The following is a 72089-nucleotide window of genomic DNA, read 5'->3' on the forward strand; positions in this document are numbered from 1 at the left end:
GTAAGAATAAATTAGTAATTTGCTCTAACTTAATTTTAAAGCCACTGTATACGAATCTCTGTCATCTACCAAGTAATTATCAAATAAGCAACTTTTTTTGTTCGCTCACTCGTTCCTCACTTCGCTCATCACTACTTGTTCTATTATATAAACAAGTAACCGATCGTGTAGATAATACAAACGGTCAATTACCGTCATCTAGTGTGCACATTTATAGGGAAAAATGTTCTAAACGCAGAGGGGTTGTGGAAATGCACATCTTTTTACAGAAGCGGTTGAAATCAGAAGAATCCTTTCTGTTGTCAGACATTCTAAGTTCTAAGTCATGTCCTCGTATGCGTGTCTTGTGGCAGAATATGAAGAGAATCGGAGTTCCTATTTCGATGACGTCGATTGTCTTTCTCTTCAATCGAATTCATTGAAAAAAAAAAAAAAAAACGAAACCGACCTACTAGGACTAACTCCAGTGATAAATAAATTTAAAAAACGATTAGAGTACTGAGTTAAATACTCTGATTTAATTTTATTTCTGTTTTAGGTAAAAAAAGGACAACTTATAATTTTAAAAAATTTGATCATATGGTTGTAATAAGTACTGAAAATATTCATTAAATTCCATTTTATGTTTCTTTAGTATTTTTATTATCAGATATATTTCATTATACATTTACAATCTTCGATAAACTTTTACAAATGCAATAATGTTGATAGGAATACCGAGCTTGCGAATAATTCGAGTTCCTTCTTTCTATGTTAGCTGTTCGAGATACGGTATACTCTTACACAGTACATATACTCGTTTAACAAAATTCTTTTACAGCTTCAAGAATATTATGATTGTTCGATGTCACTTTCACAAATAGTACGAGAGCACACAAAGTATAAAATTATTCGTGCTTTGAATATGATAGAGCCGTATTTATTTCTTACTTTTAATTTTAAGTGTTTGTTGCGTTAAAAACGCGGAGCTTACCTATACATTTGTTCGTCTAAGGGAATGTAGTACCAGATCAATAAATATCATCATATATAAGTGATCAGAATTATCAACTTTTCTCCAGATAGAAATGTCTCAGCTTTTGTTTTTCGATATGCCAATTCCCAATATAAAAGTCGTATAAACATTTATATAATACATTTCATGTAACACTATCAAGAAATTTCTACGCAAAAAAGGGATAGATAATGTAAATTAAACTAACCAAAAAAAAGTATGCGCATAGCGCGAAACATTCTTAATGAATGACAATAAAAAAATATATATTATACACAATCCTCTAAACAAATGACGATAAAGTCTCGTTCCAAGATTACTAAACATCTAGTTTACAATCTCATTTCCAAATTAATGTCACGCGTATTATCTATTTTTATGCCTATGTCTATGGTTTGTATTGACGAAGAGTATCATGTGTCGAGAAAAATGTTAAAGTCACTGAATTATACCAAGCTGAGGACAATCAATTACTTTTACCGTATTTCAGAAGCACTGATTGCTCTGCCACTTTGTTATATCTACCTCAGATGAAGAATGCATTTATTATACAAATGTTTAACAAAATGCATATTCCACGGATACAAATATTGAGTCAGTACATGAAGGTACAAATTATTTCTGTACCCTTAGTTCTGTACTATAGGATTAAAAACAAATCTTAATACAACTTCTTCGCCTGTGCTTCCTTATTGTCTCTGTAAATGAAGAAAAAGATAAGAGAGAATACATAAATCTACTTTTAAGATAATTGTTTATATGAACTTTACAAAGAAACTATTTACCGGTACATGCTGTACGCTAACAAAATTATCATTTGAACTGCTACAAAAAGCAAAAACATTGTTGTTGTCAAACAATTCGCTGTAGGACAATCTGTACTTCCACTACTTATTTTAGTATTTACTTGACGAACTTCCCTTTTTAAAGTATTATGTCCTTCTCGCATTTCCGAAACAAGGGAGTGATAATCGTCTCCCATTTGCTGTACCTATAAAATAATTTTTTATTAAAATATATTACAGAATGGTTGATTAAATATAAAATACAAATAAATACTTGAGCCGTTGGAGCATGGGCCTGATTGTTAAGAATAGTATCGGTTTTAGAATATACTTTGTACAGAAAGGATTTAATTTCATTGGCAGTATTTAATATAATATTTTGGTTGTTCAATACAGTCTCGACTTCTTGTCGGCGTATTGTATCAATTAATTGAATTTGCTGTCCTGGTTGACCTCCTGCTGTCTTTATACCTATAGAAACATTGTTCACATTTAAATTAAAATTTTTCATTTATTATCCTACTGTATAATATGTATTATTAGTTACCTCCTACTTGAAGTTGAGATATTAAACTTAGCGATCTTTCCTGTCCTCTAAGTACCTCGTCCAATTTTGCCTGAAGATTACGCAATGCAGCAAACATTTGGCTTTGACCAGAAAAGATTTGTCCCAATTCTCTCTGATTAACAGTTTCAAAATATTCTTCAAATTCTTCTTTTTCACGATGTTCATCTGGATGATCTCTGAAAAAGTAAATTATTTTAAAAACAAATTTCCTATGTAAAGTAAAATGTTTAATTTTTTTTTAATTATCTTTCTTACCTGCGGTACTCCTCTTTTTGTTGTTCTAATTTTCTTTCATAATCTAAATATTCTTGACTAAGTTTCTGTTGCTGTTCCAAAGAAATCTTTTGTCCATCGGGACTCAATTGACTAGGAGGATATAAAGAATGTGTTAAGAAATGAGAAACATCATGATCATCAGCCAAACCACCTAGGAAAGAGCATTAGAAAACAATTGAATTCATTGGTTAAAAGAGTTATTAATTTTACTTTGTTCTTAACAATAAATACCAGTAGCAGCTGAAACACCAAAATATCCGAATTTTGGTAAAACAACATTTTCAACTTGGAAACACATCTCATAATCTTGTTCACTATTTGTCATGCCATTATGGAATAACACCTACAATTAAACATTAAAAGAGATTAAAATGTATACTATATATTTGAATGCTAAAATCTAAAGACATATAAATATGCTTACTGTCAGAATATTCTGATAATATTCAATTTTTGCTTTTGTAGCAAATGGTTTGTTACGAAAATCTCGCAAGCAACCAGCAGATGATTGTGTTGTACCATCACTGTATCAAAGTTAAAATACGAGATCATTTATTGGAACTTTTATTCCCATGCTAAAAGAAAAATAGTAAAAGATGTAATTCACTTAGTATGATCGAAGGATTTTGTGCCATCATTCAAAACAGCCATAATATACGGGTTGTTGTGTCCATTGTCATTGTCAAAGGAGTCAAAAAAGATACCAAGACCATTCCACTGATCAGAGCTACCAAAAACAGTACCATTATAGGCACCCCTTGAACTGGTATACCAAAATGCTAAACCATCTGCTCCAATCCTTCCCCTTCCTGTCACTCTAAATATCAACTCTACCTCCCACCAATCAAAGGTAACTGGCTGTTTGACCCATATTGCACCTAAATATCAGTTTAAATTTTTATATAATACAAAGTAAAAAGAAAAATAAACAAGCGTTACAACTAGAAACATATATTGTGCTATATCATATTGTAAATCTGTCTGACTTAATAATTTTAAATATTACATATATAAATCAAAATAATTAATTTATATAAGATATTCATTATTATTTTTGCATTGTGTAATTTGTTAATTCATTTAAATAATTAATATCAAAATTTATGTAAATTAAAGAAATAAATGTTTCATATACCTTTTTGACTTCTCAATGAAGGAGCTACCCTAACGTTGTCAGCATTAGCAATTGCATCTGTAATAAAAAAAATATTTTTTCCTCAATGATCCAGATATAACCAATCAATTATAATATAAAGTACAAGTGTGAAAGTTAATAACAAAAACAATAAATAAAAACATACATGTAATACAATATTAAAGTATTAAAAATTAATATTTCTTTCTTTCAATTTTTAAAACCGATTAATGTAGTTTCTAATGTAAATAAAAACATGTACATCTATCGCCAAGTTTAACCAAGTTCTGTCACAAAAATATTGCCAAATTTATGAGTTAAAGAACCTGCGAGACAAAGATCTAACCAATATTTAAGTTCAGAAAACAAATAACGATACATTTCATTTAAATAATCAAAAAGCCGACTACGAGAAAGTAACATACGGAAGTCTTTTACAATGAATATACTTGGTTAGGTTTCACTTTTACTCACGTCCTCCATACTCCCAGAAAGGCACGCTTGCATCTTTTTGTGCGAGATATGGTGGCTTAAACGAATATTTATATTCGAATTTCCGATGAGGTATTTCAATCAAAACCACATTAGTTACACAAAATAGATGAAAAATTAAAAGCCACCTCACCTCGGCGGCCATCTTCATTTCGACTGTCGAGTCGAAAGTAAATTGGCCATGGTCGACCCTATTACCGGTTGAAACGATTGGTGGAACCCTTTGAATTCTCTTATGATTGGTGTATTATCAATGACGTGTCAGTTTTGTGGCCACATTTCAAAGATTTCGCCTTCCATTGCGAACTTTTTTATTCTTTTGTTAAGGAGATTTTTATTATTATTCAGTATTCGATTTAGTAAACAATATGTTTTTTATAAGAAACTCATAATTTTCCATCAATGAAGATTATGTTTTTAATAAATGTTCATACGCTTCTGAGGATGTGTCATATGAGAACATGGAGTTATTACGAATAAAGTGTCGGATGGATGTGACAATTAGCAAAGATTTTATGGATAAATGTACTACATTTAATATGATTATTCTAATAAAATCATTTTTGATAATTATACATCAAAGTCATGTAACTTTTCGAAAACTTTATATATTCGATCGAAATAATTTTATTTACACTTTTCTCACCGGGCAAGTAAATAGATTTGAATATCGAGAAGTTTTGAAAATCGGAGACTCTATAAATATTGTTTATATAGATTCTTTTTAAAGAAATTAAAATCTGTTTAATGATACATCACTACAACTGGACCAAGGAAAGAATAGACTTGAGAGATTCCCACCAATCATCTTCATAAAGGAAATTCCCTTTCCACTACTGCTGGTGTGTAGTAATGGGATCAAGTATTAGGTGGACCGGAAAGTAATGTCGTTTCTGCGCATGTCACTATTTGATTGTCATTTGTCAGCTCATTGTGTACATTAAAGTCGTAGCAAAGACATTCTGAGGTTATAGTGACTTGTTTAGTTGTAAATAATTAAATTTAAAATTTTTCTTTACAATTTTGGGTGAAATGGCCAGCCAAATACCAGAAGAGGTACATATCCGGCAGTGCATGCTTTTTGAGTTTCGCAAGGGTAGTAACACAATAGTTGCTACCAAAAACATTTGCGATGTTTATCCAAATGCATTAGACGTTCGTAAATGCCGAAGGTGGTTTTCCAAGTTCAAATCCGGTAATTTTGATCTTTCCGACTCGTATCGATCAGGAAGACCAACAACGTTAGACAATGACGTGTTAAGTGCGGAAGTGGAAGCAAATCTGTGTCAGACAATGGAGGAATTGTCAGTCTTAACCAACCGTGGTCGACCATCCAAGAACATTTGCAGCAGATTGGGAAAGTAAGCAGAGCAGGTGTTTGGGTCCCGCATAATCTGTCCGAAGAGAACAAGGCTAACCGATCCACCACATGCAACTTATTGCTTCAACGGCACAATACAGAAGCGTTTTTTGATCGCTTGATCACCGGAGATGAAAAGTGGGTTCTTTATGATAATCCAAAACGCAAAAGGCAGGCTAAGCCAGGTTTACACCCCAAAAAGGCCCTTTTGTGTGTTTGGTGGAGTATTCGCGGCGTTGTTCATTTTGAAGTGCTGAAACCTGGACAGACTGTGAATGCAGACCTTTACTGTGAACAATTAGATCGTGTAAATAAATCTTTAATTGAAAAGTGGCCAGCGATTGTCAACAGAAAAGGCGTTATTCTGCAACACGATAATGCAAGACCGCACTGCGCAAGACGAACCTTGGCAAAAATTAATGAATTGGGGTGGGAGGTACTGCCTCACCCACCATACTCGCCCGATGTTGCACCATCGGATTTCCATTTATTCCGATCGCTTCAACACTTTCTAAGTGGCAAAAGATTTGCAAATTTGGATGATATTCAAAATGCCATCTCTGTATATTTTGCTCAAAAACCAATTGATTTTTATCGATCCGGCATTGAAAATTTGCACACTAGATGGCAAAAGGTTGTTGATAATGAGGGTGATTATATCATTGATTAAAAATAAAAACTCGTTAAAAATTTATGTGTTTGAATTTAATGTAAGGAAACGACATTACTTTCCGGTCCCCCTAATAATATTAAAATTGAGAAAATAAAATTTTTTTATTGTCAGTTTAAACTTTATTATATATTTTCATGATGACATAATTTTATTCCAAATGCTGAATCAAGTTAAATTATAATTTAAATTCAAAAAGAAAAATTGTATTTTATTACACTACATTTATTATTGTATACAAAATTATGTTTTTAGGAATCCATGACATTGATAGTACATTTTTTAATGACTTATAATATTAAGATATTTAGGAAATTTTTATTATTTTTATATTGCATTTTATAATATTAAAGCACAATTAATAAATATTGATAAAAATAAAATCTTAATAATTCATAATAAGCTACTAATAATAATAAATACTTATCATTTATTTAGATCAATGCATACGACCTACTTTGTTAAATTTAATAAATATTAATATGTGGATTTTCATATATTTAGTAATATATTTAAAATAATTAATGATGCATACACCACTTACTTGAATATAAACTATTATTAATAAAATACAAACATTTATAATTCTCATTTAATACGATAAGGAAGGAAAATTTAACTTTAAAGTTTGCGTATTTTGATATGTTTTTATCTGTATTTGTTTTTCAAATGAAAAATTAAAATCATCTGGAATTAGTGTTTTTAATCTTTTTGTTCGTATTGTTGGAGAATACAACGGCAATCATTATTCTCAGCTGATTTCAGAACGCAGTTGTCACAAGTCACCATACGTATCCAGTGTAAATGTTTATTTAGTTTACTCCCCCATTTGCTTGTCTTCAATGGAAATACATTCAAGATGGCGTCACTCATTGACAACTATGAGCAACAATACGCCGTTTTGACAGCTGACATTACTGCAAAAATTGGTAGAATAAGAACACAAAGTGGCAGTAAGTACGAGAAAAGCGGAATCATTGAAACAGTTTTGTCACAAGGCACTGATTGTTATTTTCAATCTGAACGTTGTCTGTCTTCTGACATTATTAAACAACAATAATCGATACACGTGACGTAATTTACAGATGAGAAAAGAGGGTTCATTCAAGATGTGGACAGGCAGATTGAGGAGGCTCAGGAATTGGTAAAAGAAAATACTAATTTTGTCTTCACGTTTAATGCAATTGTTACAAATAGTTTTAAATTGATAGCAACTGTAAGGAGTTCCAATGTTATATTTAGGGGTTAGAAATTATTCTTTGTGAAATTTTGCCTTGTCATGGTTACTCAAGCACATGAATAAAAGAATCAAGAATTATTTATGCATTAACATTTTACGTTGAGTTTGGTTAGTAATACAAAATTGTTGATATTAATTGATATTTAATTTTATACATTCAATCTGTAGCTTGAACAAATGGAACTGGAGGTTCGTGGGATGACTGGTGCAGCTCGCGATCGATTACGTGGTCGCGTAGAGAGTCACAGAGCAGAACTGAAACGATTGACACAAGAATTCCAATTAGCTAAAAAGCCAAAAGATGAGAGCATCGAAATAAACAAGGAAGATTCTTGGGAAAACAATATCACTGAGGATCAAAAGAAAAGATTATTGGATACTTCAGAGCGAATAGATCGCAGTGGAAGAACTTTGCAGAATGGTTATCGAATGGTATTAGAAACGGAAGAAATTGGTTCTCAGGTATTAAAGGAACTCCATGAGCAACGAGAAACGATTCAGAGAGGAAGAGGAAGGGTAAGATATTAATTTGAACACAACATATTTAATTTTGATAAACTATATATTATTTTGTTAGGAAGGAAAATATAAGTTCTACCATTATTCATTATTTTAATATTAATTATTATGACTTATAATAATAAGCATATTTTATTGTTTTAGTTACGAGAGACAGATGCAGAGCTGGGACGTGGTTCTCGATTATTATCGGGAATGATATTAAGAAATCTTCAACAAAGAATTATCTTAGCAGGGGTAGCTTTAACCCTTACAATTGTTGCTTGCGTGGTCATGTATTATAGCTTTAAATCTAAAAGCTAAAGATACAATTAAAGTGATTTTTTGTTTGGGATACGGCTTGAAAGCCATATTTATTATCAGTGAGTTTCAGATGTTATCATGTCTGTTAAATGATTATTAAATTATAAATTGAAGGGATGTAACATATCCTTTTATTGATCTTCTCACTCGTTTGAATCATTTCATATTATAATTTAAACGGTCTATGCTTTTAATTTTTTTACGTCAATTTTGTATTGATTTAATACTGATTTTGTATCATCCATTAAGAAACGCTTAAATTTGATTGTCACAAAACAGGAAAAAATAGTCTTAATGTATTATTAGTAATGAAAAAGTATGACTTGTCCAATTATAATGTCAGCAAATGCTGCTCCTAAACAGTATATATTAAAACGTGTAACAGTATTTAAAACCATGTTTATTATCTTTAAGTTATTGACGTAAATTTTGAAAATCAAAAAACCTGAAATTTGTTTTACATACTGTGCACATGTACAGTTGCATTTCATAAAAATAGATAATGTAAGCGTTCGAATATTCTACTTTCTACCAAATCCAAAAACCGACTAATTATTGTTATTAATAAAAATAAACATTTATAGTTAAGTAATATTGTGTATCAAAATACAAGGATTGAGGATGGAGAAGACTGTAATTACACGTGAAAAGTATCGAAGGATGATTATAGTTAAGAGAAAATCAGACGCGCCTAGTAATAACTCATTTTATTACTTATAATATTGTCAATTACCTTAATAGCCTAAACGGTGCTTTTCTTTTTTGCGTCGCTATGTAATTGTGAAAATGATATAATAAAGTATCGCGGAATAACGAATATATTCGATGACGGAAGTGATTTCTGTGAATGCGACACAAAGGCATTTCGATCCTTCCTGTCTTTGCTGCTCCCAATGCTAATGAAAACAATTCAAAGTGAATGTTCAGTCTGGTCAGTCCAAATGTCGGTAAAGATCTTCAATTTGTGGCTTGAAGTATTCTTTCAACTGAGGCCGTTTTGTTTTCAATGTCGGTGTGAGAAGGCCATTTTGTACGGAGAATGGATCCGGGTGTAGATAAATATCTTTGACCTAATATAAACAGGAACGAAATCATTGTGTGTAATATCTTTTTAAGTTAGAATAGAAATAACTTATTTTTACATTTTCTACCAAATTCCTATTTTTTAGTTTTACTTATAATCGTTATGATAACAGAATCTTTTATTATTCGTTTTAATTAGTACGTATTCTCTTTATATTTGCAAAGAAAAATTAATTTTATTTTCTAAATGAAGTTTTCGTAAGCTTATTAAGTTAGCAAACTTATTGAATATAATTTTGTTTACTTGTTCAAAGGATTTGAGGCCAGCTTCCTTTCCCCATGCAAGCATATCATCCAGGATCAACTGTTTGACTTGTGGATTGTTGCATAACACGCTTAGTGTGCCTGGTATACCATTCTCCACTGCCCAACATTTAACAACATCTACATCTGGTATTACTATTCCTACGACACAAGACTTTAGGGATTCTCCATGGACGAATACTTGATGTACATATTGACTGCGTAAATAAATATTTTCAATCTTCTCTGGAACTATATATTCTCCTTGCGACAACTTAAAAATGTGTTTCTTTCGATCGATTATTTTGAGTGTTCCATTCTGCAAAAAGAAAAGTATTATAAATGATTGTCGTTACAGTAACTTTTGTTTGTTTTAAAATAAATTAATATAAAAACGTTTGAAGTTAAATATTTCTACACGGTAAGAAATGAACGGAATAAGATCAATCATTTTTCTATTGTAAAGATATCTAAAAATGAAGGAACATGAAGTTTTAAATAATTGTAAAAAAAACAAAAATGGTAGCTTTACGCTGAAAATGTGTTTTACAATATTTTTTGTCTTACAGGCAACCACATGCCAATGTCCCCTGTGTGATGCCACCCAAATTCATCGATAACTTGAGCAGTTTTTTCGGGATCTTTAAAATATCCCACGAACACGTTAGTACCCTTCACGCACACTTCGCCTTGACTCTTCCTGGCGTAGTATTCCATTTCCGGGACGTCTACTAATTTAATACAGCAACAAGCAACCGGTGGTCCCACGTGTTCCGGTACATGATCACCCTGTGGTAGTAGGGAAAAGGTAAATGATTTATAATTTTTCTTTACCTTTTTAAAGGTAACGATTTTAAAATCATTATAAATAAAAAAATGGGTTTTACTTATTTATCCAATTGTTTGATTAAAATTAAAGAAACGTCAATTTTATTTAATCACTATAATTGAATCAAACTCAATTAGCTGCTCAAAGTCACTTCTACTGTGCATCACGCAAAGCACGATTAGTATTTTTACGCCATATTAGTTTTTCTGCTTATAAGAGAGAGATGACTCCAGTGGCCTTGAGCGATCAATTAATTTTGATCCAACTAAAGTACAAAGAGAACTCAAAAAAGAAGAAAATTGAACGGGTAACAATGTTTTTTTATCAGAGATTCATTGTTACTTAAGTAAGGCTGGGTTAGATGTACTTTGAATATTTATAGGATATTCGAGAGACTGATTCAAGTAATCGAGATGAAAGAGATACTTCGTCATTAGTGATCGATAAAGTCATTTGAATAGATGGTTCTCCGATAATTTTGAATAATGTATTTGTTTTGTAATTATGATTTTCAAACTTATGATCTTTATTGTTGCACAATTAATTCTAAGCTGTTTGTTCACGTTTTGTTATGGAAATAAATAAACGCGCAACGAAATTGCAAATACAGCTTAGAATGTAGATACGCATGCACATATGCATCTCGTCTCAATTGCACGACTTACCTCGCTAAATATGTGTATGCATCTGTTCGAATACGTATAACATATATCATTTGGACCACTTTATGACGAAAACACGTCTTATTTAATGTAACCGTGTCATCATGAGCTTTCAAGTTATTTATTCTACGAGATGTCAACTACTTTGTCCCGTTTTCTACGTTGGAAAGCATTATATGTTAAACTTTCTCAGAAAATTCAACCAATTAGAAGATATCTTGCTTCACAAAATATCGGAAGACGTGTAATGTCCAAGTTAAATAAAACGAGTTACAGTCGTTGCATACGTCTTACTTATATTTTTACACCTCAATGTAAAATTGACATGACTCGGCACGTGCTTTGGCGCGTCATTATAAAATTCTTCTATTCGATTAGTCGACATAAATACCTACGCTTGCCTATAAATAATTAACTCGTGTCGTTTAGGTGTATCGATATCTGCAAATGCGACAAAAATTGTGACCATACGTGCCACTTGATCATTGGTCGGTCTTCGATTAAAATTTCTTTCTATTACCTTTCACAGAATTTCTCTTGAAAAAGATTAATTTTCTTATCTAATTACATTTCATGTATGTATTTTCAATTTATTCTTGGTTCGCTTTATTTTTACTTCGTAGTCAATACTGATCCCTGTCCAAGTTTTAATGTTTTAACGAATGTCATTAGAAACAGAAAACGCGGCTAATTTTCATTATTTTACGGTGAAGCATACAATTATTCAATTTTCTCTCAATTGTCACTTCGTAATCAGCAAACTGTGTTACGCGACTTTAATTAAAGTACAAACGAAACGAAGATGAAATAAAATGAAAGTCTCCACGTTGAATGGAACTGTATTAAAGAAAAATGAAAACTGTTTCGTATTATTTAAATTTGGCGCGTAATCAATTTCTGAGTGTTGAAGACTATGATCTTCGCATCGTTTCCTACGAGTTTCCTTCGATCATCGTCAATGTTTGTTTGCATAGCTTAAGATTACTAAAATTGCAGGAATGCGTGTAGCAATAGGCAGGTACTTAAACACGTTAATAGTCTTGGTTGATTTATTTTTCAATTCTGTCTGTCTGTTTTTCTAGTTCCTCGAAGACTATATCCCGTGACTTGGGCTCGGTGGGTGCACGAGCGATTTATTTGCGGAGCGTTTATTGACCGCTTGCTCCGCCGAGACGTAGGATACGTATACATATGTATTTGCCTCGAGCTGAAACGTCTGTTAACATGTGCTACACTTATTCCCCTCTTTGCATTCCATTCAATATAACATTACTCGCGCAAGACGCGGTTAAACGATAGGCGCACTCGGATGTGTAGTCAATGTCAATGCGTTCGGGTGTAATGTTGACCATATAAAGGGCACTTCCGGTTTTAACGGATGCACAATGAAGAGAAAAGTTTACACAAATATAGATTCACAATTGCTTCGTGCAAAAGATAATTAACTCGTGTCGATGTTGTAACGAACGTTGTGATATAAGATTGTTATCGTGTAACAATATTATGACCAAACATTTTTATTATTGGATACGTAAACGCGAGGAGATTGGTAATTGTTTGTGACAGATTTGAGAATTGTTCTCGTGACAGAGAAATGCAAAGTGTTGTATTATATAATACTATTCCAATGAATGGATACAGGTCGGGCTGGGAATGACGGTATTGCCGAAAAGGGAGCGATTTTTCGTGTGAAAATAAATACAAAATTTGACATTAAATTTTCGTAGACGAGGTTTCGTTGAAAAAAAATCAATTTCGAAATTTTGTCAAGTTTTCGTACACTTAGCTACGCCACGGTTCGTCGAATGACATATTAGACAGTTATTATGTTTGCTTATGTGTATAGGATCACGTTTGTTTAAGTGGGTACGACGTGACAATTGATAATGTTCAATAAAATATGAGATATGTTTGAAAATTATTTATTTTCACAGCTAAACTCGTTGTATATCGTTGTCGATACATCATTTTCGGTAATATCAGATTTTTTTCTTCAAATTTCCTTCTTTCTCTTAGTTGTTGACACAGTCAACAAACCATAGCAAATATAATATAATGTCAATAACTGTCTAAAACGTTATTCGATAAAACACATCGTAAAATTCACATGTGCTCGAAAAATTGATTCAAAAATATATCTTGACGGTATAAACGTGGCGATATTGAATTTTTCCCGAAAATGTACACATTGTAACTGCGATTTTATACCAATGTTATTCATAATGTAATAGTTCTCCGAGTTCAGGTTTAGTAGAATTTCATTTTCTCGAACATAGATTCTATAAAACACATTCCGGGCACCGAAACTGATATCTTTTACGCCCACATGATAAATTTGTTCCTGTCACGCTTAACTACTATGTTTGTCAAAAATAAATGTTCGTGTGTTTATCATCTAAAAAATAAATGCTTACTATTACCAATACTTTGACCGGTGAGGGTGTAAACAATATCAAACGAACGAAAAACATATATACCAATTGTTCCACAAATTTACGTAAAAAGTATTCACTTTTATTGTTAAAGAAATCTTACATCGGCGCAAAGTCGAACGCGTGTCAACGCGAGAATCGTTCGAAACTTATTCTACATATTTAACTGTTTCTATTGTGCGAGCACATACTGAGAATGTTTATTTAAAAAATAAAATAGAATAATTAAAAATACCTTGAACAATTGGTACTTTGCATTCAAGGGTCAACGATCTACATCGTTCCGTTTCATTTAACACGGGTCTGCAAAACAACTCAATTAGAAGTGTTCTTGATTCGGTACTGCAAACAATGTATGGTGTAATTCACGAGTTAATCGAGTCATTCTGTACTAAATATGTCACGCTACGGGTCCGGTACAATAAACAGAGTTGTTTTACGAACACGTTACAATTGGACACTGTTGCAAGTATCTTATGCCCGAAAATTCTTCGACCCTTTTTTGTGTCTCTACTTATTATTATTCGTAGCTCAGGAAACAGATAATAATGTTTCGCAACGTCAAATCGTGGTTCACGTTTATCGTGATACGTGAAACTTGGTTCGAATGATTTTGAACGGTACTGTATATCGTTTTATTGGACACCAACCTGAATCGTGAGAGTAACTGGTGCGCAGCACTCCGTTTGGCCGTAGCCTTCGACGATCAGGCATCCAAGAGCACACCTGGCGAACGTAAGCACATTTCCTGCAAGCGGAGCAGAACCTACGACCATCAGTCTCAACCTTCCTCCGGTTGACTCTTGAATCTTCCCAAAGGCTAGCTTGTCCCATACACTGTTATTCCTGAGGATACCTTTCTTGATCTCCGCTTCCTTCGCCCGCATCCCCATGCTGAACACCAATTTCTTCAGACACGAGCTCTGAAGCTCGGATTGGACCTGCGAACACCGATTTGTACCGTTGACTATAGATTCTATATTTAACACGGCTAATCGAGTCGAGCAGCTTAAAAGCTACGTTTTCGCGGGGAACGTTGGCAACCGGTGGATAAGTGTCGGTCTGTTTGAACGATCGATTCGCCGGTTGAGCGATTTGCAGTTTCACGGAAAGAGCACTTTGATCGTGAGCCCATCTGGAGCTAATGGTTGCCAAAGCAGTCCTCAGTGATCGGAGTTAGCTCCGACAGTTATGAAATTTGAGGAATTTCTCTCGAGACGTTAGCCGAGATGCGCACGTTAGAGACGAGGGATATTTCATTTTGCGCGAACCTTTTACAGTTTCTTCAAAGTTTATTTTCTACTCGATTCACTTCTTCGTTATTCGAAGCCGACGTGGTATCTATTATTTCGAAAAAGTCCGGTTAACTCGATTTCAACGAGTCGTCGATGATTATATTATCGGATTTACGTAGTTCGATGAACGTAATGTAGATCCATTACCACGAGATGAACATTTCAAATTCATTACCACCTTTGTCTCGTCTCTTGTTACATTTTATTGAATCAAATAGTTTTCAAGCTTTTCCGAATTGTTACTTAAATTTTGACTCGAAAGGAAAATACAATTATAAATCGCAGAAATGAAATTGAACGTATGTTACATAAGCTTGAATTGAATCGTTCGTCTACGTTGCGATTGTTCCTTGTGAATAATTGTACGATTATTAGTTCGTCAAAGTGAGACCACGGTCTAATAGTTTCTAGCCTTCGCTGTTAAATATCGGTCAGCTTCTTCTTCACGAGGGACACTTGAGTATTAAATCGCGAGACGTCGCGAAGAAACAGAATCAACGACAAAAAGCAAATGTGTATGTCGCGTGACAAATTTGATGTTTAGATTTACCGTGCACACAATACGCAATTTTCATTCATCCGCGATTTCACGGTTACAGTGAAGATCTGTTCGTCGCCACCTGTTTTGTCGCGTTAAGCTATTGCATCTTCAATTTGCATTTGCCAGAGTAGCAGATTAAACGCCGTCAATCCTAACGAGATCGAAATTTATGGTGATTTTTCCATACTCTTAACGTTTCGGAACAATTGAAACCTCTAGTTTATTTCGATGTATCGAAGAGTAACGTATTTATGATAAACTGTATTGGTCTTCGATCGAGCCACCAGAAATAGAACACTCGAACGAGTCTCTCTTAAAGAAAGTGTAGAACTTAATTTATACGACTTCGAAGGACGTACACGATGAACATTAGTTTTCCTTTTTTCAAGGTTATTTCTTCAAAGGTTTTTTCATCAAGGTCGTTAAATTTTTTTCGTGCAATTTGCAATCAAGGATTAAGTAAATGATTTATTATCGTGTAACGATTCGAGATGCCAAATACGTTATTTGCATTCGAAGAGAATTGTAATTTGTATAGACATTTAAAAATTATCAATACTTTTTAGCGATTCACAGGACTGGTTGTCATTGAAACATTCACCCAATTGCCAATTCATTCGTTAAACGAAACTCGATCGCCAATGTCAATCTTACGGTTCTACTTTCGTTTGTTCAACTCGAGACACTCTTTATTTATTACGGATATACGAATGAAAAGTACATTCGGAAAAAATATTCAACAAACGTAAAAATCCGATACAAAGACACGTTTATAGAATTCAATGTAATTTCTCGATAAATTTGATCTACGAACACGGAGAAGATGTATCATTTTTTATCAATTTACACTTTCACTGTGAATCGATATCGACAATTTGCGTTACTTTGGTTAACGTTACTGAATTATTTCGAGGATAGGAATCGTAAAACGTGGTTGTTATTGCAGTTGCGGCTGCAACATAATCGCAAAGTATAAAAGACATTCTCGCTCGGAAGTTTCGCCGAACGAGCTCCGTGTTTACACGTCTGGATAATTTCGTTAATGCAACTGCCCATCAAGTTAAACCGTCCGACGCGGCCGAAAGATCTGTCAAATTAGTTTTGACAAATAACGGAGGCGAAATTTGTTAAGAGTTACACGATTTTCGAGCAATTCGTTTCCCAATAAATTGCCCGGCAAATTAACGCACGCGGCCTTGCACTTTGACGCATTACCAAGACGTAAAAATATCTTTCCGCCCATCGATTCCTTCCGACGCGAAATTTCGATACACGTTCGAATTCCAAGTATCCGTGGAATGCTAATTTTCTATAGGTCGTTCAGCGCGACCGTCCTTGCACATCGATGAGTATTCGAAAATATCTTCACGCCTTCGGATTCTCCGGTAATTTCGATTGCTAATAATATAACTTGAGCGTGGGCCATTGCGTCTAAAATGGTAAACAGAACATTCTCTAGACGTGCGCGAGAAATTTTTTACACCGGAACGTTTTCAGGATAGATCGTTTAGCGTTTAACGATGCCTCGCGTCGCTTCGAACGAACGATAACATCGAGAGGACTGTTAACCATCGGTCGTAATCGAGCGTCCGTTAATATTTCACGTTTGTTGAAATCTTGTTCCGTAGTTACTCGAAATAAGTGTACACGAATCTCGTCCTGTATTCTATTTCCAACAGCATTTAAATCCACGAGTATCTTGGGTTCATGGATCGTTTGTATCTTTCGCGTCGAGTCGATGCTCGATACCATTTACGCTTTCTTGGTTTCAAATTGTTCGTATCTAATTGCAACAATCTAATTCCAACTTTCGAGTTCGCAGAATGGGGGAAGCAGATCGTGACCGATAAATCGTTGCTCGAAGAACAGGTTTTAGATATTTGCGAAGCTATCGACCCTCGAGCTGCAACAGTGAACAGTAGTCGGCACCAGGTGGTCGGTAGGTTGGAACCCGAGTACAGGGCGATTGGGAAACTGTCGGATTTCGCAAGATGCACTCACCTTGTCGTACATTCGATTCAAGAGCCTCGGGACCGCTGGCATGACGGTAGGCCTCAAGGCTTTCATATCCTCGGGTAACATTTTGATGTCACCGCTGTAAAAGCCCACGGACCCGCCCACCATGTACATGCCGTTCTCGCAACAACGTTCCAACATGTGTGCCAGAGGCAAGAAGCTGATCATCGTGTCCTTGTACGAGGGCCTGTGCTCACCCAGCTGTAGCAGAACCGCGCAGACACCTGCCATCACGTTCTGATGCGTCAACATCACACCCTTCGGGTTCCCGGTGGTGCCGGAAGTGTAGCATATTGTGCACAGGTCGTTCATCTTCGGTGGCACTTCAGGGTGATTCTTTTGTGCTCCGAGACGCTCGACGTCCTCGAACTTCAACACCTCGATGCCCCGGTTCTTTGCCCTCTGTGTCGTCGCTTGTCGTATTTCTTTCACCACCACCAATTTCCTCAGGCATCTGGGGATGAACGCGTTAGGTCGGTTAAGTACTTCGGTATAGATTTCGTAACGATGCTTTCCTAACCGTCGTAGCCTTGGGTCCGGACCGGGGGACAGTTGGATAGGGATGTATAGCTCGGAAACTTGGACAAAGTCCCCGAGGGAGTATACCGAGCGTGGTGGGGGCAAGGTCGCACGATGAGACGTAGAGTCGCGTATCTGTCACCTCTTTCGGTTGTCGGTAGTGTTTGAAAGAAATTAGCCTATCGAATAGTGACGTTAACATTTAATGTTAATTCCGTATCGAAGGGTCATGGTTATTTTTTCAAAGTCCGATTTTATCTTTTTCACTGTTAGTTTCGAACAGTTGATCTTGTTCGAACTATAGAATCACAGTACTGTTATAAATGTTATCGTTGTAACTTTTGAGCGGAGTTAGTAATTTCCAAGTGGTGCCGTGTAATTCGATGTTCAAAGATTGTCGAATTTTTAGATTATCGCGCGAAAGATATAAATCTTGCACGTGGAATTCGCGGTGTTTTATTTTTTCAAAATATTATTTTTAGCGACGGAAACTCGAAATATGATCGAAAATCAGAAACGGGTCAATCTTCTGTCGCGTAATCCTTTTTCTCAATATAAAAAAGCACGTGTCGCAATTTGTATCCAGTTTTAGTTCTTACCGTGTGCAATAGATAAATTTCTTTCTTCCTGTTTTAAACTTCCTTTGATCTCTAAACGTTCTTTGTAGCTCTATAGTCTCTTTGATCTCTAAAGATTTTTTGATCTCGATAGTTTCTTTGTTTCGATGTTTAGCTATTGAAACGAATTGAAAATAATTTTATTATATTTCATTCGTTAATGCAATAATTGGAATTGATTAAAATAGACTAGCATTTTTTAAAGATCGCAACAGTATCTATCGATTTTTACTTTCGCTGGTAAGTTATTTGTTTTTAATCTCTCGAAAGACAATGAGCAATTTAACCAAATAGAACAGCAGAATGTCGGATAATAAGTTTATCAATGTTTCGAGTTGTCGAGTACGTTAACACGAATAAACACTGTTTGCGTGTGAGTATACGTTCTCTTGAATTGTAAGATTTTACCTATAGTGATTATACCGTAGTAAATACGGTAGAGTAATTAAAATTTTTACAAGTAGAGACTTTCTGTCGTTCAAGTTGCAACTATAATGAAAAGTCAAGTTATTTTGATCTGCCAAACATTTCAGGACATTGCACGGGAATATTTAAATTTGACTCGAACACCGCGCGTGGTTTGCGGGTTGTATAGGTGACGATGTGCAGAAAAGTATACATATCTGCATCCATGGCATGATGCCACTATACATAGCAAGTATCACGGTCTTAAATGATTAAGATTGAGATCGTCAGATAATTTGTGATATCGTTTATTCGAAAACGTATTAAAATATCGTACTTTCCGTTATATCTTCATTTTACCGCAACGAAAATTAAGTATCACGTTATTTTGTCCACACTCCAAATCTAACGCAACGGTACAATTGGTCTTTACCATCGAATTATCCTTAAACGGTTTAAAATTGTTGAAATCGAAACATCGAACTACTTTGCTGCTTCGCTAATAGAAAATCACAAATTTCTAAAACGATCGTACGAGCTACGTTTCGCTGCTACAAGCCATTCCACAAAGCTACTACATTCTATTATATTCCACTACCCGTGCAAGCGTTCAAAATACCGCGTAACTGGCATGCTTGAAACCGTCCAAAGAAAGAGAGACCCGTACAGGAATTAAAAGATCCCCGTACACTTCCAAAGAGACCTTTTAAAAACGCACCCTATGTACGAGAAACGCGCTTTGATAACGTATTCTCGTAAGGCCTCTCTAACGTTGGCCAAACGTCAAAGCCGAGTTCGAATAAAAGGAGTCTCGAAAAATCTACAAGGACTCGAGTCGTGTAAGTCTCGATTCACCATTCTCATTCTCAATAAACTATCGCGAGTCAAACACGCCGTCACGTACCTTGGCGCTTTGTCAAGTAGTAAATTGCATTTTTTGTCGTTCTCGCAGACCACCAGGTTGATCTCGGCCTGGTTGATGATGAAAGCGCAGGCATCGGGACCCAGAGTGTCGTAGAGGGGCACGACCACGAGGGAGTACGTGTAGCAGGCTTGCTCGGTGAGGATCCATTCGGGACAGTTCTGGCTGTAGAGGCCTATGAGGGTGTGAGACCCGGGTTGCAGTCCCAGCGACACAAGCCCAGAGCCGAAATTCTTTGCCCTGAGTAGCGTCTCGTTGTAATGAAGCCACTGGTACGGTTTGTTGGGTCCATCCCGCCAGCCGAGACAAGGGCCATTGTCTGCGAGTCAAGAAGATGAGCCAATGATTTCGGGACGATCCGAGGAGGAAGCGCGCGGACGAAGGCCGCGCTTCGCGGGAGTACAAGAATGTTAATTGCCGGCGTACGCACGATCTGCCAACTCGCGCTAGCGGATGTCACGGGATAACGGCCGAGACGCGTGACCACGGCAAATTTGATACCGAAGATACCGGAGGAGACGTGGAGAAATCGGGGGAGAACGACGTGGCACCGAGATGTTAGTCGTATGGACGATATTCAGGTGGACTAAATATTAAGGATAACTAAATAAATAAAGGACTAGTTTCGGTGGATCGTAGACACGTTTCGTGATGGTTCAATCATCATTCTCGGAGACTGAATGAAATCGACGAAGACGTTGCAAGAGTTTAGATTCGATTCAATTGCAGCGAGTAAAATTTTTTGCAGGTTCTTCGATGTCGTTTTACGAATTTAGCTCGATTACTCGATTCGCGAATCGGAATGTCAGTAGTAGAAGTGATTCGCGAATTTTAGAAGACCACCGTTTGCAGGTACACGGTCGAAGAAGAACCAATCGAGAGCTTCTTGAAAAGTAAATTTACATCTTTATCTAATTGGAAATTATTCGATCGAAGCGCTTCGAGACCGACGTTGGACTTTGCTTTGTTAGCTTCTGTTCGGACCTAGATGCAGAAATGTGTTACAGTTGACCAAGATACACGAGATCGTTGTGAAACATTTGTTTCCAACGGGACATAAATCTTTCGATGCGAAACGAGATAAATATATCGATATATTTATAACATAGGTGTACAGAATAAATATATACGAGGTGGGCTACGTAATGTGTCAGAAGTTGTTTTCATTAGAGAAAAGTTAGCTATTTGAGAAAACAAGATATGCAAACACGAAAGAATTTATACTAGCACGACTTTCGTACAAAGTCTATTTGGATCAAATAGAATATGGACTTTTGTAACTTTTGGAGATTTCTTTTTAAGAATTTTAGCATCGATGTAAAATATGTTTTTAAAGTTCAAACAATTAAAGAAATCTGGATGAAATAAAGTAAGATACAAAACTGTATCTTACGTGCATCTAAATGCAGAATTAGTTCGTGAATTAAGGATCTCAACGTTGTTATCACGAGTTGTCATCGGTGTAGTACCAGATCTCGCAGAAAGCTTTGGCTTTATTTTAATAGGATGAAATAGAACGGTGTACTTTCCAAGTCGAGGAATATTATTTATCGTAGCATGTTGCATTACGTTTAGCGTTGTACCAAATCTCGAATTATAAAATTGAATAAAATTCAACATTCTCTAAAATTCAATCGTTTTAACCTTTTTAAATTTACTTAATCGTTTTTCACTGCACACTGTCTTTAATATTCTGAAAAAAGTGATAATTCGGGAGTACGATAAATGAGTCGGGACACTTACAACGATCCTAACTTTCGGATTAGATTTCGATAATGAGATTTTGATCGCACCTAGCTTCTTATTCAGGTTGTGTCTCTTATTTTCTTCATCTTTGTATTCGAGTACCTGCTACCTTACGGTTGCGTACAATAATGAAACGAATAAAACTCAATAAAAACAACTCGACAATGGTACTTTTGATCGAGGAAGCTTTTACAGTTGAAATTTATATTAGTTTTACTCGCATCGTAGTTAACTCGATCGATAATCGGATAACTCGTCGACGATATTGTATTCATTATTATCGTATTGAGTATTTATGACGTAGGAATAATATTTCCAAAATGGCACAGAGAAACCTTCGGATCGTATTAATCGTAGGAACTTGGGCCGTGAAAACTACAAATGTCTGAAAAAGATATTCTTCTTGAGAAGTTAAATCTTAGGAATTTCTTGTTTTACACGTTTCTTGCCTCGCGGAATAATTCGATCGATGACTCGCTCTTTCTTTCATTATAGTAAACAATGAGATAAATTCGTTCTCTGTCCAAAGGCAATTCACGAGAAATTCTAGATCGTTGGCCAACACTACACGAGTTTTATTACCATCTAATTCGATCCATTCTCACGGAAGATCATCATCGATCACAGCTGAACTACAATTATAATCCACGGCATCAAGATTATTCCTTCGAAACGTATCGCACCTTCTTTCTTGCCATCCAATAGAATTTAAATTCGCGAAACGGTGTAAAGTAAATTGTTCGCTTCTGTGGACACAATGTTCAATACATTCGATGCATTAAACGTCGATCGATTTTAGCGGGGTACATCTTTTTAAAACGAAACAAACGAAGAATCTATTTATATATGGCACTGATACGAGGCTTTGAAAAATAACGGTCAAGATTTTCTACAGTTTCTTTAATCGTTTCTAACCCGCAGGTTTGCCTTCGTGTGTTTCGATCCGGTTCAACATTGTTCCGACGAAGAATTTATCGTACGCAAGATATAAACGAAATGTTTCTCATTTTTATCCCGACCGGCGAAGAATGCAAAAATTTATATAGATAGAGTCTAACAACGGGAGATCGCGTGCGTCGCGCGTAGAAATGTAGCGTTCGGATTCAATGTCACTTACATCACTGTTTCCAAGGAAACACCTTGTATCGTTTCGGTATCGGGCGTTTTCTCTTCGCTCGTTTCACCCTCATCAACGTTTCGTTGCTCGTTTTTACCCAGCAAAGAGTAAGAAAAAAAAAAGATCGTTCGTAAGTTCGAGGTAACAATGTCCGCGACGCTTCGGGACTAATACACCGTCCCTGGGAACGACAGGTGTCCAGTGTCACAGCGTTCGAGCGTGGGTTCCCCGCGGGTTAAAAATAAAAACCGCGTCGTATGAAATAAGAACGTCGTCGCATCGGTGGCACCACGAAATCGACGGAATCGCGATAAACCCGTCAGGGGGCAAGGAAAATCGCACGAGCTTATTAGTCGGCTGCGTTCGGGAAGCGTTGTTTGTCATCCGAACGTGGCCAGCCAGCCACTTGCCAAACGGTACATTACGCGGCCGCGTGCAGCCCCGACTCCGGCTCGTTTATTTAAAACGCGTATGCGACACACGGGTTCTGTAGCGTTAGCGTGGCATTTTTTACGGACTTACTGGACTCTTTGGCGCCTTTGCGGAAACCGTCATAGAGGGTTCTCGTGTCTTCGTGAATGTAGCTTACGAACTTTCCCTCCTTGCTGTCCTTATAAAACCTCGACACTCTGATTAGGTCGGTACCCTGCAAAACGTTTGCACACGTGAAAATCCGGTGTATTCTCTTGCTTACGTAACGGAATGCCAAGTGCAAATCTAAGTTTAGCCAGTGCGTGGAGCGGGATTGGTGCATAGGAGAGAGAGCGGAGCTTATTCGTCCCGCGGGACTGGTCCCCGTAGGTGAAAGCGTGTCTCGGGATGAACGGCTTCCCGCTTTCCCTGTACATCCATTGGGCGAACGTTTCAATCTTCTAGCGACTGCCAACTCGCTTGTGCAACAAGTCTAGCCACCCACACACCTTCGTCGTACGAGCCGAGCGTACGGACCCGAGGATTTCGTCAGAAGGTTTTATCCGGTTCTAATGCAGCTCGACGTTAACGCGTAATAACGAAAATCACGGGAAACATTTTCCACGAGGGACAGGGGGTGGGGGGATAGATATCACGAGCGATGCGAGAGGACATCTGGCATCGTCATCGTGGAAGACCCGACGCGTCATCGTGGACGCGAGTCGTTAACGGGGAACCCGACCGAGAACACGTTAACGAAGAACCAAAACACTCCACCTTGACTGTGTCGGATTGATCGGCGAGATCGATCGGTGGTCGAATGGGCTCGGGGGCGAAACAACTCGACGACATATCCTTGGACTGTCCGCGTACGCTGCACAGTGGTAGCCCGTACGAGCGTCTACGGGCCTGATTTGATCCCTTCGATCGAAGATCTTGCCCGCGACGTACTATTTGCACCGAACGAGACGGGCCCGCGCGCCCGCAAGATTGGCTTCACCTCGTCACGAGACTTCACCTTTGGAACACTTCGCTTGTCAGAAGTGCTACTGATGCCGCTGCTGCTGCTGCTCCACCGAGAGGAGCGGCTGCTATCAGTAGCTCGCACATAAGACTAGCTCGTCGTCCCATCCACTACAACGATCTTCGACTATATTTAAATATAGTGGTCCGAGCTGGTGGTACGAGCGTCGTCCTCGACAGACACCGAACTTGTTGGATGATCGCCAGCCGCGAAAAAAATCGATCAACATCGATCTACGCGATAGTGTTTCTCGGACAACGACAACGTCGTTTTACAAACCCGAACGCGACGAAAACGCTAACCTCGATACCATTTCTTCCCGCTTTCGATATCGATGTCGTCGTGTCCGGGCATTACCGGATCGATTCGCGCGAGATTGCTCGATGTTGGGCAAACGTTTGCCGTCAACCGGAATTATTCGGTGTTCCGATGTGCTCGGGATCGATGTAGATTTTCCGACCGTGTTACGGTTAGTTGCTGCATCGGTAGCGTACAAATAGAACGAACATTTGTTATTGTGAACGCGGAGGCTGCACGAAATTTAAGATTCGCCAGTTTATGCGTGAATCTTGTTGCTCGTGAGAAATTTTCGACACGACAATGGGGCATACGGAAGGCTAGACGTAGACCATAGTGGATTAAAATTCAACCAATCGCTCTAGGTCGTCGAGCGATTAACCCTACTACTACTTTTCAATGCACTCGCCGCTGTATCCAACGTATGTATGTCTTCGCGTAAATCCGAAGCCGAACGGCTTTGTTTCGTTTTTCTACAATTCGTTACTTTGTTAAGGACACGGTACCTTCCGAAGCCTTCGCCTAAATTATTAATGTTCGGATAAAAATTACTCGGTAATGGTTATCGCCGTCGTATCTCTCAGCTATGTTTCCATTTCTCATTTTTGTTCTCCTCGCGTTCGTTCCTCTTACTGCGCTCGAGACGCGAGAAGCGTAAATCGGGGAACATTCGGTCTTTCTGAAAGGTGACTGGCTCGCTGCGAAAATACGGATTTCGTGCGTTCCGAAATTCGAGGTGAGGAAAACGGTCTTGAGTTGGCAAGTGATTTTCATCCGACTGTAGTCGGAAGCTGTCGAGTATCGATGATGTATTAGGTTGTTCGGAAAGTGATTTCGTTTTTTTTTTTTTTTTTTGGTGAAAATGAAACACGATTTTTTCAGAGTGTATAAACATTTTATCAAATTATATCTCCATTTTGAAAAACGAAATGACTTTTCAAACAACCCAATAATTGAAAATCGGATAACCGAGTACTTTACTTTCGTTAAATTAGGAATCAACGTTCTTGAAGAATCTTGCCACGAAGCGATTCAAGGGAAAGACGCCATTTTGATAAAAATGCCCGAGATGTAACGTGGCGTATATTTAAGAACTTTTTCTTCACGGAATACGTTTACGATGTATTTTTCGTATCGAGCAACTTTTAACGCGCGCGAAAAATCGCAAAACGAAATAATTCTCGATGTTCCATCTTTGTACAACATCTTAACGCGTTTTCGTACACGCGTGCAGTTTGCAAGACTGCACTTACACCTTTTGTGCGACACTCCTTATTCCTCAACGTGCTAGTCGACGCAGTTTTTCAATCTCTGTTATATTATCGAGTGACTTTGTAAGAAAAGTTCGCTTTTACGAACGCTACGCTTCGAGTGTTTGTTCGCACGGGGTAAGAGTCGTATCGCTTACATCGCTCTCGTTCTCGAGGGTTGAAGTGTTCTCCAGGAACTCAAGACAAGCAGGCGGTTCCAGACTATTCGATTATCGGTTGTAGAAACGTGCAAATACAAAGCGTCGCAAATAACGTTGAAAGAAAAATGTCTACAAAACCGCGTCGTTCTCCTGGAAATATCCACGACGTCAAATTTGCAAACTCGTGAATCTTTGAAAAATATATATATATACATATGTATGTATGTATGTATGTATATATTTATCAGCCGATTTCCTGTTCAAGCACTTCAAGCGCTAAGCCGTAATGAACGCCACGAGGGGTGTCTGCTCACCGGAAGTAATATGGACTGAGCATCGAGCGGCCACAGCGGTTTTTCCGGTTTTGGTCTGGACGCAAGGTAAGCCGCAATGCCGGTGACTACGAGGACTCCAGCTGCACCGCCCAAGTATGGCAAATAATCTTCCAACTGGGACTGTAACACTTCGATTGAACCATTTGAATCGTTTTAGTTCAGATCGATTTACGTATATGTCACGTGTACGTCATTTTTCCAGACAACGCGTAAAGAACATATTCGGGAAATACGAATCCGCGCGTTCAAACTGAAAAAACATTTATTAGAAAAATTTTGTAAACGAGACAAGCTTGTTTGTTTATTTTCGTACGTCGTGCTCGATAATGGGATAATAAACACGAAAGGGGCTATACAGCTCGGAAACGAGCCGAGCGTATATAAAAATAGATAAAACATTGTAGTAGATTCCTCCGTTGAGTATTTCTTATATCTGCTCTCTCAACTCTGAACTCTAAAATAACTTTACATTCACCCTCTATATTTCTTTCCTTATTTATTTTGCAATCATGGAGTAACCCGGTTGAATGAATTACATCACAGAAGACAGTTATACGGTACATTTTTCATGTTTTTCTTCTTTTAAAATAATTCGTCCACGGTAAAAATAGCTGATTAGGTGAAAGAAGACTATCTCGCGAAAAGAGGAGAGGTAGGGCCTTGAGTTAGTTGTGCACAATTTTGATAGATTATGCGCGGACAGCGTATAAAAGTGGGAAAAAAAATTTCAATTTTTTACAGGTGAGTTACGATCGCGAGAGAGAAAAATGTTAAAATATTTATGCGCCGGTTTTTCACTCGATCCGTCGTGATGATTTTTTATGAATCCTAGGAAGCTGGTTTCGATTCGGAAGATTTATAAATAAGATTTACTTATAACTTTAGAAAAATTATTTCCGTTATTTTTGGCGAGAGAAGAAGGCCGTTCGTTTAATTTGCTTAAAGAATAGATTACAAGAATTTTAATTTCGAAAGAAAGTTGCACAGTACGTTAAATTGTTCAAAAGTATGAAACAAAACGAAATACAACAACATAATTTTTACGCCAAGTTTTGCTTCGGGGAATTGAACATACATTCGTTTTAAAATCTATTATGAACAGAATGTTAATCCCTCATTACCTCGTAACATCTTCGTCCGCGTTTGTATTGCACTTCCGGTCTTATATGTACGTATATCGTTTCCCCGATTAATTTATCGACTTTCAACCGTTTGCACTCTAATTATCCATCCGTATGGAAAATGCTATTCCCAGTTACTCGCACAACGTTACAAAGAACAATAACGAAAGTGTAAACACGACAATTGTTAACAACGTGTTCAATCTCAAGATAACTCGCGCACCGCTTTCTGAACAAAATTTCCTAAAAGATTCGCAAGAATTGTCGTTCGATCGATTCGAATATTTAATTTCGATAAATCTTCGCGATGTCTTCGAAATTATTTTCGAGAAGTCGCTCTTCCGTTTCAAGTATCGCAAAATCGTGAAAAAAAAAATTCCTCGAAGAATTTCGGTAATTTTACCTATTGTACGAGCGTATAACAGAAACAAGGGAACACAGATTGTTTCATTCACCCGTAAGATGTTTTTTTTTTAAATTTCGCTCGTCTTATTATTACCCGACACTAGCCAGTACGAAACGGTCGACCGATTGAATCCTCGGTTTCCAAGCAACGATTCAGCCGGGACAAACAAACAAATATGGGCCAGAAACGAGGAAGCGCGACGCGATACCGAGACAAGATAACGAAACATGAAATATGCACGTTGGTACGCGAGGTGGAATGCACGCTCGAAGAGGCGTCGGACGCGAATCGTGTGCCGTCGTCGTTAACCGCGTCGTTCGCGCTACATTCCATCTAATGGAAAACCGCGGCACGCGAGGGACAGTGTTCGAGCGCGCACCCGCTATGAAACTGGAAACCCGTGTCGCGCACCGCGTCTTACTTACTGTTAAACTAATTTGCCGGGTTGTCGCGCGATCTTCGTCGAGGTACCGTCTGACAGGATTCACCCGTGCGGGAACTCGATGGTGGGTCGCAACCGTAGAGAAAAACCGAGGCCGGCCGTTGCCAGCGGAGAGCTCAGGTCAGAGCCACGGCATGACACTAATCTCGCCGGCGGCACGCGTTGCGGCTCTTCGCTGGCGTGTCTGCGGCGCTATGACGTCAGTTGTCGAATCGATGCCGGCTACTGCAACGACCCTTAGAAGTCCACCCCGAGCGTCTCCCCTTGGCCGAAGCCACGCAGGCGTGATCGAACGGAACGGAACGGGACTCGCGACCCGTCGGGGTGGCCCGTGAGTCGAGTGGCGGTCTGTTGGTGATAAGAGAACGCATTCCAGCGCCAATTTCGAATCCCCGTTCGTCATTGGCGGCTATTTAAAAGCGGTCCTTCAGTCTCAGCAGCTCGGCCAAGGATTCGTTCGCAGTCCGATGCGAAATCCGATCGACTCCGGTTCGAAAATCATGAGATTTTTCATTTACACGTAGATAGTAACCGCTGGGCGGTATCGGGTAGAGCACGGTGTTTACGGCGTAATGAGTTCCACTCGGTATATATTGCTGCTGGTTGCCGGTACCGTCTGCGTGTACGGTTTGTGGAGAACGGGTTCGCTCTCCTGGCGTACGTCCGCCGTACACGCGAAAGCCTCTATTCAGTTCGATCTCTCTATACCGGTTTCGTCACCGTCGGTGATCCATCATCGATCGTTGAACAAAACCAGTCGTAGAACGAACAACGACAAAGTTCACAGAAAGTATCGCGGCGCGGTGTCCAAGTACATGCTGGAACTTTACCATCGAAGATCGGACGTGGACATCGTTCGTGCCCTTCGACCGATCAGGGTATCCGTACCGACCAGCGACGGTGCCAGGATCCTGGCGTTCACCGTTCCACCGGCCGATCCCGACGAGACGCTGGAAGTCGCGGAACTGCTCGGTGTAGCCGGTGCTATACTTCGTGTACGGCTGGACCAGGTGCGCGAGCCGACGAGCTGCAAGTCGAGACGGGACGACAGTTGGCGAGCGTTCAACGTCACTTCCGGCGTGGCCACCAGGGACGGAGACACGGTCAAGTTGCGCGTGTACGGGAGAGTCGGTTATCGTCCATGCGGGGATGGCCCGATCTTGTTGTTGAGCTACACCAAGGCGAAACAGAAACGTCCACGGCGTTCCGTTCCGGAGGAGGAACAAGAAGAGGACGATGGATTGCGCAGAAGACGCAGAAACTCCTGCAGACGTCGTTCCCTCTACGTGGACTTCTCGTTGATCGCGTACGACGAGTGGATCGTCGCACCGCCGGGTTACGAGGCGTACCAATGCTCCGGGAAGTGTTTCTATCCATTCGGGGATCATCTGAGCCCCACCAAACACGCGATCGTCCAGACCTTGGTACACGGAGCCCTTCAGGGTAACGACAACCTAGGCAAAGCAGTCGGTAGAGCTTGCTGCGTACCGACCAGGCTCGCGCCCACGAGTTTGCTGTATCTCGATTCCAGTGGAACTTTGACTTATCAATACGGTTACGAGGACATGGTTGTCACCGAGTGCGGCTGTCGTTGAGCGCCAAGAGAACGGAACGGAGCTGCGAGAACAGCGAATCGTTTCGGGTGATAATCGTGGGACTGAGAACAAAGAGATGTGAATTTGATGGGGGACGAATAAAAGTTACTCCTCGAACGTTCGCTTCGACTGATCGATTCGTCTCGGTGAACGCAGTATCGGTGTTCTGTGTTAACAATAACGGGGAAATTATTTTTGGAAATCTTTTACCGTAAATTGCCAATCGTGAAATTACGATGTCTCGTGAATTCGTGATTTTCATTGTCCAGAATGCCGACCATTGTTAATTAGGTGGTATTACGCTGCCTCGGGAAACCTGCAAGTGCACGTAAACAGAAATTATGGCGGAAGTGTTAGAAATTTTATATTCCAAAGAACAACATTTTAGAACTTTAATGTCACTTCGTATAGAGTAGATTGAATTCTTTTTTATGTTATATTTTACACGAATACATTAAAATTCCTCGTTTAATTCAGATTGCGTACAAATTTCGATCTTGTTGCTTTATTTTGTAAAATTTGGTAGTAAAATATATTTCGGTTCGTAACATTTTCGTTGTTAACAATATTCGAGTAAAAACAGTTCGTATACAAAGTTGCGTTACTTTAAGTTTTATTAATTTCAATATTTAGTTGCTTTAGTATTCACATTGATTTTCATTCGTATAATTAAACTTTTCACATCAAAATTTTTACTTTCCTTTCGCTTCGCATTTTACAAATACTCGATATCACGTTTTCTGTCCTTTCGAAGTGTCAGGAATGTCGAGTATAGAATACAAAAGCATACAAAAAGAGAAATCGGACAAATGATATCGGATTGAGAACAAATAAATCTACCGATAATTGGAATGATTTCGAGTGACTTTTATTAATGGAACACTGCTCCTCGTCCACGAATCGCAGCACACAGGAACGTGTACGCACGAGATTCACGGTATAAAAATACATTGCACACCTATGTATATAACACACGTACGATAGAACGTACGCGATGTCAGTCTCAACACTTCGTATAGATACGCGCGAAAGATGGAAAATAATATTTTCGATAAAACTGTCTTCGTAAACTCTGTCAAATTCGGCAACAACGTTTCACGCAGTCTTGAGAAGTTAACTGAACAACTTCGAGCACATCTCGTTGTTCTTCCTGTTTAGAAAATAGGACCTGCCCGGGTTATGCAACCTGATCCTTCTAGTCTTTCGCAGCTTGTGCCTACTGCCGGCTATTCTTTCGATCTTGTAAATTTGGTACTTGACGACGTTCTCCGGTTGGCTGAGCCTCATGCACAACGATATTGGTCCGTAGAAGTCTACGTCGGTAGCCAGCTCTAGTGTCGGCTCCATCGTCATCGAGAACTCCGCGGTGCTCAGCACGAAATCCGAGCGAACCCTGGTACCACCTTGAATCACCACGCCAGCTTTCAGATCCACCAACGATTGAGCGTTCCTGTACCAAAGACTCAGCTGGATTTGTCCTGCCAAATCGAAGCTCACCGCACCCTGAACGTCGGTCTCTGCTACGATACCAGAAGCCAATGGAATGTATTCGTTGTAGTTATAAACGGAAGCCAGGGCTTGGAATGCCGGAGTTCGTTCAGAAGCGGTACCGGACCAGACGTGGCTCATCAGCTCCCCTCGCCCGGAGAAGAAGATAAACGGTCTGATGCCAACCCCGAGAAAATCGATTTCCATTCCCGCAGTGGTCGGTTCGTCTTCCTCCGTCTCTTCCTCCTGATTGGAACTCGAAGCGAAACCTCCTAGACCACCAGCGAACAGCCCGAGAGAGAAAAGTGCCTCCTTGTGCTCGTTAACCTCCATGACCACGTCAACCGTACCGCGTTTTAACAATCCCGAGTTGATCTCCTGCATGGTTACCAGAGACCCGTTGCTGTCTGCCGATTTCAGAAAGCTTCTGGTGAAAGCAGTGCTCAAACCGTACTGCGAGAACACGTTGTAATTCACTATGTTACTTCCACGTCTCGCGAGAATCTCGTCCAGATCTGCCGCAAACTTCGGGTCCGCGTCGGACAATTGTTCTAAACGTTGGCTCAGATATTTTCGTATTTCGTAGGCAGAGTCGGTGCCGCTTAAGTATTCCACCAGATCTTTGATATCCTCTTTGGACGGCCCGGACTCGAGAATAATGTTTAACGCTAGGGTTCGGGCGCTGCTGTCTCTCTTAGGTCCACCGATTTGATAGAAGACTCGCTTAGCAACGGTTTTCACCTCGGCGGTTATCGAGTCTTTGGAGAGTGTAGAAAGTGCCGCCCAAGCTGCCACGCTGACGGCCTTCTCCTCGCTCGTCGCATATTTCAGTAGCGTCGGAATCGCGGCTTTGCTTCTCAGGTTTCTGAGAGCTCTTAGGAATTTCAACTTGCATTCCTCGCCGGTGCAGCTGTCCAGCCCGATCTCCAAACTGATTCTAGCCTTTTCGGCGACGGATAGCGATTCCAAATGATAAGCCATCGCCGCAGCGGTCAGGGCCAATGTTTCGGACACTTTGTCGTTCTGTAGTGTTTCCTCGGATCTCTTCAATACGTCTTTCGCTACGTCCGCGTTTGGTGTCGGTGACAAAGACAGGGCCCGAAGGTATCTCTCGGTGTCGTCGCCTACTTCGTCTTGCCTGAGGATCTTCATCGCTGCTTGATGACCTGGTAACGTTGACGTTGAACCGATAATATCCAACAGTTGCGTTTTCAATTGACGATACCTTGGACTTTTCAGTAACTTGAGCAGTTCCTCCGACGAGGCGGACCTGACTAGTGGTACCAGCTTCAGAAACGCCGATGCGGATTTCCCGGTGCCTAGTGCACTATTGTCGAGGGCGCTACGATATTCTTCGATCGTTTGATCAATCTGAAAAGAAATTAGTTTAGCAAATATTTGTTCAAAAAAATTTTTTAATTTCTCGTACTGTATCTCTAATATCTACTATATTCTTTTATCGTTCATTAATCATCTATTAGACGTGTGCAAATAGAAGATGAAAAACGTACGACGCGCAAAGTTGCTAATTTAAATAAAGATAATTTTAGGCTTTCCGGTCTTTCTAGACGTCAAGTGTTATTGGTTTTGGCTGGGTAACGATCAATATGAAATATTTGCGAAATATCGAAGAAGGTCGCCAACCTAACACCCTTCCAAATTAATACGATAAAATCAATACGAAAATAGACATTCGGTTTCTTGAAACCATTTCGTAGACAATTTAATTTTCTAATGAAAATTGTTATTCTACGATAAATGTATAGGTAAATTTAAGGTCTGCCTCGTTGGTAATTATATTATCAACGATTTACTTATATTTTTACAAGTATTTGTCCTCTTTAAATTTACGATAAAATAAACAATTAAATTTCACTTGTTCCGTATTTAAGAAAAAATTAGATCAATTAACGTAACAATACTGTTTTCATTATACAGTATTTTCGCTAGTTTTAAAGCTTGGTTCATCATCATCCCTAATCATCCAAATGAAATTACTATTTTCTCTTCGATAATTCGATTGAAATCAACTATTTGCCCGATACCATTGTATGCTTACTAATATCGTAGTCTTTCGCCAATTGAACCCTCTCTATCTTTCGTCAACTTACGCAAACCTACAGGCACGCGTTCCCTGCTTCTTAAATAGAGATGCAAACAAGCATGACGTAAAAGCACGAGACGTGTCTGACATGATTCACAGTCAAGGCACTGACTTTGAGCGGCCAGTTGGTTATGATTCGATTATGGTCGAGTGTACGAGTACTTGGAAGATCTTTAAAGTCCATTCTTTTGAAACCCAAGCCTAAAAAAACCAACCCTTCTTGGGTACTCAAGACTAGTGATAATTAGTGACTATAATCGCAATACCATTTAGCTATGTACACTGTATTATCTTTCGCGTTTTAGTTACAATCACATATACCGTAAACATCGAACGAAAACCTAAACAAGTTTCGAGTGAAAGTACAGTGGCTGATGAATTATTATTAACAGTTGGAGAAATATTTATACCTTTCGATTACGGTTTCATATGCAATAGTGCTTTTTTAAATCTGTAATAACAAAACTGATTCAAGACGCTGGTACACCAGTATCGCACATTACGTTGGTGATTAAAAGAACAAAGTTTTGAAGTTTTCCGTCCAGTTAATAAACTGAAATTGACGGAAACCACGAAGAAAAAATGGCTGCAATGGAGCAAACTACATCGTAACTGGTCAGTAGTTTAGATTGTAAAAATTATGAAGTGTTTTTTTATTAGCGGAACACCGCCGAAAGGAATGATCGTCATATTTTTTGAAGACATTGGAAGATAAATTCTTCAATTTCATTAGAATGTTGGTCAAATGGTTTAACGAGCTTCCAAAATCATCGATAAGAAGTACGGATACGATTATGAGACTTTCCATTCTTACTGAAGAGAAACTATTTTTTACTTCGAGATAAGTAATTTATTATCAATGTACATTATTAATATAACGAAAAACTTAAAAATATAACTTTTAATATAAAACTTAAAGATAGATAAAATAAATTTAAATAGTCAGATTTTTCAGACACATTTTCTGATTTCGCACATTCCAAAAAGAGATGTAGACGAATATTGACTGGTCGAAGGATGCATCTTGTAATAGTTAACTTGATTATAATGATGTGCATGTTTTTAAATGTTGTCAAAAAGGATAATAAAAATATTCAGTCTTCATTCTCTTCAGCCGCCTCTTTCCGTACTCGGACGTTTTTAAATTTTCATAGAATATTTACTAGCTCTTCGTTCGTGCTGTCAGCTTGTTTAGGTTGTTTTTTAGTCGTTGTATATCCTGGATATGACCCCATTATGTTTTCTTCAACATAAGAAATGTTGACAACATTGTTCATTCTCTTCGGGACAACTATCCGCAGTTGCGTTCATTGTTATACATTTAAAATTGCAACTGATTATAATAAATGTACAGACTTTTTCGCGAGGCAGTGGATCAGCTATTCATACTTTTTATTTTTCTTGGTTCTCAGGAGAAACGGCTTCTCAAATTTTTCCATCTTTTTCGAAAATTTAAACCTATAATAAAATGTTATATCTTTAAAAAGTTATATTTCTTATATTTCAGATATTTGGCAAGAGGTTGTACATTTTTCGATTTACGCTACGCATTTATAATTGGTGTATCGATTATCGCTGAAATAATTAAGAAAGTTTGCTTACCGAAATCCTTCTTCTCCTCTGCCGAAGTTTTTTCGGTTACGAATACATTAACAATTTTTTTCCGTTGCTTCTTTTTAATCTCCTGATTGGTATAATCTTCACGAGATATATTCCACATTGCTTTTCGAGATTCTATTTCGGAAATGAGTCTTTCGGCATCGAAGCTCATGGTTACGTTATTTGTGACTGGACTCCAAGAAAGTTGCTCGTCATGCGAATGGGTGCATTTGTTCCAATGCATTCGAGTAGTCGCGGCGACCAGCGAGTCGCTCGTGCGTTCCTCGCGTTTTCATGGTCGCCAACGACTCGCTGTACTGTGGGCCAGAAGTCGAAGAAAAGTGGTCAAAAACGAACTTGAAAATTAACCAAAAGGAAACTTATCATCATACTCAGGAATAGTTGAAGTACACATGAACAAAGTATTTTTTTGATTCAACCATTCCTGTTCCATTTTTTAATTTGTGTTAAATTTATGGAATTTTATTGTTCTATATTTGTTTATAGATGAACGGATTAAGAATAAGACGAATAAATTGAGAACATTAGTCGATCGGTCGTAGTCAAGTCGTAGACAGAAAGAAACAATTTGTCCTTTCCTTTGTGAGTGTATTCGAAAAAGTGTATACTAATTCTAAGTGGTTAAGTAATTTTGAAATATAAACTCCACACATTTTGATTAGCGGAACAGATATAATAAGTTCGAACATCGTACTTGTAGGAATGTTTGACGAAGAAGCGTGAGAAGCTCGTAATAATCGTTTCAAAAATTATAGAGAATTTGTAGACTACATAAATATACATTATATGTTATAATGTCTACTTTAGATCTTGATTCACGTTTAACAAAAACAAAATTTCCTGAAATAAATGCGAGTACTTGTCCTCTTTTTCATGTACACGATAATAATAGTGAAGACGCGGATGCAGATGATGACGAAGACGAAGGGAGCAAAAATACAGGTCTTCTACAAACTTTTATACACTTAGATGAGCTGGAACTGTTAGAAGAAACAATTTGCATTTGATTAAATAGGCGTTCAATAACAAATGATTGACGTTACCTACAGAATTGTAAAAACTGAAAGGACCCTTTTGCATTTTGTAACACTTTAAGTAGTGAGAGACAAGGGGATTCCAAAATTATTGAAATGGTATTCAAAGGGTCTGAAATCTCACTATAACCTCCTTGCGATAGGTTGTGAAAACTACGGATATTGTGGGCAAATTACAGGAGTTTCAATCTTACTTTTTAGATTCTATAGTAATATTTTTCAGTTCATTGTTTTAAATTTTGAATATTTTTATGTCAGATTCATCACAAGTTACTTCGGAAAGTCTTAAGTATCAAAATTTAGAAAAGTACGATGAACTCTTGAATTTTGGCTATTTCTTTTCGACTTCTGACCCATAGTGAATTGGTCGACAGTGTGTATGGATTTTCAATCTCTATATATTTTACATATATTTCTTTCTATAAACAGAAATGGATAACTTTACGATTTTTCAAAGTGGACTTTTCACCCATTGAAATTCTTATGGACAAAAATATATTTGTACGAAGAAGAGTTGGAGAACAATATTATCCAGACTACATCATTGAAAGGGTCTAACCTCCTCTAAAAATAATGGTCAAGTTTATGATGAGTGGTAAAAGCGTTAATCTCCAAACTATAAAGAATATATCTTTATGAATGATTCCGAGCCACGTCATAAAGCAAAAAGTGTAACAGGTCTAGCTAGAAAACGTTGCATTGCAAATAATAACACGAATAACAAAACAATCGAGAAAATTATATCCGTGTTGCACCACGATCAAGAAATACAAGAAAATTGTCGAGAAAATATCGAAAGTCAATTACAATATACGTCATATATAGTCATATATATCTTTCTTCAAATCGTAGAATTTTAAAAATCATTGTAATGTGTTGTTAAAAACACAGTATGTTTCGTAGCAAAAAAATGTGTCGTTTTAAGTGTATTTGTAATTTCATTTTCTATCGAACTGCAAATAAGTGATAATTGTCGATCGTTTACACCCAATGTAAGAGACGTATTTTAACGTCACTCACAAAGGGAGAACGGTCCTCGGTGATTGATCGATTTTCACCCGGTTACGATAGTCCCTCGAAGATATCAAAAACTAGTATTAAACTAACCGTTTGACACACGCCATTCGGACACGTGGTTGGCTCCAATTGCAGTTCGATGTTCGTCTCCTGGGCTCCGGGTAGCAATGCCGCGACAGCTTGTTTCAAGGTATCAGCCTGCACGGTTTTCACGTTCACAGTGTCAGGAACTAGCACGAGCGTTCTTTTAGATATCACAGTGGTACCAAGTTCTTGTCTCGCGATCGATATTATTTTATGATATTCCTGTTCGCGAACCAGGCTCGGTAAAAGATTATGCGTGAGCTCGTATGTGGAATTGTAAGTACTCGCGACCTTCACGCCGAAGAGTGGATTTGGGTGACGTTTTCTTTGTGGCAGAAGGCTGTGCTTGCAAAATGTCTTTCGTTTTCCTACGGTCTTAGGACCGAGGGAGTGGTAGGTCACGTTGCAGAGGCCAGAAGCGTCCCGTTCTTGGACGTCATTGTCGAACACTCTGTATTGGAAGAGACTAGCCAGACCGCGTTTCACATTCGCCGAGGAGATACTCTCCGATGCATCCATGTACAACGATTTTATCTCCCCGTTTTTCCAGAGTACCAACAGCGGCTTCTGGGCGATCGCGGCCACCCTCGACGAATGCTCGACGAAACCCTCTGGTTCTGGAGCTCTTCGTGATTTAATCCATAGCTGCGGCGACAGTAGCTGTGAACAATTATTTGCGTTAACGAGCGAAATTATCTGATATTATACGTATTAGGTTGACAAACGAGCTTTTCTCGAGGATTAGACTTCACCGTGCATTGATACTCTTTCATTGTTACTTTCTACTTTGAAACTGTGTTCTTCTTCATAAATTAATATTTCTTCTTTACGCACTTTAATATTTAAGTTTTGGTTCATTTATCAAATTTGATTTATACGAATAAGTGGGAGAAAAAGAGAAATTATTTAATTTTACTTTTATTCGGATTAAAGTAAAAATAGAAATAATGGAATGTTTATATTTACAATCTTCCTAATCGACGTACAGATTGTTTGTTAATATTTCTTAAAATATAGTCTAATCTCTAAGAATAGCTTATTTGTAAAAATGATATTGAAATTTAAACATTTTGCATCCATTATGCAAACGATGTGATCTTTGTAACGTATGAAACGATAATTCGTTATCTTTAAACATATTTCTTTACAAATATATCTAACAACTAAGATTATTGACTCAAAATAACTGAAAATTATCATTATATAGAGCATTAATGATAATTTCGATTTAAAATTTAGAAATGGAATTTTCAAACTTTAAATATTCAATTCGAGTTGAATATCTGATTTAATATATGCCAACATGTTTCAGTTTGCCCTTTCTACGAAAGAAAGGTTATCAGTTCCATACTGGAACACAGATATATTTAATACTTATCGTCGCTTGTTCGATAAGCATACCATGTATAGGGGCACGATTAACTGTTTCATTTTAAGGTAAATTAGAAACGAAATGTTATTTTCAAATGCAAACTTTACGTCTGTAAAAATGAGGCTCTTAATTATAAGCATGGCTTATCTAAGCCGTGTAACATTAGGTAATCTGTTTTAAATTATCTATTTAGAAAAATATCATTACTGAAAACTACAAAGTGTCATCTAATATAAAATATATCAACAAGACTTATATTTTACAGAGTAACATTTTTAAACTGAAACCAAAAATCATATCATTTCCTAATAAGCGATTCGACTAAACGATTAAGAAATTAAGATGTGGCACATACAATTTTAAGTCGAATTTTTCTACAAGTTTACCGCATATCAGTGTTCAAATAATATACTTTATTATCTTACATAATTCAAATAGATATTTGATAAATGTTTCATTTTAATGTCTCTACAATAAGCTAATCTCTATCCAGGCAAGATCACAATTATGACCCACTAATGTTCAAGGTACAGTCACTTAAATTTTAAACAACCAATGTTGACCTCTGCTCTCTGTACAAGATCATCCATGGGCATACCAATAACACTCTCTCGTAACCACCAGTGTAAACTTTAATACCCCTTCCTAGCCTACCAAGTATCTTCTATCTTTTTGACCATCCCTTCACTTTTCCAACCTTGTCACAGCTGATCCCTTTAACAGAATATGTAAACTTTCTAAAACCAAGAGCAATCGGATTAACTTTATTTCTCGGAGCGATCCGTAAACAAATAAATTATTCTAATCCTTTTCTCACTGTTATTTGTACATACTTCACAAAATTTGGAACAAGCTACTAAATCGTTCCCGAAGATTCTCAATGTGTCCCGAACCGTCGAAATAAATCATTAAATATTTTCGCTCGACTCGCTCTTAAGACCACCATGGATGCTCTCTGTTCCCGATCTCGTTGATAAATAACAGATTAGAGTTTCATAATTCTCGAGTAACGGGTCCAGCTGTAACGATTCTATTCATAGTGGTTCGCAAGTACTGTCTTCCTGCCGGGGTTAATCAACCATAAGCGTCTCACGGTATCACAACAATCGCTCGTGTCGGTCGAAAGGAAATTAATTTCTTTCTCGTTAAAAAGATCTCGTACCTCGATTCGCAGCAAAAAGGTATCGTGGTCGGTCGGCTCCTGCCAAATGGCGATCACGTTCAGGTCGCCGGTCAATTGAAATCCAACGTCCCCGCTGGATTTCGAGAGAGCAGCCTCGCTGAAGAGCAAGGTCGTCGTCAGCTTGTACTTGAGGCCGTTTCCCACGTCCCAGCCTCTGGTGGCCCCTGCCACGGCTGCAAGAATTACGCATAGCCTCCAGTAGACGATCATCGAATGGTTGGTATTTCGGCGGAATTGTCCCGGCATTGTCTCGTTCGGCGAACTACTCGAACGACCGGTCGGAAAGTAACACAACTCCTTTCAATTTTGGAATGCGACCCGGCGAGAGTCACGCTTCGACTGACAAACATTGTTACTCCGGAACCGCTCATCTAAAACGACGAGACACACAGGATACTGTGTCGACTGTGCGCGTGCGTCGCATGCGGGCTGACGCGTAGATACGTAGCGTGGCGTTCGTCGATACGTGAATGTATGTGTCCCGGTGTGTCCACGGAATAAGATATTCGATCGGAGATTGAGAGTTATGAAACATTTTTTTTTTTTTTTGTTTGCTCGTTCGGTGATACACAACGAGGTACAGAGGTGTAGATGAATCGACGCCGGGAACAAGAGAAGGTTGTTTCGTAACGGATTTCGGCTCGAAATTGTTGCGGTTGGTCAAGATATACTTGTTCTACGGTGTAGGAATCTCGGTGGATACGAAGCGCGTGTTAAAAGGATAATTTAGACAGTGGTCTCTTTTCTCGGCTATTCCGGTTACGTCTTATTTCATTTTTATTCAGAGTGTCGCCGAAATTTTCACTTTTGTAATTGTGTAGAATAATTTTTTCAATTTTTCTTTTTTTTTTTTATTTGCGAGTATTTAAGCGCGATTCAAAGTTACGCGTTGAAATAACGATGTAAAGTAATTATAGCGTAAAGATTTTTGATATTCTTTTGGAAAAATATTTGATTGGATCGATTGATATTTAAAAATATTAATGCATTTTAGTTTTTATAATATGCACGATCGTTTGAAATTAACGTTTTATCCTTTTTCGTGAGAGGTATTATAAAAATAAAATAATAATACAAACGATTATTTGAACGTTTGATTAAACGATTCTTTGAACGTCTGATTAAACGATTCTTTGAACGATATAACAGGTGTAACTATTTGAACGATTCATTTTTAGTCTAGTTTATTTTACCGAATGCACGTATTGTTAAGTAGTATGCGTTTACACTCGTCTAGTTTACATTACGACTAAACTGTAAATTTGATTATCATTGTAGAAGCGAAATCGACATTTAAGCTGTGAAATTAACACGCGCGCAAACTCTGAAATCAATTCGCAATTACTCGCCTTACTCTGGCTTTGCTTTCTAAAACGCGAAAAGCGATGCAAGAAAATGTACATTCACTTAAAAAGAAATAAAGTCTAGGTTAGAATTGCGGATTCGTTCGGATACTTGTGTCAGCAAGTGCACATATACACACGTGCGTACGTTTACGATGCGTTGTGCACGCGCGAGTAAATGTATTCATACAGTTATATATACAAGGTGACTCAAAAATGCGTCGAAACTCAATTAAAAGACGAAATCTAAAAATAAATTTCATCGAAAGATTTGACACCCAGGCAATTAAAAATTCTTTTTCTCGCGTATTTAGCACCTTATGAAAAGAGTATTATACGATGTATATAAATTATTTTAAGTAGTAAATTTCAATTTTCTACAATAATGTTTCCATAAATTATCGTATACTTTTATTACTTTCGATAATTGATTTCGTTAAGGTGCCGATTCGATTAAATTTTTACGAAACGATTAAATAATAATTGTACGTTCGAACTTTGAGCTCTTAACGTACAGCTGGCGCCACGATAGTGGTAACGGGCAGTACAGTGTTAGCGTAGAACTCCGTTTACGAAGTTCGTACTTTTCAACAACCCTGTATATAAACCCGTACATATTTAACGCGCACAGATACGTCAGAGACTGGATCGCTGTTCTAAAACCGACTACAAGGTGTATATAGTGAGCATCCCTTTTGCGTGTACGTATGCACGCACTCACGCACACCCACACAATCTAACGATAGACACCGTTAATTCACAAAGTCCCTGTTACACGATATAAACACAGAAATGGTACCGCCTTTACAGTAACGCGAAAAGATAAGTCTTAAACGACGGGAATTTTGCAATTAGGAAATTACTTGTCGATAATACGAGTGTCAAGTATTGGGTCGACACATTAGTTTTTTTACTTTCTTTAAGTTTTAAAGCACATTTATTTCACAATAATATATTTTTCTGCGATATAACTTTGATTTTATACCGATAATATTGATTTCTCGACACCTCCTTTTTCTTTCATTTTCTTTCGTAAACATAGCAATTGTAAGTTGCATAAATCATGAGTAAAACATTGCATTAATTTCGCATTTCCACTCCTCATATCGAGTACCATTAGCTCGCGCTAATGGTCATTCCTATCGTAAATGAATGACACGTTAATGAATGTACGATAACATTTTTCGATTTTTTATATTTTATACGAATTTCTATTTCTTTGTATTAACGCGGAAGTTGCGAATTGCGATATTTCCCTTGATAAAAAAGAACAAGTATATGTTAACAAATTCCAATTTCATTCTCCAATTTTGTTTTAAATAATGAATGAGCGTTGCAATTCCTTTGGCGAAGATACGATCAGTACTACCTCCTTTATGTTATAAATTTATTACATCCTTCTATCTCGAGTATTCTGACTGCAAATAACGGTGATTTCAGGTTCAATTTCGCTGTTTCGAGTAAGAATTTCAATGTTGAATAGAATGACGTTGAATCGTAAATACCTAAGTCTCGACGAAGTTCTGTAGACAATTTAGAATCAAATATCTCAAATAGACTTGAATTCTTTCCTATTCCGAAGTATAATATCTCAAGCATGTTCTTTAATAAGAGATTTTGTTATGCTTCGAAACTAACTGCCCCATATGTTTAAGTACCGAGCTTTGCTCGATCGTGATTCCTTACGCGAAAGAAATTAATAATTTACCTGGTGCCATTTGACAGTAGGAACCTGCGAACAAAAAAAATAGAATCTCGATTGAAAAAGAGGCCTAGCATCTTTTCAAATAAATTTCAACTCGCGTGTGTAAAAACCCACTCGTTGTTTCAACGTTTGCCATGCACCGATTGGAATCGAGTTTTCCGAAGGCTACACAATCTCCGTAACCAAACACGAACGAGGTCGATTACCAAAAACGATACAAAGTCTCGCCAACCGTGCGATAAATACGATTCTACCTACCTACATTTGAAAGAAAAAAGAAAAACTTAAAAAAAAAAAAAAAATACAACAACCCTGGAAGTTGAAGATTACTTGAAAACAGTCCGATTGAAAATTCACGAATTGCAATATCTTCTTCGATTCTCTGTTCTTTTCGCTGTTGAATGTCACGCGAAATCGAAAGGAAAGAGCCGCGCGCGGCATCGTTCGAATGGTAACGACCGTGCCCCCGAAAATTCACGAATTACAATATCCCCTTCGATTCTCTGTTCTTTTCGGCGTTGAATTTCACGCGAAATCGAAAGGAAAGAGCCGCGCGCGATCGTTCGAATGGTAACGACCGTGGCCCCGAGGAACATCCGGAAAGAAAAGTCACGAGCGGTGTCAAAAGTCAACAGCGACCCGTTCCGAAGGGGGCATTTACCCCCACCCCGGTGATTCGTTTTTAATGAATGACTTTGGTCGACGACGTGATTCGAAAGTAGCGGGGATGGCGTTGGACAGGCGAGGCCAGAGGGCTCGGTGATGCTAGGAAGAGAAAGCAGGCGGGCCAACACAGCCTGATAACTCACCGAACAGTGCCAGAAGGTAGACAAGGGAGACGGTGAGCGCCGTGACCGGCCTCTCCGGACAGGCCATCGTTTGTTCGTTCCTCTCGGACGACCTTCCTCGTGCCTACTACCCCGGACTCTTCGTGTTCTACGATGCTCCGTGCCGTCCTCTTCTCCTTCTGCGAGTAAATACGAGTAATTAGACGGGGCAGGCCTGACGTTGAGTCCCGCGACCATCTCTGCCCGTTTCCCTCCCTCTGTTCGCGCTACTCCCTCCAATCGGGTTCGCAATACCACGAGGACGATGTACCTACCCCCACCATCGCGAGAATTGCGGGTTACTTGGAGGGGAGGAGGAGCTACGTCGCGTGGGGATGCCGGTCTGGTTTTCTGTGTCGCGATACGTTCCGAAACGGGACGAGTTTTCCACGTTGTCTGGTTCTGTCGGTTCTCGTGACCGTCTCTCCCTGCCGTATCGTCGGTGGAAGAGGTGCAGTGAATTGTTTCAGCCCCGAGTGGTATTGGAAGTGACACCTTCGCGGTTACGAGTCCAAAGTGACACGACCCGAGTCTCCTGTATCTCCTGTTTCTCTTTTTTTCCTTTTCATTTTTTTGTTTCTCTTATTTTCTCAATTAGCTGAAAAAGTTTGCGAATATTTCTCGATAACGGGAGAACCCATTCAACTTGTAATTAATTTTACGTCGATGTTAACCGTAAGTTGGATAGGTTTCGTCGTTTACGTAATTGGACAGTGTTTTTAAGAGATTAATTTCGTATAACTCATCGAGTTTAACGCGAAATGTTCCGATTTTGATTATTTTCGTTTTTAACAAACGTAATCTCGCGATGTCTGCAACGCGGACGCGGTATAACTGGACGTATCCATTGTAACGAACGAGAAGTACCGTGCGGAGTTGAGAAGTTGATCTCCGGAACGAATTGCGAGTCGCGTCGGGTCGTACGTTTTAGTCAGCCGTCGAAGGCCTGCGATTAAATAAAAATATCTTGACACCGTTCACATTCTTCTTACGGATAAGACTACATTCCCCTTCGCGCGTGCACAGGGGATCGAGACACTTGGACGAAACGAATCGTAACAGTGGAAAATACACACGTTGAATTAATTAAAATTGAAATCAATTTGGAAAAGAAGTCTTTCGTATTTTATTGTAAAAATCTTCGTTCTTGTTTTCTTCTGTCGTGTGATTTTCTTATTTTCGTAACTTCGCCGTTTTTACATTTACTTTGAGTTCAAGAACTGTTCATTTCTTTCTTTTTTCTTTCTATTTTCAAACTCGTAAAACCGTCACACCAAATAAATCGTGTTTTCATCGATGCATACATTCAAAACAATCTATTATTTATTATTGTTTCGTGGAACGCAAAGATCGCTCATTTTTACAAGACTGTCCCGTTTTTATATCGTGGTAATATGGTTGTATTGTGCAAGCTGCGAATGCACTAAGAGCTCTTAACACTTTAATGGTGGCACGTTCCGCGTGAAATCTGTCCGCCAGCGGTAATTTTTGTAAGAGTGTTAACGTAATAAATGTTTTACAATTTTGTATTTTATCAATATTGAAATCATTCGTAATTAATATTTATTTAAGTCTATTTATAGCGTTACCGATCTGTACGTGGGCTGATGTACAAAAGTTTCAGCCTCTAGGGGAGAAAATTAAGATGAATTTTTAATAATATGAAATTCAGTGTGCCAGTGTACGATAATTTGTAAATTTGTATAGGTTTCGAAGATGTTTCGCCGATCGCAAGTGATTTGAATAAACGACTTGACACGGTTTACTGGTGATTAACTTTCGTAAATCGAAGCGAGGCACACAAAGATGCTGAGATTAGTATTCTAACGAAATATGAACACGGCGTAAACTTAAACCGGAACGAACATGAGATAAGCGGAATGGATGATAATATAGTAGCGGTAAAATAGATTCTTGGGGTCAGCGAGGCTTCCAGTACTGGAAAAATAAATCTTTGTAAACGTTGAACAAAAAGCGAAGTCTATGGAAATTGACGCGAAATAAATTGAAATACGTATGTGTTTTTATATTATGATATTTCAGAAGATATCTGCAAGTATTAATTGGTGTTATTCCTTACCATTTTGATTTCTCACGTAAAATTTATATTCTCGTGCTTTATTCTTTTCGATGGTAGCAAAGCGAAGCCTCTTTTGGTTACAGAGATGATTTTCACGCGCTAATTATTTTTTCACGGTGAAAAGGAAAAAGTGACACAGTTATGCAGATCTAGTGCCTATTCCGGTGATTTTGAAACAAATGAAGCTACGCAGATTAATTAAACTACAATGTCGCAAATTCCTTTTTTTTTTTCTTGCTTTAAAAAGAACGCTGATAAAATGCCTACATTTGCGAATTCTTTATTATTAAACTGGAAAACATACTTCTCTCTTCGTACATGATTCCATATATTTCAGATAACGTATGTTCACGTAATTTCCTATTTTACAAACAAGTTCTCTATCTCCCTTATTATTAAAGTTGTAGATCGGAATACTACTATATTATTTCAGTGTAAATGAATCCCACGATTAATTCCCGCATTGTTATTCTGCATCGAAAGTGATATAATCACTTAAAAATGATACAATCCGTAAGGTTTAATATTATTACTACTATCGTTTAAAAATTTGGAATATATACTCGTTTTTAATAGTAATTATTATTGAAAAAGATCAATCGTATATTTTTCCTCTATTATTTTAAATACAATGGTATTTTACCATTAAGTATATAAATATATTATATAATATACGAAATGTATATGATATATTCTGTAAAATAATATACAAAATATAAATATTTAAATTAAGTGTACAATGTTCGGTATGATAAAATGGCAGGGAGAATGTCCTCTCAGATCAAGAATATACATATATGTACGTATAAGAATTTACGATGTACGTGTATTAAATTCGAGTATTTTCTTCTTATTGAATGATAACCTTTTTAAAACTATTTAGAAAGTTATATTTTCTTCTCTAAAATTGAATAAACCATAGCCAGTATAGATACAGAGAGTAAAGTATCACCGCAACTCTGGAGGAATCTCTAACGGGTTTTAAGATAAAATACTCATCGTAACAATATTGAATGCTACATTTAGTACGTTAATGATCGAAAATTGATCGATTTTAAATCTTAAAATGATTCAATATTTCTCTAATCGTACAGGACTTGCAGCAATATTCATTGGAGAGGAGTATTGTAAACAGTTTGCGTAAAATGGGCTTAACGTTAAAATAGTGTAAATAAAAATATAGTATTTTTAAAAAGTGGTATAAAATTAATTTTTTTAACAAATTCCTAAAAAGTTTGATAATTCTTAAAGCGATAGATAAATAAATTATTACACTGTATCTTTATTGACAAACGTATTTACGATCAATTAATTTTATTATGGATCAAGTGATTGAATAAAGTGTATTTCTTTAGGAGCAATTACATTATTATATTTCCAAGCTATTCAGTTTCCCACAAAACAGCTTAGAAACCTTGAAACTATAGTTATTCGCAAAGTTCAGGCGCGGTCAAAGCACTTGCGTTTTACGTTGACAGGCGCAGAATTGCTACAGCAAATACTTGAAATTCGTTGAACTCCCATGGAACAAATATACTTTATCCAGCTTGACTTTCTGTGACGAATTTAAAAGAAAAACTTCTATTCGGCAAAGAGAATCATTTAATAGATTACCGAAGCAAAGAAACGAAAAAAAATAATCTTTTTTTTTTAGTGAAACAAGATTGAAAATTGTAGATGTACACCTCCATTTGCTCACCACCAAATTTTATATACACGAAGTGTATAAGTACTTCCTAAAAATGTTCAACATTTTTATTTCGATACAAATTTCGAATAAAAAATAGAATAAAATATTTTCAACTGTTATTTGCCAAATGAAGGTGAGAATTTTAATTATCGAATAAAGAAATATGTAGTTTTAAATGAATACAAATCTATTGCGCTTAACTGTCCAATAAAATAAACGTCACGGGTAAATCGCTTTACATTGTTTGTATTCGTTATCTATTGTTTGAGTAAAATATTCTAGAGGTACAAGGTTCGCCACACAATAAAATCTTACAGTTCAGTTTTAACGACGAATGACACGGTACGACGATATGACACATAATACCCTATTTTTAGATTTCTTTCTTTCTTATAAATTGTAACTATTTTGTTAGAGAAATTCATTTTAAAAGACGTCGAAAGAAAATAATATTGGTAAAAAATGTGAAGGATTTAGACGTTATTCGAATAGTAATGTTAAATTATGTTTAATTAACGAGAAATTATATTTTTAGCAAAAAATGTTTAAATTGTTAAAAATTGAATATATAAGATAAAGTACCACAAAGCAATGCATTGCAATATTTTCCTTTCTTATAAGTTGAAAAGTAAAATTAAAGTACACTTACTTACCTTCTGAAGTTAAAATTGGAAATTCAGTCCTCCGTAATAACAAGTTAGTAACAATACCACGAATACTTTGAAAATGTTAAAGCGTTAAAAATAAACTATATATTCAAACATCGCATGACGAATATAACTTCAAAACACAATGGAAACTGGACTTAAAATATACATTACCTACAGAAGGCGAGAACTGCTTGAGCACTGTTCGAGCAAATGCCGATAGAATGTGTGAGAAATTGTAAATTCCAGACCTAACCGACCTCGGAAGTGTTCTAATCGCTCAATTTAACCTTTGCTCTTGAAGTGATTTTACTGGTTTTTCTATTGATATATTAGACTACATTTCATTCTTTAGCGGGCGCCATGTTCTTTTGATAAATGTTTAGCATATCGTAGCACGGACAAATGGTTTCATTCATCTCGGAAATTTTAGATACCGTTCTATCTGGCGTAATAACCAAAGAAAATATTTTATTACTTGTTTGGTCTTTACGGAATCAAATATAGGTCTGACATATCGATTCCAACTTCAACCATATGTGGATCAGTAACAGTCGACATACATAGTTTTAATGCTTACCGCTCTTCGAGCTCAAATTAGCAACCTTTCTGAATCGATAACGATAAATATGACACTGAAGTGGTAAGAGGACGTTAGAGCTCCATGATACGAATGGCATTACCTGCAAACTTTAATTCGTATCTAGCCCACATAGCTGTGCACAGAGTGCGCTACAAATCATTCATACCTTTCGAGGTCGGTATTTTATCGTGTATTCCATGTCTGCGTACTCATCATCTCTAGATAGACCATTTCTGTCACTCTCAACGTTATTGATACTCACTGAAATGAAATTTCAAGCATATTAAGTGTAGGAATTACAACAGTATATGACCATAATTAAATATTTTGCTAATACTCAGAAATCAAGTGAGATATAGTATAGACGATGGTATATATAAATACTGGTCTCGTAAAATTTTATTGATTTTCAAACGATCTTTTGATTTCAGTGTAATGATTCTAGAGGTTTTCATATTGTTTCCCTGACTTATAATTTATAAGTATTGAGTATCTGTATGACCATACAGAGGGAATGGAAGCAAAATAGGTGGTGAATAAAGGCTTCTCGTACTATATATAATGAATTTATCAAAATGCATTAGAGTTACACTCATATTTTTACGATTTACAAAAATATTCACTCATATTCCATTCATGGAAGCAAACAAACGGAAAAAAAGCTACTGCTGTTACTTCAAATGAATTTATTGAAGTACACCAATACAGCGGAGATACAATCGCATTCTTCATTACATTAATATATTTAAACTTTCATCAGCATTACAAAAATATAGTTTTCTACAGTGTTCTACTTCTCCTTAAATCTTATATAACTATTACAAGTTTGCAGCCAATTAGCTCGGCATTATTCGCGACGAACAATCTCTGGTCGCGAGTAATACCGATTACCAGGTCTCACCACGTGGAGGTTGCTGCGAGCGGAGACCCGGAGGGAGATAGATGGAATCGAAGTTCCATCGATCTCCCTCGACACGCAATACAAACGAAATTACTAAACTAGTAAGATGGAAGGAATCAAAGTTCCTTCGATCTCCTGGTTTAGTTCTGCCGAACGATTACATTGTGGAAAAAATGAGGCAAAATTGGGAAAGACGCGACGCGTACCGTGGAGTTGATCCTACTAGGTCTATCCCGTTTCCCCTCGGTGGGTCCGATTCGAGAGAAAACGAACGACGCCATCCACTCCCCTAGAGGAGTGCCCCGTTTCTCACCTTTACGATGAGAGGGTCTTATTTTGGAGGCTTTCACAGGGACCAGCAAAAATGCCTGCTCCTGTGCTCGCAACATGCCCTCTCTGGAAGCGGACGCACCGGAGGAGACGGCGATAGACCGTTCGGACCACCTACACGGCCGGTCACTTGCTTATGCAACAAGCAGAGGTGGCCGGACTGAGAAACGAGGAAGCGAGCAAAACTAAGCTAAAGAATGGATAATTGCTCGGCAGATGACAGATATTTGTACATGGTGGCCTTAAGACTAACTTATTCTAAGCTTAACTAATGATCCCACGATGGTTGCGACGAAAGAGTCCTCTTCGTTTTTCGTTCTTCGTTCTTCGTTCTTGGTTCTTCGTTCTATGATGTGCCTACCAAAGAGAAACCTAAGGTCAAGGCATCAGAGAAATGAAGTTGGTTAGTGATTAAAAACAGTCATGAAGTAACAAAGAAAATAAACGATGCAGTGACAAAAAAATAAACATGAAGCAACAAGGAAAAATTAAAATCAGAGAACAAATAAAATAAAATGAGTGAAAAAAAAAAATTATGAGAGTGGGGTCGCCAATACTGACCACCGCCTATCGACGATCAGTATCGGTTACCAAGATGGTCTAGGTACCTAAAATGAAGACGACAATCCACCGCGGAGGCTCCAGGGAGAATTAAATATTCGTCAACTGTCGGCTCCATACTATAGAGTATAGACCCACCACAAGGTGACTTAGCGTTACTTCGATTGTCTTTGTTCGATCTAACCGAATGTTTCAAGAAATTCATTACTTTTAAGCCATTATTTATACTAGAACATTGTTAATAATTGTTTAAACTATGGTCCTACGACGGTTGTTAATAATTATGATAAAGAAACGTCAAGATATCGCGAAATCGGCGGAGGCAAAGGGTTTCGGCGAATGTTTGTTCATTTAGGCGATTGTTATTAACATTTACGCATGTTCCGAATATTAACATTACAATGTACATCTTAACTATGCACATAAATGTTCGGAACATGCGTAAATGTTAATAACAATCGCCAAAATGAACAAACATTAACCGAAACCCTTTGCCTCCGCCGATTTCGCCATATATTGACGTTTCTTTATCACAATTATTAACAATCGTCGTGGGACCGTAGATTAAACAATTATTAACAATGATCCAGTATAATTAATGGCTTGAAAGTCATCACTTTCTGGAAATATTTGTTAGATCGAACAAAGACAATCGAAGTAACCGTGCGATAAAATAAATGAATATTTCTCTACATATCGAAATTATAGTTTGTGTATTAAGCATATGTATTCTGAACGCTGACAATCAGTGACACACATATGTCACACGGCAATCGAATGAGTTGCCATCTACTGGAGAACAGATAAACTACACTTAAGGTGTGAAAACACCTGGCGGAGAAACGCTCAAGTTTGTCGAGGAATTGTTCTAAATTTTATCAATAGATGCCTCCACAAGCATTATCTATCGACATTACAGATAAGTATCTCCTTTCGAATGATATTCCCTATCGTGCGGTAAAATAAATAAATATTTCTCCACATGTGGAAATTATTGTTTGTATGCATGCAAATATATTTGGAACGCACAACTCCACACATTTGCGACTTGGTAATAACATGGGTTACCATCTATTGCAGAACAGGTTAAACTATACTTAAGGTGTGAAAACTCTTTATACAGAAACGTTCAAGTATGTCGAGGAATTGTTCAGACTTTCATCAATAGATAGCTCCAAAAGCATTATCTACCGACATTACAGATAAGTATCTCCTTTCGAATGATATTCCTTACCGTACGATAAAATAAAAGAATATTTCTCTACATATCGAAATTATAGTTTGTATATTATGCATATATATTCTGAACGCTTAGTGACACACATATGTCACACGGCAATCGAATGAGTTGCCATCTACTGGAGAATAGGTAAACTACACTTAAGGTGTGAAAACACCTGGCGGAGAAACGCTCAAGTTTGTCGAGGAATTGTTCTGAATTTTATCAATAGATGGCTCCACAAGCATTATCCATCGACATTACAGATAAGTATCTCCTTTCGAATGATATTCCCTACCGTGCAGTAAAATAAAAGAATATTTCTCTACATATCGAAATTATTGTTTGTATGCATGCAAATATGTTCTGAACGCGCAATTCCAAACATTTTATAACGTGGTAATTATATGGGTTGCCGTCTCTTGGAGAACATATTTGTTAATTTTCGCGATTGTTACTAACATTTATGCATGTTCCCAAAATTAATCGAACAATTTGTATCTTATTTATGCATTATAAACGATTATACTTATAGAAATTAATTTTCATCGAGATTCAAAGTAAAAATTCGTTTAGTAAAGTTTCAAAGCATGAAAAGTAATAATTGTCTATTTAGTGCAATAGTTTAACATTTATTTAATTCTCATAATCTACACAATACGCGTAGAAGTTGTATTTTTTACTCAAACGTGCTGAATTTCGATTAATCGCTTTTCTATGTAGAAAAATCATCGTGATAAACACTTGTGAGTCGATAATCGATATGTGTGGCCATGATTTCGAGGTATCAAAGATTTTTTTAAATGTATAAAGGAAGGCTAGAATGCAGAGAAATTTCATTACGCTGATTTCGTTTAACTTTACATTTATTTCGAAAGATGATACATACGAAACTTTGTACAGAAATATTTATTTATTTTATTGCACGGTAGGGAATACCATACAAATGGAATTATTTATCTGTAACGTCGGTAAATTATGCTTGTGGCGCTATCTATTGGTGGAAATAAAAAGAATTCCTCAACAAACTTGAGCGTTTCTCCGCCAGGTGTTTTCACACCTTAAGTGTAGTTTACCTATTCTCCAGTAGATGGCAACTCACTTCATCGCCGTGTGACATATGTGTGTCACTGAGCGTTCAGAATATATATACATATATGCAAACTATTTTTTCGATATGTAGAGAAATATTCATTTATTTTTTCGCACTGTTACTTCGATTGTCTTTGTTTGATCTAACAAATATTTCCAGAAAGTAATGACTTTCAAGCCATTATTTATACTAGAACATTGTTAATAATTGTTTAATCTACGGTCCCACGACGATTGTTAATAAATATGATAAATAAACATCAAGAAATTGCGAAATCATCGAAGGCGAACGGTTTCGGTGAATGTTTGTTCATTTCCGCGATTGTTACTAACATTTACGCATGTTCCCAGTATTAATCGAACAATGTGCATCGTATTTATGCATTAAAAATGATTGATTCGCCTATAGCGATTGATTTTGATCGAACTTCAAAGTAAAGAGATGTTTCTTAAAGTTTTAAAACATGGAAAGTAATAATTGTCTATGAGATATATCAATTTAACATTTGATTAATACTTGAAGAATCGAAATTTTTTGTATTTTCCTGATACCAAAGATTGAAATTCAGGCATAAATTTTAGAAAATGTTCGATTTTGAGACTCTTGGTGCCAGTATACGATATGCGAGGAAGTGTTAGTAGTAGAGGACATATAGTTTTAAGTAGTTTTAGCAGTTTGATAGGATCGGGTTAAAGAAATGGAAACAAATAATGGGCAAAAATAAAGTTTCTGTTGTCAGTGAAATTGATTTTATTTCAATACATCAATTCATCGGAAATACAATCGCTTTTCTTCGATCCATTAACATATTCGCACTTTCATACTCATTACAAAAATGTTGTTCTTTAAAGTACTCTACTTGTGGAACGTACTGTACCGTATAGTACTCTACTGTACCGTAAAAATTACTATTCTAAATTCGCAGCCGATTAGCTCGGTACTACCCACGACGAATAATTATTGTTCGTCGCGAGTAATACCGATTACCAGGTCTCACCACGTGGAGGTTGCTGCGAGCGGAGACCCGGAGAGAGATAGATGGAATCAAAGTTCCATCGATCTCCCTCGACACGCGATACAAACGAAGATACTAAACCAAAGAGATGGAAGGAATCAATGTTCCTTCGATCTCCTCGTTTAGTTCTGCCAAGCAATTACAGTATGGAAAAATTAGGCAAAATTGGGAAAGACGCGACACGAACCGTGCAGTTGGTCCTACTAGGTCTATCCCGTTTCCCCTCCGTGGTTCCGATTCCAGAGAAAACGAACGACGCCTACCACTCCCCTAGAGGAGTGCCCCGTTTCTCCATCTTTACGACGAGAGGGTCTTATTTTGGAGGCTTTCGCAGGGACCGGCAAAAATGCCTGCTCCTGTGCTCGCAACATGCCCCCTCTGGAAGCGGACACATCGGAAGAGACGGCGATAGACCGTTCGGACTACTTACACGGCCGGCCACTTGCTTGTACAAGAAGCAGTGGTGACCGGACCGAGGAACGAGGAAGCGAGCAAAATTAAGCTAAAGATTGGATAATTGCTTGGCAGATCACACCCTTAAAACTAACTTATTCTAACTGCAGAGATAGAAGGAATCAATGTTCCTTCGATCTCCTCGTTTAATTCTGCCGAGCAATTACGTTATGGAAAAATGAGGCAAAATTGGGAAATACGCGACGCGAACCGTAGAGTTGTTCCTACTAGGTCGGTCCCGTTTCCCCTCAGTGGGCCCGATTCTCAAGGATATGCGCGACGCCGTCCACTCCTCTAGAGGAGTGCCCCGTTTCTCCCAACTCCGCAGCCAGGAGCCACGCAGAGCGTGGACCTGACTCACGGAGGATGACGAAGAGAGGGTCTTATGATGGATCAAGGGCTTCCGCAGGGACCGGTGCGAACACCTGCCCCTGTGTTCGCAGCATATTCTCTCTCAAAGCGGACGCACCAGAAGAGACGGCGATCGAGCGTTCGGTCCACCTCCACGGCCGGTCACTTGCTTATGCAACAAGCAGAGGTGGCCGGACTGAGATACGAGCAAGCGAGCAAAAAGAAGCTAAAGATTGGATAATTGCTCGGCAGATCACAGATATTCGCACATGGTGACCTTAAAACTAACTTAGTCTATGCTTAGAATTAACATCAGTCCTCTTCGTTCTTCGTTCTTCGTTTTCCGATATATCTAAGAGAATGTATCTAAGAGAAACCTAAGAGAAACATAAAGTCAAGGCATAATAGAAAATAGAAATGAATTTGGTTAGTGGAAAAAAATAAACATGTAAGAACAAGTAGAAATTAAAATCAGAGAACAAATGAAATGAATTACACAAAGAAACAATTAAAAAAAAAAGAATGAATGAGAGGGTGGTCGCCAGTACTGACCACCGCCTACCGGCGACCAGTACCGGTTACCAAGGTGGGGGGTCCCCCTTCCATAAACCTAAAACGAAGAGATCCATCCACCTCCGGGGCTCCAGGAAGAATGAAATTTTAAACAACCGGCGGCTCCTTATATACCCTCCGCAAGGTGACTTACCAGTGACTTACCGTTACTTCCATTGTCTTTGTTCGATCTAATCGAATGTTTCAACAAATTGATGGCTTTTTAGCCATTATTGATACTAGAACATTGTTAATAATTGTTTAATCTACGGTTCTACGACGGTTGTTAATAATTATGATAAACAAACATCAAGATATTGCGAAATCTTCGAGGGCGAACGGTTTCGGTGAATGTTTGTTCATTTCAGCGATTGTTACTAACATTTACGCATGTTCCCAATATTGATCGAACAATGTGCATCTTATTTATGTATTGCAATTAATTAAGAAACTTATAGAAATTGATTTTGATCTAGACTCGATGTTAAAACAGGTTTCGTAAAGTTTTAACGCATGGAAAGTAACAATTGTTTATTAGATACATTAATTTGAAATTTGTTTAATTCTTATAATTTACACAATACGCGTAGAAGTTGCATTATTTACTTAAAAGCGCCGAAATTCAATTAATCGCTTTTCTAGACAGAAAAATCATCGTGATCAACATTTGTGAATCGATTATCGATACGTGTAGCCTTGAAAATGTCAGTTGGATCTCAAGGAAAAATTCCTTCGCGAACAAAGAATATTTCAACAAAATGATATTTTAAGCCATTATTTATACTAGGACGTTGCTAATAATTGTTTAATCTACGGTCCTACGACGGTTGTTAATAAATATGATAAATAAACATCAAGATTTTGCGAAATCTTCGAGGACGAACGGTTTCGGTGAATGTTTGTTCATTTCCGCGATTGTTACTAACATTTATGCATGTTCCCAATATTGATCGAACAATGTGCATCTTATTTATGTATTGCAATTAATTAAGAAACTTATAGAAATTGATTTTGATCGAGACTCGATGTTAAAACGTGTTTCGTAAAGTTTTAAAGCATGGAAAGTAACAATTGTTTATTAGATACATTAATTTAACATTTGTTTAATTCTTATAATTTACACAATACGCGTAGAAGTTGCATTATTTACTTAAAAGCGCCGAAATTCAATTAATCGCTTTTCTAGACAGAAAAATCATCGTGATCAACATTTGTGAATCGATTATCGATACGTGTAGCCTTGAAAATGTCAGTTGGATCTCAAGGAAAAATTCCTTCGCGAACAAAAAATATTTCAACAAAATGATATTTTAAGCCATTATTTATATTAGGACGTTGCTAATAATTGTTTAATCTACGGTCCTACGACGGTTGTTAATAAATATGATAAATAAACATCAAGATTTTGCGAAATCTTCGAGGACGAACGGTTTCGGTGAATGTTTGTTCATTTCCGCGATTGTTACTAACATTTATGCATGTTCCCAATATTGATCGAACAATGTGCATCTTATTTATGTATTGCAATTAATTAAGAAACTTATAGAAATTGATTTTGATCGAGACTCGATGTTAAAACGTGTTTCGTAAAGTTTTAAAGCATGGAAAGTAACAATTGTTTATTAGATACATTAATTTAACATTTGTTTAATTCTTATAATTTACACAATACGCGTAGAAGTTGCATTATTTACTTAAAAGCGCCGAAATTCAATTAATCGCTTTTCTAGACAGAAAAATCATCGTGATCAACATTTGTGAATCGATTATCGATACGTGTAGCCTTGAAAATGTCAGTTGGATCTCAAGGAAAAATTCCTTCGCGAACAAAGAATATTTCAACAAAATGATATTTTAAGCCATTATTTATACTAGGACGTTGCTAATAATTGTTTAATCTACGGTCCTACGACGGTTGTTAATAAATATGATAAATAAACATCAAGATTTTGCGAAATCTTCGAGGACGAACGGTTTCGGTGAATGTTTGTTCATTTCCGCGATTGTTACTAACATTTATGCATGTTCCCAATATTGATCGAACAATGTGCATCTTATTTATGTATTGCAATTAATTAAGAAACTTATAGAAATTGATTTTGATCGAGACTCGATGTTAAAACGTGTTTCGTAAAGTTTTAAAGCATGGAAAGTAACAATTGTTTATTAGATACATTAATTTAACATTTGTTTAATTCTTATAATTTACACAATACGCGTAGAAGTTGCATTATTTACTTAAAAGCGCCGAAATTCAATTAATCGCTTTTCTAGACAGAAAAATCATCGTGATCAACATTTGTGAATCGATTATCGATACGTGTAGCCTTGAAAATGTCAGTTGGATCTCAAGGAAAAATTCCTTCGCGAACAAAAAATATTTCAACAAAATGATATTTTAAGCCATTATTTATATTAGGACGTTGCTAATAATTGTTTAATCTACGGTCCTACGACGGTTGTTAATAAATATGATAAATAAACATCAAGATTTTGCGAAATCTTCGAGGACGAACGGTTTCGGTGAATGTTTGTTCATTTCCGCGATTGTTACTAACATTTATGCATGTTCCCAATATTGATCGAACAATGTGCATCTTATTTATGTATTGCAATTAATTAAGAAACTTATAGAAATTGATTTTGATCGAGACTCGATGTTAAAACGTGTTTCGTAAAGTTTTAAAGCATGGAAAGTAACAATTGTTTATTAGATACATTAATTTAACATTTGTTTAATTCTTATAATTTACACAATACGCGTAGAAGTTGCATTATTTACTTAAAAGCGCCGAAATTCAATTAATCGCTTTTCTAGACAGAAAAATCATCGTGATCAACATTTGTGAATCGATTATCGATACGTGTAGCCTTGAAAATGTCAGTTGGATCTCAAGGAAAAATTCCTTCGCGAACAAAGAATATTTCAACAAAATGATATTTTAAGCCATTATTTATACTAGGACGTTGCTAATAATTGTTTAATCTACGGTCCTACGACGGTTGTTAATAAATATGATAAATAAACATCAAGATTTTGCGAAATCTTCGAGGACGAACGGTTTCGGTGAATGTTTGTTCATTTCCGCGATTGTTACTAACATTTATGCATGTTCCCAATATTGATCGAACAATGTGCATCTTATTTATGTATTGCAATTAATTAAGAAACTTATAGAAATTGATTTTGATCGAGACTCGATGTTAAAACGTGTTTCGTAAAGTTTTAAAGCATGGAAAGTAACAATTGTTTATTAGATACATTAATTTAACATTTGTTTAATTCTTATAATTTACACAATACGCGTAGAAGTTGCATTATTTACTTAAAAGCGCCGAAATTCAATTAATCGCTTTTCTAGACAGAAAAATCATCGTGATCAACATTTGTGAATCGATTATCGATACGTGTAGCCTTGAAAATGTCAGTTGGATCTCAAGGAAAAATTCCTTCGCGAACAAAGAATATTTCAACAAAATGATATTTTAAGCCATTATTTATATTAGGACGTTGCTAATAATTGTTTAATCTACGGTCCTACGACGGTTGTTAATAAATATGATAAATAAACATCAAGATATTGCGAAATCTTCGAGGGCGAACGGTTTCGGTGAATGTTTGTTCATTTCCGCGATTGTTATTAACATTTACGCATGTTCCCAATATTGATCGAACAATGTGCATCTTATTTATGTATTGCAATTAATTAAGAAACTTATAGAAATTGATTTTGATCGAGACTCGATGTTAAAACGTGTTTCGTAAAGTTGTAAAGCATGGAAAGTAACAATTGTTTATTAGATACATTAATTTAACATTTGTTTAATTCTTATAATTTACACAATACGCGTAGAAGTTGCATTATTTACTTAAAAGCGCCGAAATTCAATTAATCGCTTTTCTAGACAGAAAAATCATCGTGATCAACATTTGTGAATCGATTATCGATACGTGTAGCCTTGAAAATGTCAGTTGGATCTCAAGGAAAAATTCCTTCGCGAACAAAGAATATTTCAACAAAATGATATTTTAAGCCATTATTTATACTAGGACGTTGCTAATAATTGTTTAATCTACGGTCCTACGACGGTTGTTAATAAATATGATAAATAAACATCAAGATTTTGCGAAATCTTCGAGGACGAACGGTTTCGGTGAATGTTTGTTCATTTCCGCGATTGTTACTAACATTTATGCATGTTCCCAATATTGATCGAACAATGTGCATCTTATTTATGTATTGCAATTAATTAAGAAACTTATAGAAATTGATTTTGATCGAGACTCGATGTTAAAACGTGTTTCGTAAAGTTTTAAAGCATGGAAAGTAACAATTGTTTATTAGATACATTAATTTAACATTTGTTTAATTCTTATAATTTACACAATACGCGTAGAAGTTGCATTATTTACTTAAAAGCGCCGAAATTCAATTAATCGCTTTTCTAGACAGAAAAATCATCGTGATCAACATTTGTGAATCGATTATCGATACGTGTAGCCTTGAAAATGTCAGTTGGATCTCAAGGAAAAATTCCTTCGCGAACAAAGAATATTTCAACAAAATGATATTTTAAGCCATTATTTATATTAGGACGTTGCTAATAATTGTTTAATCTACGGTCCTACGACGGTTGTTAATAAATATGATAAATAAACATCAAGATATTGCGAAATCTTCGAGGGCGAACGGTTTCGGTGAATGTTTGTTCATTTCCGCGATTGTTATTAACATTTACGCATGTTCCCAATATTGATCGAACAATGTGCATCTTATTTATGTATTGCAATTAATTAAGAAACTTATAGAAATTGATTTTGATCGAGACTCGATGTTAAAACGTGTTTCGTAAAGTTGTAAAGCATGGAAAGTAACAATTGTTTATTAGATACATTAATTTAACATTTGTTTAATTCTTATAATTTACACAATACGCGTAGAAGTTGCATTATTTACTTAAAAGCGCCGAAATTCAATTAATCGCTTTTCTAGACAGAAAAATCATCGTGATCAACATTTGTGAATCGATTATCGATACGTGTAGCCTTGAAAATGTCAGTTGGATCTCAAGGAAAAATTCCTTCGCGAACAAAGAATATTTCAACAAAATGATATTTTAAGCCATTATTTATACTAGGACGTTGCTAATAATTGTTTAATCTACGGTCCTACGACGGTTGTTAATAAATATGATAAATAAACATCAAGATTTTGCGAAATCTTCGAGGACGAACGGTTTCGGTGAATGTTTGTTCATTTCCGCGATTGTTACTAACATTTATGCATGTTCCCAATATTGATCGAACAATGTGCATCTTATTTATGTATTGCAATTAATTAAGAAACTTATAGAAATTGATTTTGATCGAGACTCGATGTTAAAACGTGTTTCGTAAAGTTTTAAAGCATGGAAAGTAACAATTGTTTATTAGATACATTAATTTAACATTTGTTTAATTCTTATAATTTACACAATACGCGTAGAAGTTGCATTATTTACTTAAAAGCGCCGAAATTCAATTAATCGCTTTTCTAGACAGAAAAATCATCGTGATCAACATTTGTGAATCGATTATCGATACGTGTAGCCTTGAAAATGTCAGTTGGATCTCAAGGAAAAATTCCTTCGCGAACAAAGAATATTTCAACAAAATGATATTTTAAGCCATTATTTATATTAGGACGTTGCTAATAATTGTTTAATCTACGGTCCTACGACGGTTGTTAATAAATATGATAAATAAACATCAAGATATTGCGAAATCTTCGAGGGCGAACGGTTTCGGTGAATGTTTGTTCATTTCCGCGATTGTTATTAACATTTATGCATGTTCCCAATATTGATCGAACAATGTGCATCTTATTTATGTATTGCAATTAATTAAGAAACTTATAGAAATTGATTTTGATCGAGACTCGATGTTAAAACGTGTTTCGTAAAGTTTTAAAGCATGGAAAGTAACAATTGTTTATTAGATACATTGATTTAACATTTGTTTAATTCTTATAATTTACACAATACGCGTAGAAGTTGCATTATTTACTTAAAAGCGCCGAAATTCAATTAATCGCTTTTCTAGACAGAAAAATCATCGTGATCAACATTTGTGAATCGATTATCGATACGTGTAGCCTTGAAAATGTCAGTTGGATCTCAAGGAAAAATTCCTTCGCGAACAAAGAATATTTCAACAAAATGATATTTTAAGCCATTATTTATATTAGGACGTTGCTAATAATTGTTTAATCTACGGTCCTACGACGGTTGTTAATAAATATGATAAATAAACATCAAGATATTGCGAAATCTTCGAGGGCGAACGGTTTCGGTGAATGTTCATTTCCGCGATTGTTATTAACATTTATGCATGTTCCCAATATTGATCGAACAATGTGCATCTTATTTATGTATTGCAATTAATTAAGAAACTTATAGAAATTGATTTTGATCGAGACTCGATGTTAAAACGTGTTTCGTAAAGTTTTAAAGCATGGAAAGTAACAATTGTTTATGAGATACATTAATTTAACATTTGTTTAATTCTTATAATTTACAGAATGCGCGTAGAAGTTGCATTATTTACTTAAAATCGCCGAAATTCAATTAACTGCTTTTGTAGATAGAAAAATCATCGTGTTGGACGTTGATGAATCGATAAACATTTCCAGCCTTGACAATGTCGGTTCAATCTCAATAAAAACAATTCCATTGCGAACAAAGAATACTTTAACGAAATGGAATTTAAAGCCATTATTTATTCTAGGACATTGTGAATGATTATTTAAACTATGGTCCTACGACGGTTGTTAATAATTATGATAAATAAACATCAATATAAGATTCTAATTATGGAATTTGACGTCATTTCCAAGAATCCGCGAAATCGTGCCACTTCCTCGCATATCGTATACTCCTGACATCAAGAGTCCCAAAATCGAACATTTCTTAAAATTTATGCCTGAATTTCAACCTTTGGTATGAGGAAAATACTATCGCCAAAGAGGTATTCATTTTGTTTCTTCAAGAATTAATCAAATGTTAAATTGATATATAAAACTTTAAGAAACATTCCTTTACCTTAAAGCTCGATCAAAATTAATTGGTATATGCGAATGTATCATTTTTAATGAATAAAAATGATGTATATTGTAACATAGATGTCCGGAACATGCTCAAGTGTTAATAACAATCGTGTAGAGTAACAAACAATCACTATAATCATTGGCCTTTATAGATTTAGGAACAACTTGATGTTAATTTATTATGATAAATAACAACTGTCATAGGACCTTACTTTAAATTATTATTAATAGTGTCCTAGTATGAATAATGGCTTAAAATATCATTTCGTTGAAATATTCTTTGTTCGCGAAGAATTTTTCGCTGAGATCCAACTGACATTTTCAAGGCTGCAGGTATCGATTATCGATTCACAAGTATTCATCGGGATGATTTTTCTATCCAGAACCTGCGATTAATTGAATTTTGGCACTTTTATGTAAAAAATACAACTTCTACGCGTATTGTGTAAATTATAAGAATTAAACAAATTTCAAATTAATGTATCTAATAAACAATTGTTACTTTCCATGCGTTAAAACTTTACGAAACCTGTTTTAACATCGAGTCTAGATCAAAATCAATTTCTATAAGTTTCTTAATTAATTGCAATACATAAATAAGATGCACATTGTTCGATCAATATTGGGAACATGCGTAAATGTTAGTAACAATCGCTGAAATGAACAAACATTCACCGAAACCATTCGCCCTCGAAGATTTCGCAATATCTTGATGTTTGTTTATCATAATTATTAACAACCATCGTAGGAACATACTTTAGACAATTATTAACAATGTCCTAGTATGAATAATGGCTTAAAATATCATTTCGTTGAAATATTCTTTGTTCGCGAAGGAATTTTTCGCTGAGATCCAACTGACATTTTCAAGGCTACAGGTATCGATTATCGATTCACAAGTATTCATCGGGATGATTTTTCTATCCAGAACCTGCGATTAATTGAATTTTGGCACTTTTATGTAAAAAATACAACTTCTACGCGTATTGTGTAAATTATAAGAATTAAACAAATGTCAAATTAATGTATCTAATAAACAATTGTTACTTTCCATGCTTTAAAACTTTACGAAACACGTTTTAACATCGAGTCTCGATCAAAATCAATTTCTATAAGTTTCTTAATTAATTGCAATACATAAATAAGATGCACATTGTTCGATCAATATTGGGAACATGCATAAATGTTAGTAACAATCGCGGAAATGAACAAACATTCACCGAAACCGTTCGCCCTCGAAGATTTCGCAATATCTTGATGTTTATTTATCATATTTATTAACAACCGTCGTAGGACCGTAGATTAAACAATTATTAGCAACGTCCTAATATAAATAATGGCTTAAAATATCATTTTGTTGAAATATTTTTTGTTCGCGAAGGAATTTTTCCTTGAGATCCAACTGACATTTTCAAGGCTACACGTATCGATAATCGATTCACAAATGTTGATCACGATGATTTTTCTGTCTAGAAAAGCGATTAATTGAATTTCGGCGCTTTTAAGTAAATAATGCAACTTCTACGCGTATTGTGTAAATTATAAGAATTAAACAAATGTTAAATTAATGTATCTAATAAACAATTGTTACTTTCCATGCTTTAAAACTTTACGAAACACGTTTTAACATCGAGTCTCGATCAAAATCAATTTCTATAAGTTTCTTAATTAATTGCAATACATAAATAAGATGCACATTGTTCGATCAATATTGGGAACATGCATAAATGTTAGTAACAATCGCGGAAATGAACAAACATTCACCGAAACCGTTCGTCCTCGAAGATTTCGCAAAATCTTGATGTTTATTTATCATATTTATTAACAACCGTCGTAGGACCGTAGATTGAACAATTATTAGCAACGTCCTAGTATAAATAATGGCTTAAAATATCATTTTGTTGAAATATTCTTTGTTCGCGAAGGAATTTTTCCTTGAGATCCAACTGACATTTTCAAGGCTACACGTATCGATAATCGATTCACAAATGTTGATCACGATGATTTTTCTGTCTAGAAAAGCGATTAATTGAATTTCGGCGCTTTTAAGTAAATAATGCAACTTCTACGCGTATTGTGTAAATTATAAGAATTAAACAAATGTTAAATTAATGTATCTAATAAACAATTGTTACTTTCCATGCGTTAAAACTTTACGAAACCTGTTTTAACATCGAGTCTAGATCAAAATCAATTTCTATAAGTTTCTTAATTAATTGCAATACATAAATAAGATGCACATTGTTCGATCAATATTGGGAACATGCGTAAATGTTAGTAACAATCGCTGAAATGAACAAACATTCACCGAAACCATTCGCCCTCGAAGATTTCGCAATATCTTGATGTTTGTTTATCATAATTATTAACAACCGTCGTAGAACCGTAGATTAAACAATTATTAACAATGTTCTAGTATCAATAATGGCTAAAAAGCCATCAATTTGTTGAAACATTCGATTAGATCGAACAAAGACAATGGAAGTAACGGTAAGTCACTGGTAAGTCACCTTGCGGAGGGTATATAAGGAGCCGCCGGTTGTTTAAAATTTCATTCTTCCTGGAGCCCCGGAGGTGGATGGATCTCTTCGTTTTAGGTTTATGGAAGGGGGACCCCCCACCTTGGTAACCGGTACTGGTCGCCGGTAGGCGGTGGTCAGTACTGGCGACCACCCTCTCATTCATTCTTTTTTTTTTTAATTGTTTCTTTGTGTAATTCATTTCATTTGTTCTCTGATTTTAATTTCTACTTGTTCTTACATGTTTATTTTTTTCCACTAACCAAATTCATTTCTATTTTCTATTATGCCTTGACTTTATGTTTCTCTTAGGTTTCTCTTAGATACATTCTCTTAGATATATCGGAAAACGAAGAACGAAGAACGAAGAGGACTGATGTTAATTCTAAGCATAGACTAAGTTAGTTTTAAGGTCACCATGTGCGAATATCTGTGATCTGCCGAGCAATTATCCAATCTTTAGCTTCTTTTTGCTCGCTTGCTCGTATCTCAGTCCGGCCACCTCTGCTTGTTGCATAAGCAAGTGACCGGCCGTGGAGGTGGACCGAACGCTCGATCGCCGTCTCTTCTGGTGCGTCCGCTTTGAGAGAGAATATGCTGCGAACACAGGGGCAGGTGTTCGCACCGGTCCCTGCGGAAGCCCTTGATCCATCATAAGACCCTCTCTTCGTCATCCTCCGTGAGTCAGGTCCACGCTCTGCGTGGCTCCTGGCTGCGGAGTTGGGAGAAACGGGGCACTCCTCTAGAGGAGTGGACGGCGTCGCGCATATCCTTGAGAATCGGGCCCACTGAGGGGAAACGGGACCGACCTAGTAGGAACAACTCTACGGTTCGCGTCGCGTATTTCCCAATTTTGCCTCATTTTTCCATAACGTAATTGCTCGGCAGAATTAAACGAGGAGATCGAAGGAATATTGATTCCTTCCATCTCTTTGGTTTAGTATCTTCGTTTGTATCGCGTGTCGAGGGAGATCGATGGAACTTTGATTCCATCTATCTCTCTCCGGGTCTCCGCTCGCAGCAACCTCCACGTGGTGAGACCTGGTAATCGGTATTACTCGCGACGAACTAATTCTTCGTCGCGGGTAGTACCGAGCTAATTGGCTGCGAATTTATAATTGGTTCTTATGATATAGAAAGATGTAGTATGGTGTAACCTATATAAATGTTGGATCATATGTGAGGAATGTCTGAATATTTTAATAGAACGTAGAAATACAAGGTAACTTTGATACACTTAAATGAATTGATTTGTAATAACACGAGTATTTGTTGTTCTTTTCTGCTCTACTTTCATTTTTTTTTACTTTGTCTTAAAGTATGATTCACAATTATAAATTTTGAAGTTTGAAGTGTTGTTTCATTATTTGCCCTCTAGAACGCAAGATTTATTTTATTGAATAGTAATCTGAGGATAAATGTAATTTGGGAAATTTTATGAAGCTGTTAAAGCATCTGTGATTTTGCAAATATTCTAAGTTTCGTCTTGATGAAGTGTTCCTAGTTGTACCTGTAAGAATAAATGAAACTTATTGTACAATATTTTTAAAGACCGACAATTTTATAGAACCACAAATGATATACGAAGCCAAGCCCTTTTCACGTTTATTACTCTTACCATCTTTCGTTAAATATAGCTCTCCAATTACCGTTCTGAACCGAAGAGGTCGCTCTAGAACCACTGATACTTTATGACGTTGGTATTGTAGATTTTAGAAACTCTCGTCAAATGGAATGTCTGTTTTATCAGCCCAGATGAAATAAGGATACATACCTACGGATCTAAATTTTCTGCTTTTTCCATATTTATCATCTTTGGTAATTCAGTTGAATATCGTTTTGAGAATTGTCACTTTTATATGAAGGGGTCGTTTCAAATCTACAGATATTTTATGATGTTATTTTAGATCTAGTCATACCAGTTCCTGTAAGATAATGTCTATTTTATACCTCATCTGGAATATCCATTCCCATAAAATGAAACGTGTATTCTATACGGACATTTCTCGTCCACGTAATATATTTTATTCTTTTAATGTCGATTTTTACCATTATTCGGGCTGTAAGCCAATTCGATTCTGAATCGATGATCATGGAGTTTACGTCACATTGGAATAGGGATTACAGGGCGTAATTAATTTATTATCTTTATATTTGGTTTGACAATTGTTACTTATTGTAACAACAATTTCAATAAAATATATTCAATCACAATTAATGCATTACATTTTGATAATTCTAATAAATATTGGACGCAGTGTACAACAAATGTATACTATGAATTAATATATGCATACATATACATATGTCTCTAACTTAATACTAGTAGATGGATCAAGTTGAATTAATTACTGAAAAAATTTATATAAGTATGCTATTAAATTCCGGTTCATAATAAAGGAATGAATTTTAATAAAAGTTCAGAAAATATTAGAGTCGGTAGTAATATTGCGTAACATAAAAAAACTCGATGTCGGTATTAATAATTCGATTACTTATATAAAAATTCGAACAAATTTGTTTTTATATATTAATGAAATTATGATTTCGCTACTAGCTATATAATTTGTATATTTTAATACGATACAATACAATTACATATAATTTAATAATTCTTTTAACAAATGTGATGCAAATATTAAAATACAACACTTTTCACTCTAAAGAGATCATCAAATTGATTATATATAAATAGTACAAGTAACTCTTTCTTCGATATTTTTTTAATACTGTATTTATTTTCTCTCATCTTCCGTTGAATTCTTTAATTAATTCGAGTTCTAATTCTGCATATAGTGTGTCGTCTAATAGTAAATCGAATATCATATCGATTACTTTATCGTACCATCGCACCAACCAACCTGCAGGCTCGCGCTCTTTGTCTCTAAAACAAAGGAGGAAGCTAACCATGCCGTAAAAGTAAGAGTCGTGCTTGGCGTGATTCACAGTCAGGGAAGTGGCCTTGAGCGGTCAATTGAGTTTGATCATACGGATCATTATTTGTACTTACCGAGTAATTCTACACGGTACAAAATACGGTCATGACATTTAAATACAATATATCGAAAAGCGATATTATTTCGTGCGATACGACAGAGAATGAAATCACGAATACGAATAAGAAATTCGAACTAGAAAACTGTGTCAAACGAAGAGTATCCATGTAAGTGAATGTTAAAAATCTGAACTGAAAAGTGTTCAAGTTGTATCTAAAAAATACTTAAATTTATATTTAACATATATTTAAGATATTTTTTACCTAAGTACAGAATAAAATTCAAGAAATGGTGATGTAACTGAAAAGAAAAGGACCGTAATATTTTCTATCGAAAAGTCTCTTCGTATTGGAAACTTTTGCCTACTGTGACGCGTGCAACTTACTCTTGGAACCTGGTAAGAATACACCTGGGAGGAATGCTCGTCTTATTGGTGAAAACTTTCAGGGTCTTTCGTAACGCCAGCGTCTAAACGATATCGATCACGAATGTCGTCTATCCGTCGATGTTTAATTTCAACTCGATTAAATCTAATTCATACTTTGTAAATATAATTCGCTGTAATTACAAAATGTAATTCATATTTTCTAAAAATATGCATTGTTTAAAATTCGAATGCAGAATCTAAGATACTTTATACTGTAATATAAAAATAACACGACGAATAAATAATAATTAATTTGGTAAGAACACGTTGCGTAGGTATGTACCCTGTAAAATGCATTTCATGTTATTATGGGTGCAGTCGTTCCGCAACGAGTCGCAGGAAGTATATATTTCATTCGACGAAGTATTTAAAATTGTATTAAGCGTATTAATATCGCTCGATTGTTAAACTCCAACCATTTAATACCTAAATCATTTCCACTAAAATTACCTTTTTATTAGATTGTATGCCGTTGAAACTTTCATTTTGAAGATATCCATATTATCGATACGTACTTTCATAATAATAAAAATATAAAACACGCGTTAAAAATGTTCCTTATATTTTTAGCGGAATGTTTCTTCATCGAGTTTAATTTTAACGCAACAATTTTGTCAAACACGCGTAATCCATTGTTTGAGACAGACAACGTTCATAGTTCTCGATAATCATATTCGTGGAACGTGAATTGTTTCGCATCTTTTCCACGGTGCTAAGATTATGAATTTCGTTTCAACGCATACAAGAAGACGTGCATACGTATGAAAGACAGTTGTACCATTCGCGTGCAGTCTACCGTTTACCGTAGCAAGTCATTGTACTCGCATGCACTAATCGCTATTACGTATGCACATTGCATTAAGGCAGGTCGCTGATGCACGCCAAGGAACTACTTTCGCGCAAGAAGCAACTCCCTACTGATTTCGCTGTTCTTGCCGCTGAACAATGTTCATCGAAAGTGAAATGTTCGAGTCGTCAATTCGGAAGTACTTCGACACAGAATAGAATCTTTATCAATACTACTGTCCTACGATTTTTAAGTCGTGGAATGGAAAACTATAGCATTCTAATTTCGTTTTTGAACGATATTTGACAACTAGAATAGTAGATTTTGTACACGAAAAATGGTTCTTGGTTAGTACATATTTATCTTGCATCACGTGTAGCAACCTACGTTTGCATTCTTTGGTACGAATTAAATGTACCATTTTTTAATTTTTCGAATCTAACGGACTCTTCATTTTTATCATCTTAACTTTAAAAATTGAGGAGCTTCGTGTCATTTTTCGTGATTCTTTGAATATTTAATTATTGGCAATAAAACTTTAATTATTGGTTAAACGTCCTCCCCAAAAATGAAAGCAGAAAGTAATATGTACGTGCCGAAAATTTCCAATATAAAAAAATATAGTATTATTACACTTTATTTAAATTATGATCCGGTTGCAGAACTTTCGAGACGATTCGGTAACCGTACAAGTAAGACTCGAGTATTTCAAACTCACTGCAGTAATAGCATTTCAAGCGTTTCTAACGTTTGTTACGACGCTCTACGTAACGACTCTTAATCTCGAAAGTACAAAGGAACAAACAAAAGAAGACCAAAAACGTTGTTTCGCGTGGAAATCGTGATTGCACGTGCTATGGCCGATCGTCCTTCGAAAATAAGTTCTGAGTTCTAGCAGCAGTCTCTTCGAGTGACTCACTCGTGGAACAACAGGAACGATCGATCGTGCAGCTATTTACGTCGCGCAACTCGATCATTAGAATCAACTGCCTTACCTACTGTTTTTTTATTCACAATTACTTAAATTGTTTGTGTGCAAAATTAAAGAACCAACATTAGCTCTATTTCCCTGAACTATACTTTATCGACTCGATCAGCCGTAAAGGCTATCTACGATCTTGACGCATTATTCGACTCACCCTTGAGTTTCTTCGGACGATATAATCGTGTAATTAACTCATTAATGTATGCTGACAATTTTGAAATTTGTTAGAAATAGTTTTTCTAAAGTGTACTTTTGACATTATCTCGTCTATCTGGCAACGATATTCCAACAATCGATCTCGAGAAATAGATCATTTTTAAAGTAAATTGGTCTTTACTGTCGATTTTACAAATACCAAAAATTTAAGAGACAACTTTACAATTACCATAAATTTCCATCGCAAAATGAAATATTCTGTTCATTGTACTTTGTCGTATTTAATTCACTGTCGAATAGTTAAATTAGGTATATCTAACACGAATACATTCGTCAGCTATTTTCTGTAACAAAAAGCTTCCAAGGGCGTTGCATAGACTAAAAAAAAATGTAAAAACGAGGGAAAGGCCGGACACGGTAATGACTGAAAATGTAGATTTTAGGAGCCGAGTATTTTTTACGGCCGCACAAAGCAAACGAAAAATGATTTTTACTTACACCCGTGGTAAAATTATCACAGAATGGAAAACTATAGCACTCGTTCCATTGTTAACCAGAATTCGTTGATCAGAACCGACACTTGCGAGTTCTCTTGCCAAATGTAAAAATTCTACAAAAATCCTTATTCAAAATCTTTCCCTTTCAACATACGGTCGTAGCACAATGCATTCCTCTCGCGGGCCACAGAAAATGGTGCCAGGACTAGGTTAAATGAAACCATAATTTCTCTCCCTTTTATAATACTTCAAAAAGTAACACACATTTTTCTCTTAATAATTCGATAGAATTTACCAATCGTAAGACTATCTCTTCGTTTATCGTTATTATTGTAAATAGATATTATATTACAATTTTTTATAATAAATTGTTCTATCGTTAAAAAAAAAACAGAAAAGATCCAATGTGCTGACTTCGTTGCGCGAAATGGAATAACCTACTCTCCTATTTTAGTAATTAAATCGAAGAAAAAAAATATTAGTCGGGTAACGAAACCTTCTTTAAGTGAAAACTAGTTCTCGTTGAAATATTCTTCTATTCGTTAAATATTAGCTTCTATTCATCGTGATTCGTCGCGAGTCATTGCCCTTTTGGCGTCGACGATCCCTATCGTCGATGTACTTTTTACGATATTCGTCCAACGACTGGGTAATGCGATACCGGCGGCTGCTTTGCAGATTGAAACGAGCTAATCTTTACGCCGGCACCGTGCAATTTTGCATCACACGCTACCTGAGCTCTAGACAGTTCACTCGTCGATTTTTACGGTTCACAATCGTTACCTCTATGTATATCGCAATGTGTTACTACCAATTTTCCTTGACACATTCAAACCGATAACCAGCTTTGACCGAGGTAAATACGATCCATGGATATTAATATTAATAGCTCTGTTCTGACCTGTACTTTCTTGGCTAGAACTTTTTACTCGAGTACACTACAGTACAAAATATTAGACGCGTTAGTGCGAAAGATATTCTTGAACTTTGCATTTACAATTTAATAGAAAATAATATATCGTGACTTGAGACCAAAGCGTCTAAAACCGCAAGTATATACAACAAATATATTTAACGTTGTCAATAATACTTAACCATCAGCTCTCGTGCTTAGTCGCGTAAATTCGGTACATTTTCTTTAAATTAAACAAGGTATTGAACTTACGAATGAACGCACGGTACTTCATAAAATATTTATTATCCGTTGTCGCAATTCTTTCATCGAGAAAATTAAATATAAAAATGACACGGATTTGTCAGATTCAATGCGATTTTGAAGGTTTGACACTTTTGCTTTACATACATATAAACATGAAAAAATATAAAGAGAGTGCACATTGTTTAAAGTTTCTTGAAAATAAGAATCATTTATTATGGAACGTTCTTCTCTTTGAAGTATTCACCTTTCTTTTTCATTACCACTTTACATAGATTCAATTTTCTCTATATTACATTACTGTATGATTTTTCTGATTATGTAATTTTCCAATTATTTCGTAATAGTTCTCACAAACATTCTTTCGACTTTAGACTTTGGTTTCTGCTATCCATATCTAATTCGTCCCATAGTAATA

At 36.5% G+C, this 72089-nt stretch overlaps 5 protein-coding genes and 1 long non-coding RNA gene across 11 annotated transcripts; 3 read left to right on the forward strand and 3 right to left on the reverse strand.

Annotated features, from left to right (window-relative positions):
* Nucleotides 1-618: 618 nt before the first annotated feature.
* On the reverse strand, nt 619-4603 carry Ergic53 (lectin, mannose binding protein ergic53). The gene is made up of 10 exons (XM_076312365.1): nt 4233-4603; nt 3759-3815; nt 3231-3501; nt 3048-3147; nt 2855-2966; nt 2603-2774; nt 2327-2523; nt 2054-2250; nt 1780-1985; nt 619-1692 (listed from the first exon to the last, which is right to left on the reverse strand). Exons 1-10 carry the CDS (start codon nt 4399-4401, stop codon nt 1656-1658), a joined length of 1518 nt encoding a protein of 505 aa, XP_076168480.1. The 5' UTR covers nt 4402-4603; the 3' UTR covers nt 619-1655.
* Vti1a (Vesicle transport through interaction with t-SNAREs 1a) lies at nt 4564-9504 on the forward strand. Of its 3 annotated transcripts, none has more exons than XM_076312367.1 (5): nt 4564-4775; nt 7036-7233; nt 7366-7424; nt 7689-8036; nt 8184-9504. In XM_076312367.1, the coding sequence occupies exons 1-5, from the start codon at nt 4712-4714 to the stop codon at nt 8340-8342; spliced, it is 828 nt and encodes a 275-aa protein (XP_076168482.1). In that variant the 5' UTR covers nt 4564-4711; the 3' UTR covers nt 8343-9504. The 3 variants fall into 3 exon arrangements, with proteins under 3 accessions (XP_076168482.1, XP_076168484.1, XP_076168483.1); XM_076312369.1 differs by lacking the exon at nt 4564-4775 and adding an exon at nt 4915-5092 and having other exon boundaries at nt 8184-9502; XM_076312368.1 differs by lacking the exon at nt 4564-4775 and adding an exon at nt 6220-6244 and having other exon boundaries at nt 8184-9503.
* Nucleotides 6896-27393, reverse strand: LOC143147260 (long-chain-fatty-acid--CoA ligase 1). 4 transcript variants are annotated; one of them, XR_012992218.1, is made up of 9 exons: nt 23958-24295; nt 23292-23415; nt 19889-20225; nt 17429-17897; nt 14242-14532; nt 10236-10457; nt 9670-9987; nt 9076-9412; nt 6896-7197 (listed from the first exon to the last, which is right to left on the reverse strand). XR_012992218.1 is itself a non-coding variant. In XM_076312364.1 (9 exons), exons 1-9 carry the CDS (start codon nt 27376-27378, stop codon nt 9275-9277), a joined length of 2058 nt encoding a protein of 685 aa, XP_076168479.1. In that variant the 5' UTR covers nt 27379-27393; the 3' UTR covers nt 9033-9274. The 4 variants fall into 4 exon arrangements, 2 of the variants coding, with proteins under 2 accessions (XP_076168479.1, XP_076168478.1); XR_012992217.1 differs by lacking the exon at nt 6896-7197 and adding an exon at nt 7471-7775; XM_076312364.1 differs by lacking the exons at nt 6896-7197; nt 23958-24295 and adding exons at nt 26227-26375; nt 27369-27393 and having other exon boundaries at nt 9033-9412.
* LOC143147265 (uncharacterized) lies at nt 10242-13566 on the forward strand. The gene is made up of 2 exons (XR_012992219.1): nt 10242-10476; nt 12242-13566. It is a non-coding gene; the product is annotated as an uncharacterized LOC143147265 (long non-coding RNA).
* A 1386-nt stretch (nt 27394-28779) lies between the features above and the next one.
* On the forward strand, nt 28780-30831 carry LOC143147262 (uncharacterized). The gene has a single exon (XM_076312366.1). The coding sequence runs from the start codon at nt 28789-28791 to the stop codon at nt 29809-29811; it is 1023 nt and encodes a 340-aa protein (XP_076168481.1). The 5' UTR covers nt 28780-28788; the 3' UTR covers nt 29812-30831.
* On the reverse strand, nt 30190-48196 carry Mtp (microsomal triacylglycerol transfer protein). The gene is made up of 6 exons (XM_076312362.1): nt 48180-48196; nt 43571-43728; nt 42765-42788; nt 39693-39886; nt 37165-37818; nt 30190-32670 (listed from the first exon to the last, which is right to left on the reverse strand). The coding sequence occupies exons 2-6, from the start codon at nt 43635-43637 to the stop codon at nt 30925-30927; spliced, it is 2685 nt and encodes an 894-aa protein (XP_076168477.1). The 5' UTR covers nt 43638-43728; nt 48180-48196; the 3' UTR covers nt 30190-30924.
* Between the last annotated feature and the right edge of the window lie 23893 nt (nt 48197-72089).

The sequence above is a fragment of the Ptiloglossa arizonensis genome, chromosome 5, assembly GCF_051014685.1.
Source record: "Ptiloglossa arizonensis isolate GNS036 chromosome 5, iyPtiAriz1_principal, whole genome shotgun sequence".
Taxonomy (NCBI): domain Eukaryota; kingdom Metazoa; phylum Arthropoda; class Insecta; order Hymenoptera; family Colletidae; genus Ptiloglossa; species Ptiloglossa arizonensis.

Excerpts from the sequence above, each read along its gene's own strand:
- Ergic53 (XM_076312365.1), bottom strand. The coding sequence starts at position 4,401 with ATGAAGATGGCCGCCGAGGTGAGGTGGCTTTTAATTTTTCATCTATTT. Across the intron at positions 2,775-2,854 it reads TGGTGTTTCAGCTGCTACTG|GTGGTTTGGCTGATGATCAT; the intron begins GTATTTATTGTT and ends GCTCTTTCCTAG. Across the intron at positions 1,693-1,779 it reads TTAGCGTACAGCATGTACCG|AGACAATAAGGAAGCACAGG; the intron begins GTAAATAGTTTC and ends CTTCATTTACAG.
- Vti1a (XM_076312367.1), top strand. The coding sequence starts at position 4,712 with ATGGAGTTATTACGAATAAAGTGTCGGATGGATGTGACAATTAGCAAA. Across the intron at positions 4,776-7,035 it reads CAAAGATTTTATGGATAAAT|CTGATTTCAGAACGCAGTTG; the intron begins GTACTACATTTA and ends CATTATTCTCAG. Across the intron at positions 7,234-7,365 it reads AATAAGAACACAAAGTGGCA|ATGAGAAAAGAGGGTTCATT; the intron begins GTAAGTACGAGA and ends CGTAATTTACAG.
- LOC143147260 (XM_076312364.1), bottom strand. Across the intron at positions 14,533-17,428 it reads TGAATCGAATGTACGACAAG|GTCCAATCCGAGCTTCAGAG; the intron begins GTGAGTGCATCT and ends CGGTGTTCGCAG. Across the intron at positions 9,988-10,235 it reads ACATTGGCATGTGGTTGCCT|AATGGAACACTCAAAATAAT; the intron begins GTAAGACAAAAA and ends TTCTTTTTGCAG.
- LOC143147262 (XM_076312366.1), top strand. The coding sequence starts at position 28,789 with ATGAGTTCCACTCGGTATATATTGCTGCTGGTTGCCGGTACCGTCTGC.
- Mtp (XM_076312362.1), bottom strand. The coding sequence starts at position 43,637 with ATGGCCTGTCCGGAGAGGCCGGTCACGGCGCTCACCGTCTCCCTTGTC. Across the intron at positions 39,887-42,764 it reads CTACTGTCAAATGGCACCAG|CCGTGGCAGGGGCCACCAGA; the intron begins GTAAATTATTAA and ends TAATTCTTGCAG. Across the intron at positions 37,819-39,692 it reads CCTTTTTGCTGCGAATCGAG|CTACTGTCGCCGCAGCTATG; the intron begins GTACGAGATCTT and ends AATTGTTCACAG.